At 35.0% G+C, this 60948-nt stretch overlaps 4 protein-coding genes and 1 pseudogene across 5 annotated transcripts; 1 reads left to right on the top strand and 4 right to left on the bottom strand.

The window, feature by feature from the left end:
• Positions 1-221: 221 nt before the first annotated feature.
• Positions 222-2340, bottom strand: LOC143531601 (large ribosomal subunit protein eL33w). Of its 2 annotated transcripts, none has more exons than XM_077026861.1 (5): positions 2233-2340; positions 2119-2154; positions 1230-1458; positions 1085-1127; positions 222-351 (listed from the first exon to the last, which is right to left on the bottom strand). In XM_077026861.1, exons 1-4 carry the CDS (start codon positions 2262-2264, stop codon positions 1086-1088), a joined length of 339 nt encoding a protein of 112 aa, XP_076882976.1. In that variant the 5' UTR covers positions 2265-2340; the 3' UTR covers positions 222-351; position 1085. The 2 variants fall into 2 exon arrangements, with proteins under 2 accessions (XP_076882976.1, XP_076882977.1); XM_077026862.1 differs by having other exon boundaries at positions 331-345.
• Positions 2341-6463: 4123 nt separating this feature from the next.
• Positions 6464-7529, top strand: LOC143531630 (O-fucosyltransferase 19 pseudogene; annotated as a pseudogene).
• On the bottom strand, positions 7237-11653 carry LOC143531661 (proline transporter 1-like). Its single transcript, XM_077026909.1, has 6 exons — positions 11570-11653; positions 10436-10660; positions 9975-10355; positions 9268-9392; positions 8979-9194; positions 7237-8896 (listed from the first exon to the last, which is right to left on the bottom strand). The coding sequence occupies exons 3-6, from the start codon at positions 10174-10176 to the stop codon at positions 8519-8521; spliced, it is 921 nt and encodes a 306-aa protein (XP_076883024.1). The 5' UTR covers positions 10177-10355; positions 10436-10660; positions 11570-11653; the 3' UTR covers positions 7237-8518.
• A 32258-nt stretch (positions 11654-43911) lies between these two features.
• Positions 43912-44610, bottom strand: LOC143531629 (uncharacterized). Its single transcript, XM_077026886.1, has one exon. The coding sequence runs from the start codon at positions 44608-44610 to the stop codon at positions 43912-43914; it is 699 nt and encodes a 232-aa protein (XP_076883001.1).
• Positions 44611-46687: 2077 nt separating this feature from the next.
• On the bottom strand, positions 46688-47284 carry LOC143531628 (uncharacterized). The gene has a single exon (XM_077026885.1). It carries the CDS (start codon positions 47282-47284, stop codon positions 46688-46690), a length of 597 nt encoding a protein of 198 aa, XP_076883000.1.
• Between the last annotated feature and the right edge of the window lie 13664 nt (positions 47285-60948).

Genomic DNA, 60948 nt, shown 5'->3' with positions numbered 1-60948 from the left:
GTAGAAAACTACACACATGGCAAGAATGTAATGACCGTTTTAGAACCTATACAGCAAACCATCTAACAAGCAGATTTTAACTTACTCTTGAACTTCCCACAAAAACAGCTTAACTAAGTTCATGACAATTTGTCATTTAGTTTTTAAAACCAGTCTAATCAATGAACCATAAGGAGACTGGTTTGGTTATATAAACATATTCAAAAAAAGAAAGTACAAGAAACTCTAAAGATAAAGTGATGTCCCATGTAAGAAATATAATAATCTTCCATAGCAAATGTTCAAAAAAACTAATACAAGAACAATTAAAAGTACCAGCAGGAGTGATCGCCATACTCTTCTTCACTGCAACTGCACCTACAAAAGTTTTGACGAGAGTCAGCAAGAAATTAAAAAAACATCTACAAGATCTTAAACGTTAATTATATAATTTTGGGACTCAAGATGATGTAACTTTTAAAAAAAATCAATTTAGCAATCACCTACTGATTCCATAAAACCACCTCAGAACCTAACATAAGGTAGTAGAAATGCAATAAACCAAAAAAAGTAAAAAAAGATTAAACTTTTTGGCCACATTTATGTCAATAATATACTACAATGTTTAAAATTATCATATGCTGAACAATGAAAATGATCAACGTTCAAACCAATTTCAGCTGTTGTTCATTTACCAGGCAAAACTACCTAACATGTTATGATTTAAAACACATTATTCATATATAACAGAAAAACAAAAATAACAAAACCTATAGATTTGTAATAAAAATGGCAAACAGGTCAGATGGGGCAGGTTCAGGTCACATGTGAGAAACTGTTATTCATTAGGTCGTTAATAACTTGAGATGATACAAATCGTGTATCATCTCATGTCATTAACAACCATATGAATAACAGTTTCTTGTAATGTTGGCAATAAGTGGTCAAATGGAGCATTCAGTGGCCATTTACAAACATCATACTCTATCATTAATAGTCAATATTAAATAAACAACACTAGGAAAAACTATTAATTTTTATAGCTCATCAAAAGACTTGTAAAACTCTTATTAATATTACAATTATAAAAAGATACAAACAATACCTTAAATATTGCTTGGGTACATGAAAACTCTAACCCTAGATCCCTGCACAAATGCACAACAATATTCAGCATTCAGCATTCATACAATAGAAAACATATATACAAATATAACACCTAAACAATTAAATTTCTAAATTGATATTACCATAGATTTAGGAGGAAGGTTCGACTTGAACTTAGCACGAACAATACCAGTGTTACCATGAGGCCTGGTAACCTTTCCCCAAATGCACCGATAATGTGATCCGTTCTTCTTCACCTTAGCTTTGTAAACGTACGCCATACGTTTCCCTTGGTACCAACTTACCTCCTCTTTGGTGTTCACTCCCTCAATTTGAATCAAAGAGGTATTTGGATACTGGTTTGACTTCGACCTAATCAATATCAGTAGAAAAAAAACGCATTGCTGATTTCAATTTCAATAAGGGTAATTGGTTAACAAACAGTGATGTAAACATCAGAATTAATAAGCGATTAGTGGTTACAGATTAATTTTCATCAAATCAACCCAAATCAAAATCTATACATTTGTTTTAAATAAAGACTATCAAACTTGGTTTTAACACGTTAACCTCAACTATAAGTTTAAATCATAATGCGCGTAACCGACATTTAAAACATGTAACCGACGTCGTGCAAGTAAATAACACTGGTTACTTGTGCAGAGCTCTGTGTTGAGTGAACGGTGTACGTAACCGACATTTAAACAGACTAAACCTGCACTGCACATAACCCGGCCAAAAACCCGATACAAAGCTGAAATGTACAATAAAACCAAAAAACCCATTTTGAACAGAAACCTTTTCGACCAAAACACATTCCAACCCGACCCAGTTCAACCCAAACCCGTCAGAGCCCAAATCAACTTAATCCTTTACTAAAATCAACCTATTCAACCCAAACCCGCCCAACTTAAGCCCGTTTGCCATAGTTTAAACTATTATATGTAAACTTTGAAGCTATCGAGTCCTACAACACTAAATAAAATAAATTCATAAAATCTGATTCTATAAAATTTATTATTATTATTGTACCTCTTGTAGCCGAGAATGGTTCCTCTGGTGTAGAGTCTGTAATTAAAAAACAAAATGTTGTAAAAAATGAGTTTTTTGAAAGTGAATTTGAGATTGGGGTTTATTATATTATACCTGACACGTTCTCCTTGACGGCCTTTAACCATTTTGATTCAGCAGATGCTTACCGACCGACGGCCTGTGCTGATGATGAAGAAGAAGAAGAAACAATAAACCCTAGATCGGCTTCCAGATGAGATTCTTATAGGTGTGACTTGTTTTGGATTAACTCTTTGGGCCTCGGATATCATATTATGGGCTTGAAGAAGTGGTTGGTTTTTTTTTTCTTTTTGGTCTTATTAGCCCAAATTAATGTTTTCGAAGGTGAGAAAATAGAGGTGCAAATGCTTACCCGACCCGACGTACCTGATTCAGAATTGGTTCCGATATGTATCCGACCTGGATTTGGGTTTCTCCCTAGACCTGTACCCGGAACCGGTTTCACCTTTACCCAGTCAAAACCTGATCTACCCGAAAATCGTATAACGGTCAAATATTTGACTATACCCGGAACCGGCTCCTATCCGACCTGGTTTTGACTTTTCTTTATTATTCTCGGAACCGGTTCCTAAAAATATATGCAACATTGTCATCCTATGTTACATGCATGGTTGTACACTAATAAGTACTACGTATTTCTAATTCAGGGATAACTTGTGGAAAAGACAAAAAAAGGATAATTACCGGATTAGAGATTGATACTAACAAAATTGACAGAGCACAAACACCTAAAAAATTGTTTGGTTTGAATCTTTTCTACCAAAATCTTTATCTTTAGGGTAAACATAAGGGTCTATCACAATACCAAGGTCCAAGGCTGTATTACGTCTTCATTAGTTAGTAGTTACCGTGCAAGCATTCTTTATTTAACAAAATATGAATATCTATAACTACCATAGCATATTGTTTTATGATCGGAAGAAAATGACATGTCATTAAGGTTTTTATGACAATTGACAACCAATGTAACATTCATTCATCGATAAACTCTTTAATGAATTATATATAAAAGTAACTTGTTTTGAAAATAGTTGACGACACACACCTAGGGTCTATTTTTTGGAACTATAGAGAAATTTGTTAGAATATATATGAGTAAAGTAGAAATCGTGACATTATGTTTATACTTTATATAAGTTTCTAATGTACAAAAATTCAAGGAAAACTGAGAGAGGCCATCTTTAGAAATAGAATAAAAGTAGTTATCTATTTCATTCACACCTTCTTCCTCATGAAATCAAACTTTGAAAATTCGAAAACCCATGCATACATGCAAAATAATAATCAAATTTCCCTTCAAAAATTGGTCCCAATATAATGCCATCATCTAGGGTAAACATAGGCAAGAGGGATAACAACACCTTGCCCATATCATCAAGAAAAAAAAGTATCGCACATTCAACAGGATCTTTGCAAGAAATTGGTAGCGGTGATTATTTTAACAAATATTATCGCGTTCAGCACCGATGGCAGGTGCCTATAGACGGTTGTTACGTGATATACAGAAGAACGATTTCATTATTGATATACATAAAGCCACGAAAGAATAAGATCAATTGCATTCTCACCGTGCTCATGCTAATGATGGTTATTGTTATGTTCATGAAGTATCTACAAATGATTAGGTTAAATAATGAAATGTCCACGGATGAAGACCATATCGTGATCAGACGTCAAATGCTTTCAGAAACAAACCCCGAATATGGACAGGTTTACGATCAAGAATTATTTTATTTGTATCAGTTTATGGGATATTGAAGTTAAATATAATTTCTTGATAGGAGGGTGACATATGGAGAAATCCAATAAGTGATAAACACCATGGTTGCATTGATCGGTTAACAAGCGAAACAAGTATGCAAAATAAACTCATGACATATGTTTTAATAAGACGATTGTAATCGATTCACTCATTATCAATTTTGCAAGTTTTTCTATCTCATCAGGAAATCGAAGCGCTCCAACCAACGGTTATATCCTAGTTCAAGCAAATGGTGGTTTGAACCAAATGAAGATGGGGGTTAGCATTTGTTCCAAATAGCACACATGATATTATAAAAACTCAAAAAGTTGGATAATATTGCGATATAAGGCTCTGAACGAGCCAAGTTGGACTCGAAATTAAACAAGTTAGCTTGGCTTCGCTCGTATACATCAACAAGTTAAAATGTTGAGCTCGAGCCTAACTCGTAAAAAGCTAAGACCAACTCGTTAATTTAAAAAAAAAGTTAAACTTTTTATTTTTACACATTGATATATATACATACACAAAATATATATTTTTAATGTACAAATAATGCAAATTTATAATTCATATATATTAAAATTTGGTTTATAATTTATATATATTATAACATGCACTTTAGTTTAAATGAGCCAACAAGTAGCTAACGTAAAGGCTGCTCTGGCTTTGACTTGGCTCGTTTGCAAACCAACTGATTTTGAGCGATGATCTACTCTTGAACGAAACTTGATTTGCGAGTTTTTTAAACAAATCTATTGTGATATACGAGATAATATCATAACTATGATCATTCGATTACAGATAAGTGACATGGTGGCGATTGCTAAACTCATGGATGCTACATTGGTTCTTCCAACTTTAGATCACAAATCATTTTGGACTGATCCAAGGTGCCATTAAGATACTCATCAAGTACACTATACATCATCACACACACTTTCATTGTTTTTTTCTTTTATTTCTGAAACTGATTTGTTTCCAGTGATTTTAAGGATATATTTGACGTCAAGCACTTCAAGACGACCCTCCAAGATGACATTGATATAGTCGAATCGCTTCCCTCACATCTTGCACAAGTAGAAGCCCAACAAAAGGATCCGATTTCATGGTCAAGGGCACGTATATATACATATGATTAAGAACGAACATTTTGGATTTGTAGATACTGGTTTAAAGATGTGATAAGTACTTCTAGGCATTTTCTGAAATTTGCTTTACAAATGTGCAGTTCCTACCATGGTTAGCACTTAGCAGACTCATGCAAACCCTGACATATTAAGAGTCTGTTGAAGTTGCAAGCAAACTTGGCTTGAGTTTTCTGGCTAAACAAGCGAACTCCATCCTGGCTCCATGTAGAGTCACAAGAGTTAGCGCTGGCTTGTGTTTGCTGGTCTAAGGAGCAAACTCCATTTTCATCTTTATTCAAGTTTGTATGACGTTTGCCACACCAGCAAACTCAAGGAAAGATTATCAGATTTTCCTTGAGTTCGCTTATAGGTGTAGCGAACTGCCTATTTATAGAATAACAATTTCAGAATATGCCTTGAAGTACTTCCTAATTTCAAACAAATCTAAAAAAATGATTAAGAACAAGTAATTGTTAGTTTTCATGTTCAACAAATCGAATCTTTTCATGCAGCCCAGTTATTACCAAGGTGAGATTCTTTCACTATTGAAGCAACACAAAGTAGTCAACTTTCTTCACACTGATTCACGGCTCACTAACAATGGCATCCCGGATTCCATACAAAAGCTTAGATGTCGAACCATGTATGAGGCTCTAAAATGCACAAACAAGATCAATGAGCTTGCAAGAAAGCTAATCAGTAGACTTAAACAAAACAATGAACATTATCTTGCTCTCCATTTGAGGTATCCAAACTCACACAAAAAGTAATCTTTACAAATTTATGGTGTTATAGAAATGAGTAATTTTGAAAGATCATCAGTGGTATTATTTCGAAATGTTTTTTTACAAATAGGGTCGTCACCCATGACAAGGGTGATACCCGCATAACTTTTAACTTTTATCCCGTTTATTTTAGTTTTTTTAATTGACATAAAATTAAAAAAATGTCTAAACAAAAATAAATATCTAATACACAAATGTATTATATTTTATCTACGGCCTAATATAAAATTTATTAAACACTGAATTATATCCAAAATAACGCTCTTTTATGCGAAAAGTAGGAAATAAAAAACAAAAACAAAATTATGTATTTAAATTTCTTTAAATATTAAATATTATATGTTACAAGAGAAAAAGTAAATTAACGTAAAAACTATGAATGTCAAAATGTCACTCATCCATTTGTGAAAACATTAACACTATTTACAAATTACTCATGTTTATAAAAAGTAAGAAATCTATGTTTCATATGTGTATTTTGAAAGAAATAACATTGTAGATTCGAAAAGGATATTCTAGCCTTTACTGGCTGCACACATGGCCTTACACAAAAAGAGGCTGATGAGATTACATCATTAAGATATAGTGTAAAGCATTGGAAGGTTAAAAAGATCAAAAGCACACTAAAAAGACAACAAGGATACTGCCCTATGACCCCTCGTGAATCTGCTATATTTCTTCAAGCTGTGGGGTTCCCTTTGAGTACAAAGATTTATATAGTTGCGGGCGATATCTATGGACAACACAGGCTCGATGAATTTAAGGAAAAGTATATGAATGTTTATACACATTCTACTTTAGCAACTGAAGATGAATTGAAGCCTTTTAAAAACTTGCATAATCAACTTGCTGCATTAGATTATGCATTAGCACTTGCGAGTGATGTTTTCGTGTATACATATGACGGGAACATGGCTAAGGCTATCCGCGGTCACCGGATGTTTAATGGGTTCCAGAAAACAATTTTTCCCCACAAGTAAGTTTGCGAGAATATTAACAAAATAAACTTAACATTTTGAAATTATGAAATCGCCAAACATTTTTATTTTTAATTCCAAAGCATAGGAGCACATGTGACACCAAAATCATTGACATAATCCACGGTTATATCTCTGGCGCTCGAGTGAAATCTCTTGCGTTAAGTTCAACTTTAAAGGAAAAGCATTTTAAATGTGTGGGATTTGGCGCAACATATCTAATATGCTACGACATGCCTGGATTTGTTGCGTTAGATTAATGATAAAATTTAATTGTTGTGCCCTTTTGAATATGCCGCCAGTGTATCCTACTATTCAGTTGTCACGCTCTAGTTGATTGGTATTTTTAAAAAGTCAAGGCTATTTTGTTAATTTTCTCCGTCAAATGGATATATTCGTGATTTTCCAAAAGAATCAGTGTAAAGTATGTTACCTTATTATGCAATAAGTCGTTTGTGCAATTAACCATTGATCCGGTCTTTCTTGTTAACAACTACTAATGGAACAAAAACAACTCTTGACATGTGTAATTGTTATTTGGTGCAGAAGAAAGTTTGTGAAGATGCTTGATGAACTAGACGGAGGGCGTTTGAGTTGGGACGAGTTCTCATTGCAGGTCAAGAAAGTGCACACAAATAGAACAAGCCGGCCGAGGCGTAGACTGAGTGGGATCAAGCCAAAACGCGAGGAGAACTTTTATGCTAATCCATACCCGGGTTGCATATGTGAGAATAGGTAGGTTAGATTGTAGAAACCGACAAGAAGTAGTGAGAAAAAGAACATGAAAGGCTCACTTGCAAAGTTTAGAAGGAAAATGAAGACTAGATGCAAAGTGGAAATAGGATATAAGAGGAAAGAAACTTAAAAGTACAACATACATGCATTTTGGGTTCAGTTGTAGCATGTTTTTTATTGCTTTATAGTTTTGGTGTAAAATGAAGTTCTATTACACATGAATACTACAAACTCGGTTAGCAACAACTCGCCTTTAGCACATTTGTGCAAAAAAATAGTATCTAGTTTCAAATCAAATCTCTTTATAAAAATTGACTCGCTTGTAAAAAAAACGAATACATGAAGTAGATGAATAAAGAAAATTTAGTGATGTGTTAAAGTACATTTACAAGCTATTTCTTTGGTTTTTTTAAGACTAAACCTCATTACCATAAGATTTAATCATTTTATGTAAACTAATATTAACCAAAAAAAAAATGAAAATGATGTTAGTGGAACAAGTATGAGAGCATATCTATGTGCCTGTTCAGAAATTTTGTACAATATATAACAAAAAAGGATACAAAACCACAAGAATTATTTTGTTTAGTTTACGAAAACAATGCAGATTACTCGAACTTCAAAACTTGTGAACTAAACCGCAATTAACTGATCTATGCCATCTCTTCGATTTGACTCTTCTGATCTTGCGATTCTTTAAACGAGCTGAGTTCTTGTTTTCATCCACGAATATTCTAATTTTAGAGTTTATTTATCTTATGTTGAAGCATTTGTTATATGTATCTCTATGTGTATAATATTTTAATGTAGTGGATAACAATCTAACATTCTCATGTAATACATTTGATTTGTAAAGAAATCAAACAATTTTGTATTCTATTAGCTTCTAATCAGTGAAAATTGGATTAAAATCCTAGTCTAGAGCACAACCCATCGAAAAACATTTCTGTTAAATAATAAAATAATTTTTTTTTTACAAACAGAAATTAAAAGTTACATATCAGCAAAAATGTGATAAGTTTTGGAGTGAACAACGATAAGCCTCAAGGCTGCAACGGTTGCTGCAACCGCCATTAGTCCAAAGAAACAAACATTGAGCCAATGCCATGACTTATGTAAGGAATTAAGCTTATGTTTGTTGGCCACTAAGTACATATGATTTGCAAGTATAAATGTTAGTGGAAATGTACTAATTGCCCCTGTTAAACTCATGAAGTCTCCAAGAAACGGTAACGCTGCTGATACAAAAGTAGTGATCACAATGTAACCACCTCTAACCATGATTCTGAATAACAAGTTTCTAAACATTATTGCACTTCCTTTTATTCCATATGCAGTGTCCAAATACTCGTACATCGGGCTTGCAAATATCTATAGACAAAACAAATCATTGACCGCATTTATAATATGTTGTAACTTATAACTAAGAGTAACATGTAGAAGAGAATATTACGTGTAGAGCTATAACCGACTGTAAAAAGGCAGATACGTTGGCAGATGTTTTCAACCAAACCGGACCATTAACACTGTCGAGCAAATAAGCAGACGCGTTGTTCCCATAAGCCCAGTAACCTATGAAGACAACAGCGTATAGTGGCAAAACCCCGAGTGAAAACTGGAAGTAGAGAGCCTTCATCATGTTGCTAACAACAGGCGGTCTCACTGTTGCCTACAATATAGAAAACATCATTCACCTTTATAACAGATTCATAAAAGATTCATGGTTGGTTTATGAGTCTTACCTGTATTTCTGGTAGCATTCCTGTGTTAAATGCAAACACAAGACTTGCAGAGGCACCAATGGTTGTAAAAATCTTGCTTGTGTGTGTTCCTGAAATGCTATAGTCCCTCGGTGGCGCGTTAATTCCTGTAATTATGTCATAAAATACCTTTCTAAACAAAGGAAATTAGGGGTGTGAATTTTTGACACTACACGCGGACATAACACGAATTTCACAGGTTTGGGTTTAACATAAATGGGTCAAGTCAGTTTCAAGTCAAACCCGCGAACACGTATAGCTAAATGGGCCGTGTCTGTATCAATCCAACAGGTTAACAGGTTGACCCATTTGACCCGATTTATTATTTATTTCTTATAAAATCTGTGTTAATGTCAAAAGTTAAATTGATTTGAGTATTTTATGCTATACACTAAAAGTTAAAGTAGTAATTGATATTATTATTATTATAAGAAAAATATTATTAATTTATGTAAATTTGTCTTTTTTTTTTGTTGTTGTAAATTGTAATTTTAAAGAGTTAATCTAAAAGATATAAAAAATTTGGGTTAAACAGACTATGCTCATGTCACCCCTCGAATATTTATGTCGTATTCAGATTCATATGCCTGACACAGTTCTCGGGTTCGTGCCTGATTAAACCCGCAAACACAGACTCGTTTAGCACCCCCAAAGGAAATCATCAAAGATCAGATAACACACAATTTTACCATCGCGTAGCGACAGGGAAACTGCTGTAACAATATATACTAAACTCAAGAACGTCGAAAAGCCAAGCCAAAATCTTAAAGCCGACAAATGTGGGATACAAATTGCAAAAAGGCCACAAGTGAACCCTGCAATCACAATGAAGTATGGGAGCTTCATTGCATTATCATCCGTGAACGTTTTATAAATCGCCTGCACAATCATATAACAAAGTTAGCTGATATAAACCAAGTAAATACATAATACATGGATAGTATCACTAATCATAGTATCATTAATCATTCGTACCTTTAAAGCCTGCCCAGACAGTATGATATAACCTACATTAATCATGAAAAGATTAACATACTGCAACACCCATGTAAGAGAATAAGCGCTCGAACCTGCAATGTATCAGTTTTATGAGTCTTGTTGTGAAGAATGTGTAATGTAAAACATGTGTTGTGTGTTGTTTGGTGATTACCATACACAAAGCCTGCAAGGTCTCTATATCTGATATGTCTTTTACCGCCAAATTCATGGAGCTTTGCGATAAGGATGTTTGTGTATAGTGATATAAATGTTGCTAAAATTAAACCCACTACTCCACCTACCTAGCCAAGCGGGACCATAACCGCACCTGAGTATCCCAACACGTATGCGCTGTTGATACCCGTTGTAAGAACAAAGCCCGCTTGAAACCATGAATCTACATGATCAAAATAAGCGGATTAACCCAAAGTAGAGAAACTTCCATGAACTTGATTTATAGTTTATTCCAACCACAAATCCGGTCTAATTTATCAAATTATAAGTTAAATGTTGATTTCATGTTTCAAATTCTCGGATAGCTTTATGTATCGTGTAGACGTTTTACTTTCAAATTAAAGTAACTAACTACTTTAATTTGAAAGTAAAACATCTACACGATACATAAAGCTATCCGAGAATTTGAAACATGAAATCAACATTTAACTTATAATTTGATAAATTAGACCGGATTTGTGGTTGGAATAAACTATAAATCAAGTTCATGGAAGTTTCTCTACTTTGGGTTAATCCGCTTATTTTGATCATGTTTTCTTGTTTTAGAAGAAACTATTTATATTTCTCATTAAACTCAAAACGATTACAATAAAATAGCAGGCAAACGCTCACGAATTCCACTAAACATAGTTAGCAATAGTGGTAATAGCTTACTATTGAGCTTGCTTACAGCTACTGAACTAATTAAGTTGCCATTCATCTTTAGTTCCCACTAAAGACCATTTTCTAATGCAACCTTTACCATTTTTTCAGAACGACCTTGTCAGGGGCGTTGCCCCTTGGACCCGTCGGGAGGCTGCCCCGAAGGGCCCTGCCAGGGATGATAGTCTAGCAATTTGGCCTCATAGAGCCCTTGAGGTTCCACGATGTACAAAATCATAACACATGTGATTGAACGTGCACGCCACATGACCTTCTAACTCTAGTCAATATTTATGTATTAATTTCAATTCCTCATTTGCTCTTAAGCAAAAACAATACTAAAGCTAAAACAATATTAATGACACTATCATATTTAAATTCAACACATGCATGCTTATGAATAAAATTACCCGAAAACTTTAGTACGTACCACTGCTGATCTTATGAGCTGTTTCGGGGATTTCAATGGCTAATTGTTCCTCATTGTAAATCTTCAAAGGACTACGTGGATCAGTGTCATGTTTTTGGATGTCCATCAATACTACCCAAAAATAAATAAAAACCCTAATTATTCTTGTAACTCATTTCTATATATGGATCGATCAACACATAATATTCTTGATATTATATCTAACTCAGTGTTTGTGGAGATCGAAATAATATTGTGAAGATAACAAACTTCAAAGTGAGAGCGAGACTGGAGCCTGAAATATCGTGACAGCTGATTTTTTCTTTTGTTACTAATTTTCCAATTTTACCAAATTAATTAGATTTTGTCGTGAAACAAGCCTAATAACCATTTAATATGAGAAAGTGATGTAGGGAGAAATATGGAGATTTTATTCATTCGGTATATAATACATGAGATACAATGGGATATTTATAGGATATGAAAACTTGGAGAAGAAGCTAATCTATATTAGGAGTTGATAACCATAATATCAATATATTTATAACACTCCCCCTTGGTTATCAACTTAATACGCTTGGAAATGCTGCCTCATTAAAAACTTTGCTAGGAAAACCCAGTGGGACAAAACCATAGCTAAGGGAATAAGAATGCAGTGTGTATTCTCTCCCCCTGATTTATATATCCGTTAAAATGGTTAATATCGATCTTCTGCGAAAGTTACCCAAAACTTTTGTAGTCAATCATTTGCGTCTTCGTCCCTTGACATTTGAATCCTTAAGTTGAATAATGTTGTATGATCTTCACGTGAAAAATTCTATTGCTTCATCTGGTAAACACTATGATCCTGTTGTGTTTCTCTGCATCAACAAGACTAACAAAACTTGTTTTGATGGGTTAGTAAAATATAAACACATATCTTTTATACCTGAAATATATGTTTTAACTCATTTTGGTGTCTCCTAGCAGGACACATGCCGATAAATGTAAATAAAGAAAATAATAATTTTATATAGCTAACAGTACAACATAATGTACATATGCACTGGTATTTTCGAACCAATAGTATTTATGTTCAGATAGGAAATGATATAGAGTCATTGTTAGGCATTCTTTAACGTGCTAAAAGGATTAAATTTATCTATTGTCAAATGTCTCAACATTTTCTAGATGCACTTTGATGGATTTATAAACATATAATTATACATATACTCCAACTATAAGTCGAGCAATAATCACAAGTATATTATTATAACAAATATTTGAATCAATATGATCCTTTATTATTTTCAAATAAGCATTCTTTCTTTGTAATAATAAATTTTGTTGTTCTACGTATAAATGATATCAAGAAGTCTCTTGTTAATTTACAATAATGATTTCTGTCACACAGACCTTTCGTATAAACATATAGTCAAATCTTATACGATATAATATAAAGTTATAAACATGCACATAAAACACAAAAGAACATCCATAAATATCATCGTAAATAAAAAAAATGATAGGATCAAATAGATAATCAAAGAAGGTAATGATATTCTATTGTAAAGATTTGATTTGATTTAAATTCTTATATGGAAAAAGCATAGAAAACGAATATACATTAATTATAAATCTCACGTCTTTATATATAGTAAAGAAATAACCAAAATAAGTGGCTAGAATTTAGTTATTAGGTTCATATAAATGATTATGAATATATATATATATATATATATATATATATATATATATATATACAAAAAATTAGGAGACATGAGAATGTAGAATTAGATAATAAAAATAAATTGAAGCATAAACCATGACACACAAAATTCGAATACAAATTTTCATTCAAATTATACATATATCATACGGTTTTAAGGATTTGAATTTTGCTTATGCACATACTATTAAATTCTATCAAATAACTTATTAATCTACTATTTTAGATTAACTAATAATAATATTTTAGATTAACTAATAATAAATCTAGAGCACACATCGAAAGCAATTATCTATTTTTTCACTTCCACATGTAAATTATAATAGCTGATTCAAATAAATTAGTAGCTTATATGAAGAGTATTAATAATACTGTTTATTTTTAAACGAAAGCTACATGGCTAAACACGTTGAAAACTAAACTTAAAACAGTTGTGATCAATTATGTTTAATTAAAATTTGTGGGCTAGTAAGAAGTACCCACAAAAAAAATTGCTTGCAGCAAAGTAAAAGAAGTAAAAGAAGCTGACTAAATAAAAGTACCCTTACATAAGTTCTCGATGAAATAACATATATATATATATATATGAAGTCAAAGATGACCTGATATGCAGATTGCTCTAGAATGACTCATCCATAATATTGAGAGTGGAGATAGGGTTTTGCGGTATGGGATTAACGTTACGAGTTGAGAGACTCGTGCTGATAACGTGTTGTGAAACAAGCCTAATAACCATTTAATATGAGAAAGTGATGTAGGGAGAAATATGGAGATTTTATTCATTCGGTATATAATACATGAGATACAATGGGATATTTATAGGATATGAAAACTTGGAGAAGAAGCTAATCTATATTAGGAGTTGATAACCATAATATCAATATATTTATAACAAATTTGTTTAATTCCTATTTAATCATAATTGTTAAAAACTTTAACTCAATGCAAATTGCATGACTTCAAAACGTTATCTTTTCTTGGTAGTTATTGGTAAAGACTCTCATCTCCTTGGCATGAATATATAATGGTAAGAATAGTAAAAAATATATTTTTCAAACAAATAACGGCTCACATTAAAACATTACAATTTTATATTAACAAGGTATTAAAAATGTTCATTTTAACCTAACTTTTTTATTTAAATAATTACTCAGAACTTTTAGAAAATATAAAATCGTAACAAATGGTTATAACAAAGACCTCATGTGTCCACTCATATAACGCACATAGCTTGGTTTTAGCATTAAAAATTAAATATTTGTGTGATTTTGACATTAAAAAGCAAAAGTGGTGCGACCATTAAACCGATCAGGTGATGACACGTCATCCCTAAACCAATCAGAGGCATCGTAGTTTTAATCCTATTGGGCTACCTTCAAGTTGGGTTTATAATGTATGGAATAATGTGGATTGGGCCAGCATGTTGGGTTTTGGTCTATTTGGGACTTGGGTAATGGGAGGTAGACGTGCACAAAAAAACCGGTTCCGGAACCTAACTGGTGGAACCGAACCAAAACCGGTTCCAGTTCCAACCTGGTTGGAACAATACCCGGTTTGGGTATTTTTGTACCCGAAAATCGTACCCGGTTCTCCTATTTGTATGTCAGTACCAGTTCCAACCCGGTTCCTACCCGGTTCTTAATTGGAACCGGTTCGGTTCGTACCCGGAAAAACCGGTTCCGACGGGTTTTTTTTGAAGGGTCAAACAAAAGTCAAACTAGCCGTTGGAACCGGTTCCAACGGTAATATAGCCGTTGGAACCGGTTTTTTAGACACCAATTAACCGTTGGAATCGGTTCCAACGGTATAATATAGCCGTTGGAACCGGTTTTTGATGCCCAAACCTATATATAACTTGCTTCCATTACTTGTTTCACCACCAAACTCAAAAACAAACTAAAATACTACTCCTTTAGCAAACCCGTTCCTTTACCCGACCATCCAACTAAATATTATTATGACACCCATCAAAAAAACTAACAACAAGGCTAAGAAGAGTGTTTTTGTTGCCCCCGTTCCTGTTACGGAGGACCCAAGGGTTGTTACGGTAGTCAACCATAACTGCAACCAAGACATATGAAAGAATTGGGATTTGATTGTGGATGACGAAGGTTATCAAAAGGCTCGTTGCAAACTATGTGGTTCAAGGTTAATTGTGGTTTGGAGTGTGTTTTATAGTTTTGGAAGTGGTTTAACAAGTAAACAAACAAACCTTGCTATTTATAGTAAGAAAATAACCTATTTATAGTTAAAAAACCGGTTCCAACGGTCAAAAACGGCTATATAGCCGTTGGAACCGGTTCCTAACGGCTCTAATATTTAAATTTCAAAAAAAACCGGTGGAACCGGTTTTTACGTAAAAACCGGTTCCGGTTCATACCCTACCCGGTTCTTAAAAGTTTGCATATCTGGGCATCGGTTCGGATCGGGAACCGAACCGGTTCTTGATTGGAACCGGTGCCATTTTACAACCCGGTGTGAAAAAACCGGTTTGGAACCGGTTCGGGTCTCTACAAACTAGTACCTTCAAAAACATGATTCATGGTCTCGACTAAAAGATTTCGAATTCCTCCATAGCAGGGGTGTTCAAGAAATCCGAAAAAAACCAAAATCCGAACCGAAATCAAAATCCAAATAAACCGATCCAAATTCTTATTCGGATATTCGGTTCGGATCAATCCGGATATCCAAATAACTAATTCGGATTCGGATATGGAAATTTAAAAATTTGGGATTGTTCGGATTATTCGGATATCCGTTTAATCCGAATAAAAAACATGTTTTTAGTGTTATTTTCCGGTTTGGTATATATATTAGACTATTATTTGAAGTTTAAACTTAAAATTTGTGTTAAGAGTAATTCGTATTTTCCGATTTATATGTTTATTGGGATTATAAACTATTAAATGTTAGAAACATAAAAATAGGAAATTTTTTTATGTTTATTTCGGATTATTCGGATATATCCGAATCCGATCCGAATTGAATTCGGATAGATTCGGATCGGATAGAAATATTCCTAATTCGGATCGGATCGGATTTCGGATAGGATCCAAAAATTTATAAATCCGAATAACCCGAACCAAATAACCCGAATAATCCGTTATCCGATCCGATGAACACCCCTACTCCATAGAACATCTCTCAAAAATAGTGATTAGGCTCATGCCCTCTAGCACCAATCTTGATTCACCTATATTGGCGTTCCTTTTGCTGATATTCATTTTTAAGTGAAGTAGACGATATTTTTTTTTCCTTAAAGGCAACACAAAAACCAGAGTTTTATTAATACTCTGGATTCTGACTTTTGGTTACTTGATTCGGTTTCTTAGAGTTCTTAAGGATCTAAATGTTTAATGAGTTGTATGAATTGTGTTTTTTTTTTTTTTTTTTTTGGGGGGGGGGGGCATAGCTCAATATATATGACCTGGTTTTCACTGATTTTATCATCGAATTTCTTATAATCATAAATCTAGAATAATTAATTTAGTTTAGTAGAAAATCGAACCAAAAATCGAATAAGTAATTAAACGCGCCAAAACCCAAATATCTAATCTAGATTGGTTTTATATGATTACAATTTAGTAGGTTCGAATATTGATTGAACACCATCAATATCAATTACTAGTAATCTAAATCCTAAAATCCTTTCCCATTTTTATTTATAACTAGCGGGTAATCACCCATGGTCTAGGACAAAACGATTATAAATAGAATCTACATAAAAACCTAATGGCTCAAAGTTTTGAAAAGTCTAAAATGAAAGGAATAATAAAAGAAAAGGTTAAAGTTTAGTGCCCAGACAGTATGACCGAATCGATGATGATGGAATTTTCATTGGCGACTTCGACAGAAAAGGGACGAGAAAGTTTAGTGCGAGATACGCCAAGAATAGATTCGAATTTAAAAGAAACAAAACTCCTATCAGCTCCGGTATCAAATAAAATTGAAGCTAAATGCTCATTTACTAAAAACGTACCGTTCACCACATCGTTGGCAACTTGAGCTTGGTTGGCGTTCATCATAAAGGCACGCCATTGGTTGCCGTGGTTAACTTGTTGAGCTGGAGGAGGTGGGAGAGCTTGCATGGCTTGCAGATGTGGTGGAGGAGGAAGGGCTTGCATGGCTTGGATCGGTTGAGCGGGAGGAGCCAAGAGTTGGGGATTTAGGGTTGATAAGTTTGAACTTGGTAGGCTTGGGTATGGTAGTAGGGTGTGGGTATGATTTGGGCTTGGTTAACAAGAGCAAGTCGAGGACAAGAATTGCGGAAGTGATTCGGGTCTCCACAATTGAAACAAGCCCTAGGTTGGGATGGAGGGTTTTGAGCAAAAGGAGTGGGACGATTTTGGTTGGATGGGGCAAACCTCGGTGGAGCGGGTTGCCCACGAGAGGCTTCTCGACACACGTTGTTAGTGTGACCATAGCGGTTACACTTGGTGCAGTGGCGACAAGCAGAGTAGGAGGGATGATGACGTTGACAAGTGTTACATAATGGGTGTGGGCCGGAATACAGTTTTCGGTTTTGGAGTGCGTGGGATTGAGATTGAGGTTGTGATGGGTGGGTGACAGCATAGTTTCGGTAGTTTGGTTTGATTTTGTTTTTGGTGTGGTGGGTGGAATTGGAGTAGTTGATGGCTTGAGGTTGTGGGTCGACTTTAGCTTGAGGGGTTGGTTCGGGCTTACTCTTGTCACTCGTTTTCTTGATGGAGAGGGTACCGTCTTTGACATGGTTTTCAGAAAGAGCACCGGCGAAGGTAATAGCATCATGAAGGGTTTGCGTGTTGTGACTCATCACCGAGTCGCGGATTTGCATAGGCAAACCGCCGACATACTTGTCAATAGCCCTTTCGAGGGGAGTGACCAAGTGAGGAACCAAGAGACTAAGCTCGTGAAAGCGGTTGGAGTAGGTGGAGTTGTCACCACTCTCTTGCTTGAGTTCCCAAAATTCGGATTCGAGTTTTTGAAGTTCATGTTTTGGGCAAAACTTTTTCATCATGACTTCTTTGAGCTTGGTCCATGAGTAGGCCATAACTACTTCCGCTCCATGGGTGGAAATCTCGCTATTCCACCAAGTGCGGGCGGTATTCTCAAACATGCTAGAGGCATACGTGGTCTTTTTGAGTTCGGGGCACTCACATAGAGTAAACACACTTTCCATTTTCTCGAACCATTGTAACAAAGTGGTGGCACAGTTCGTACCAAAGAATTGGGATGGGTTGGCACTAGTGAAGTTTTTCAAAGCGAAAGGTATGGGGTTGGGTGTGGTTTGAGTAACGGTGGGTTGGGTGGCTTGGATTTGAGTTATGAGTCCGGGAATCACAGCGGCGATTTCTTTTGCTACCATTGCGGCCATCCGACGACCGGAGCTCGGCTTGCGTAGTTGGCGACGGATTGGAGGCATTCTAAAATAATAAAAGAGAAATGGTATAAGTTTGGGGTAATTGATATAAGTATGAGGGAAAAAGAGTAAATGTAGGATTTAATGATTGTGAATCCTAGAGTTATGAGAATGAGAATGTTAGTAAAAACCATTTTATACTTACATCAAAAGATAAAAATGTATATATATTTATAAGTTTCAAACTTTTGCCATTCAAAAATTGGAGGTTTTGATATTTTGAAATTTATATATATAGTCGGGAAAATCGTACATGAAATCACCAGGGTTTGATATCCCGACAAATAAAGTTGTATAAAATAATAGGTGGAGTCGAACATGTGCACGTACCACCGCGTCTTAATTATGTTGTTGTGGCTCAAATAACGATAATAACATATAATAAAAACGGAGATACAACGAGATGTTAAAAACAACTTGTATTTTTAACACCAAAAAATATAAGGAGGCAACCAGAACGCTTGCATTCGACAACTTAAAGTATTGACATAATAACACGATTTGTAAGCCTAGAAAACGCACACTATAATTCAACCATCCCATGTAAGTATATCACCTTCGATTCTTGGAATCTTTTTGTCAAATGGTCGTTTCATAGTGTTTCGCTTTCCATGATGGCTACAAACCCGATATAAATGCAACCTTTAAGGAGATCTTAAATAACGGGATCCAAATTAAGTTTGTGATCTATAAAACACATTATGAAAACTAATGTTTTTGCGTTTTAAGGTAAGGATACCTTGGAATACTATGAGAGTGTGTGCATGTGTATATTTTTGAAGATTAAATGAAATAAATAAGCAATTAAATGTATAAGTGTAATGAACAATCAAGTAGGGTAACACGTATAAGCAACACGTATAAGGACCCTAAAGAAAAACTATACTAGGCCGTTACGTCTAACCACCTATCTTATAGTCTTGGCTCTGATACCAATCTGTCACACCCCGACCAAAGGCGGCGGAACATGCCGGGGTGCAACGTGATTGGACAAATACACAAGACACTATTAAAGTGACAATATTTAATCAACTCATTAATTTCATTCAATCACCAAAGTAACACATATTGTTCATACAAATAACATCAAAACATAAGAAATAGATATTGTTCATTCTTCTAATAACCTAGCGGTATCAAAATAGAATGACGTCTTCAAACTCCAACTCAAGTAATAATCAAACCTGTAGCATGCATAAACTAACATTTGTCAACACGTATGTTGGTGAGCAATTTCATAGTTTTGAGTATATATAATATGAGTGAAATCCACAAACGTATATGAGACTATAAATAAAAGCATCAATCATGGTATATAAAACATATGTAAATGAGGATCCTTTCTAATCGGTAAGAATACCGACATACTTGGATAATGAGGCCCTATTCTACTAGCACAAGGCTAAGTAGTTAGGGGAGCGTATGATCATACTTAATGAGGCTCAACAACAACGTAAAAATAAACACTCGCGCACGTAAAGCATATGAGACATATAACACACAATAGAGCAAGTATTCTAGCATCATATACCCTAAAGTTTGTGGTTTGAGAAATGAGTATAATATAAATCATTTTTGTTTAAATAAGTATGCATGTTACCCCCAAAAGATAAAAGTGAAAACGGGGGATGAAATATACTCACGTTAACTAAGTAACTTGAAAGATTGATTCGTGAATAATCGGAGATCGGGTTTAACGAGCAAGACCTAGATTAAACGGGTCTTAAGTTAGTTGGTAGTCTTGGAAGGTTTTAAAATAAAATATGACAAGTAAAGTAAATAAATGAAGTTTATGGTTTAAAAATGTAAATACTTGGGAAATTAAAGACATGTTCTAAAAAGTAAGTTTACTCGAAACCGGGTCTTGGTATTTCATTCATAATTATTACTCAACCTATGTTAAGTAACTTATGTGGGTTATAATACACTAATGCAAGACCCTTTGGGTATATGAACACCAAAACAATGTTTTAATCGAGTGTTCGGATTTGTTAACTTGGGTCTAGATAATTAACTAAACTCAAAGTTAACTTTCCAAAATGTTTTGAGATAACTCAATAAAATCGAAAGACTTAACCAAGTATATAGTTCTATTATGAAGAACCTTAACGTCTGTTAAGTGTGTATTTGGTATCACCGGTCCAAGCTTGTTATAAGATCAAGTTGGATACTGACACACCAAGTAAGTTGATAAAATACTTAAAATTAATTTAAAATACAATCTTGAAGAAAAGATGAGTTTCGATGGCAAAAAACACACTTGTGTGTCTTAGGCAAGTGAACTCGGTTTAGTTCGGTTTTGGTTCGGTCCTTGACTCGGAATGATACCGAGGATGGTTGCCACATACCCAAATACCATAGAACTATCAAAATGGTTTTAGAAGTTACAAGGTTCAAATCTTTCAAAAACATGTTTATTGAACTATTTTAAACAAAACTAGTAAACAAAACTATTTAAAACAAAAGCTAGTAAATAAGAGTTCGGTCTTGGTTCGGTCTTGATTCGGGTCTAATCTCGGGATGAAACCGAGACTAATGACTTCATACCCAACACCATGGAACTCTTTAAACATGAATTAAAACTAAACTACTTACAATATAAACAAAAGCATTAAAGGGAAATAGTATAAACAAGACTAGTAAACAAGAGTTTGGTCTTGGTTCAGTCTTGATTCGGGTCTAATCTCGGGATAAAACCGAGACTAGTGACTTCATAACCAATACCATGAAACTCTTTAAACATGAATTAAAAGCTAAACTACTTACAATATGAACAAGACTAGGAAAGCATTAAAGGAAAATAGTATAAACAAGAACTACAAAGAGTTCTCCATGTAGCCTTGCCTTGTAGCATATCACCTCCCGAAGAAGATGAAAGCCGAAGGAAACAAGGGGTGCATATTATATATATGTCGTGCCACAAGATATGAATTAATAAGTAACAAACAAGAATTAAAGAAGGTTATTGCTTGATTATTAAGAACCTTAGAGGTTAGAGATATGAACTTTATTTGGGAGAGAAAAGATGAATGAGCAAAGAATAATGAAGAGGATGGAGTTGTTTATATAGGGAAGGAGTCAAACTTGTTTTCCTTGTTTTATATCAATACTTGCATGTGTTTTTTTTTTAAAAAAAGGTTTAAATAATACAATCTAGTAACAAATCCAAAAGGTAAGAGATGAATATGAAACATAAAAATCCAACATTTTATATTAGTGAAAGATTTGGTTTACAAATCGGGTCGGGTTTTGATACAAATACAAATACAAAAAAGATCGAAAATGACGAATGTTACAATAGCAATCTTAAACCAGGAAATAAACCCATTTTTTCCCTTATAACGCTCCACACTTGAATGTTCTGGTGGAAATGGCAGAAATGGAACCGGAACTACATAACGTTGCAAATTCCCATTATAACCAAACGAAGATCGAAAATCATAGAATCTTAATCTCCAAGATGTACTCTTCTCGTGTCTTTCATTAGAACATGCTAGACCAAAAATAACCTCTTCACCTTTCACAATCTCGCCCAAATCCACCCGAAGCGAAATCAGTGGTGCAACACTTTTAGGATCATCTAATTCGGCTAACCGAAGTTCTAGCCGCTTTGAAATTGGACTGTAATCAATCAAAGATGATAATACCACTCCTTCCTTCAAAACATTACTCATAATGGAAACGTCGGTAACACCAGAAGAAGATGATATTGTACAAACTTTGGCATAAAATTTAATACCAAGGAATTGTTGAGCTTCCAAAGCCTCAAACGACATGTTTCTAGAGAATCTAGAAGGAAAATCAGCTGGAATGATTGCTAGCGCAATGCCATTGCCGATAGTGAAGTTGAACTGCGAGGAGGATATCGCCGTTGATGAACGAAAGATGAAAGAGTTAGTGAGTGGTTTGAGTTCAATGGAGTCTTCATCGGCTAATTCGTGTGGAAAGTTGGGATCTAGAACTCGGTAGAAAGTGGGTTAGCAGATAGAGAAAGAGTCATAAAGGTTACGATTAAAACCCAAAACCAAGCCATCATCAATGGTGAGTGAGTTTGTGTTCTTGTTTTCAAATTGGGTGATGATCAGGTGATAATAAATAGAGGATATGGTATTAGAGAAGTGTGCTACTACATTTATTGTCTATTGATGGATACATAGTTTTAGAAAACCCCTTCTGGTTTACGAAATAACTAAAAACATGTTAAAAGATACGTACAGTAATAATTCAACTTACTTTTAATAAAGATGCACACTACGAATACTGATTTTTGTCACGTACGTAAAATATCAAACTTTAATTAATTGATTAAGTAAACAATACAAACATTGTTGTTCTTTCAATAGATTAAATTTTGCTTAAATTATATAATATACTGTTCCCCTTAATAAAAACTACTTTTTTGAATGATCATGACCGTATAAAGTCCTCAACTTTCGATCTTCACCGTTCAAACTAGGAAAAAACCTTGTAGAAGGGGAGGTTTCACAGTCTCTCTCCTCCTCACCGACGGTTTATTCTCTCTTTCTCCAACTCCCCTTTATATCAATCCACCCTTTTGTTTCCAATCAAAAATCCGACTTGAAAATTCTAATTCAAACGCGATTCGCATCCAGTAATCAACCGATCACTACCGTCATTTGAGTTTGCAGCGTACCTAACGAGTAAGATCAATAGTCCTGATTTTTACGTTTATTTATTTATTTGGTATTAAGATCAATAGTTCTGAATTTTTGAAATTTAGTGTTAGAGCTACGCATTGATCCTGTTGTGCTGCCAGAAGTTATGATGTCGAACTGTGTGTCGTCATATTAATGGTAAATTGGGCACTGTCATTAGCTTTTCTACTACACATGCTGCATGATCATATGAATATGATCATGTATTTCGAAAATCACATCCAAACATTCCCCAAAGTTCAGATGTATATGTTATTTGCTTTGGGGGTGGTTTGGTATGCTTCCAGTGGGAATAATCAACAACCAGCTTTGCAGATTTTGGTAAAACTAATAATGATTTCTTTTATATATATATATATGTGTGTGTGTGTGTGTGTTGTTGCAGGAATTTAGTTTCAGCCCTTTAATCTTCAGCCACAACAAACAACTGTTTGATGAAATGTTTGAACCGAAAATTACTTCATGAATCTATGGTATTGTCATGACCCTGTTTCAAATCTGTAAAATTTCAACTAAGAAAACATGTAGACTAATTTTATTTTGTGATTGATTTTAGGCATTAGAGATGTTTTGAAGTTTACTCCACTTTCCCCATCATATGGTAAATAATTTATGCCCATTAAGGATATAGCTATTTATTCAATTTCTGGCATTCATGATTCACATATGTTTCTATTTCAGGCTTATCACTATCAATTGTTAGATTATTAGTGCATTTAACATATATAGCAATAGAACTTTTCACTTCACATATTTAAACACGTTTAACTTATTTGCAGGACTACTTTATGAAAATAAAACCTACCCAAAACTTGAGTTATTCAGCAAAGGTACCACTGGAATAATTTATTTGAGACTCAATTTGTTGATTAATCGTTTATTTGTTTTTTTCTTCTTCTCTTTTTTTCATGTTAATTTGATAACGAAGGTAACACTCGAAATAAGAAAACGCCACTTCCCATTTGAATGATATTCGAAAAAGTCGCCTTGAGCCTCCAAAATGGTTGAGTCGGTCCTGCTTGCCTCCTTGGAGAAGGTATATCATTAAGATAGACTTGAGTCAAAACATTCTTAGTATTATCCCCCCCCCCAACCAAAACGTTAATGTTGATTTATTATTCTGACACAGCTGTGGCGCCTTGTGCTTCTATCTTGGCAACTGGTGGAGTGGCTGAAATCCATTAAGGCACACTTAGTGGTAACTGGTAACAACCCAGTAGCAGGTAAACTTTTTGTTTCATTAACAGGTAAAAGAAAGTTTTTTTTTGTTATTGTGTCAAATTTAACTCGGTCACAGGTAAATTGTTGCTTCTTCAACGGGTTAAAAGAAAAAAAGTCTTTCTTTGTCGGTCACATTTAACCTGGTAAAGGGTCAACTGTTTGTTTTATTAATGGGTAATTACAAGTTTTCATTATCGGGCCAAATTGATCTGGTAACGGGTCAAATTTTGTTTCATTAACAAGTTAAAAACAGGTTTTATGGTCAATTTTAACCCGGTCACGGGTTTTGTTTCATTTATGGATTAAAAAAAGGATATTTTTGTTGGGTCACACGTAATCCGGTAACGGGTCAACTTTTTGTTTCATTCACGGGTAAGAAAAAGGTTTTAATTAACATGTCAAATTAACCCTTTCATGGGTCAAATTTTGTGTTTCATTAACGGTTTAAAAAAATGTTTTTATTATTGGGTCACATTTAGCCCGTTAACGGTACCAGTTGTGGCTAAACTTAAACAGGAAGCATACGTGTTTGCATTAGAACTTTGCTGAACAATTCCTCCAGGTTATTAATTCTTTATTTGGCACCCATTGCTAAATTGCTAACTCTAACTTAATATACATAAAGCATCGTAGAAAACTGATATGCCTTAGGAGTGAGTATATGTGCACTGCAACTCCTACAGATTGGTGGTGTTGGTTGTTGTGGCAAGGAATTTGTGCAAGTGGCAAAAGTGGTGGTGTTACCGGCAGTAGTGGCGGGGGTTTTGCTGGAGCAAGCGTTGGCGGTGACGGTGGCAGAGGAATTTGTGCAAGTGGCAAAAGTGGTGATGTTACCGGCGGTAGCGGCGGGGGTGTTTCTGGAGCTAGTGGTGGCGTTGGCGGTGATGGTGGCAGATGTAGGTGGTGCTCGCACTAATATTGGCAGTGACAGGTAGATGATGACTACTACATTTGATGGTGTGGGTAGTGTTGTTCCAGTTGGACTCAGAAAGTGACCTGTGTTAACTCATATGCGATCTTTTTTACCCCCAATCAATCCATTCCTAACCCATATGCGATCTTAGTATGCATGAATGTATGTAGGTCTGCACAATTGGTGTTCTAATTTTCATTGCATTGTACTTCTTTTAATAAAGTTGGTTATCCTTTTACACTCAACGATTGTACTTTTATTTTAAACAAACAATGTTTTTATTTAAAGTTTGTAGAAAGTTAGTTTGTTATTATGACATTAAGCAACCCGTCCACCGGACGGGTATAAAACGAGTTATAATATATTTTTACTCATTAATTTTACCTTGTAAATTATTTATTAAAAGTTATATGTTTTTTTTAAAGCGTTAAAAATCTGGACAATTAAAAGCAAATATTTTTTTTCTAACTAGTTGTAATAATATAGTGTATGTATTATTTAAGTTTTAAAGTTTTAGTTAAAGTAAAAATGAAAAGAGATATTATTGGTTTTCATGTTTTACATACTACATAAGGTTATGCGTAGTGGAGGGGCTATAAATGGGGGCGAATTGCGTCGTGTGGCGCCCAGTCAGCAAGGGATGGGAATTTGTTTTTGGGGTGTAATGGTGTATGGGCTACAAATAGTATTATAATATATATATATATACATATGTATATATAACACACACAAAATAATATAATAATAATATTCCTTTTACTCTTCAGGCGACAAAAAAATCACGCCCCCGCCCCTTTTCGCTCAAATGGGTGTTCCAAAACTTATCGTCCCTTTTCGCCCCACTACACATGGCCTAATACTTTTAGCTTAATAAGTTGTAAGAAAAAGTAAATAATTAATATTTTTATACTTCTAAGATGAAAAGACAAAAGCAGCATGTGAAAGCTCACATGCACTACTTTTGTTGTAATGACTATTTCTCATACCATGTTACAAAAGTGATATTGTAAGGAAATTAGAGTGATTGTCTTATAAATTATCTCAATCAATAATTTTATAATGTTATGTCAAAATCACTTTCTTATTTGAACTTATACAAAAACTACTACTTATAAAGTGAAGAGGCTATACATCTCTCAAGTCTCAACTACCCAAAATATTTTATTTATTTGATTTTAATTTTAAAAACACGAAAATAAACAACTAAACACTCAACAATAACTAAACTTTTATTCAACTTAAAAAAGCTACATAATTCAATAAAAACATTAAAAAATAGGATAACATAAATAAATAAATAAAAATTACTCATCCGAGTCAAGGTCTGCATATACATAATAAAATCATGTAAAACCAAGACCTAACTTGAGTTTTTAAAGAGCCAAACTCGAGCATAAATTTCATCTTGAGCCTGAGCACGAAGCCGAGTCGAGTTGCACCTTTAGAAGTTAAACCAACTAAAATCCATTAGACTGCCATCTATTTAGAACTAGCTAGTATTGAAGCCCATCTAATTAACTTAAAGGTTATTGATATAAATATTATCTCCCTAATAGTGAAAAATAAATTATTTAATTTTTTTAAACGGGCCAGTTTTTTTATAATATATATAAAATAATAATAATAAGCAATTATTGCCCAAAACATGAGTATAATTAGTAGTATCTATCTATCTGTTCTAATAAATAACTACTCATTTTTGCCACTTGTCATTCTCATAACCATCTTCACCATTTTTTCAACATTTCAACATATGATCCTTATATTTTAAGTTATTTCAATATATGAATTTAAGTTAATTTTTATTAAATGTAAATCATATTCAATTCATTCATTAATGATTAACGGTGAAAGATAAGAAAACAAGGAAATCTCAAAACTGAAGTTGCAGATCTATTAGAACAAATTTTAAAATCATAGGTAATTAAAATCATAGCAAACTATAATTTGTTATTAAACTGGGATTGGAGCAGTATTGCATAATTTTTTACAAAAGATTAGTTTCAAATTTGGATTTAAAATTTTCTCATATGTATTTGAGCTCAAAAAAAAATATATATTCTTAATTTCTCCAAACATTTTATATAAGTATTGCAAACATGAAGAATATATATTATAAATATCTTGGTGTTTAGCATTACATCATTGAAGTTGAATATTATAATTATAATCCATATGAATAATGATTTACTATATGAACTATCTATCATTTATTTATATAATTTTTTTATGTAGTATAAATGGTTAGCAACAAGAAGATCAATATTTAGTTTTCAATGTTTTTCTTTCATAACTCGTACAGAAATGTTCCAGGTTATTTGATTTATACTTTTTTTATACATTCAAATATATTTAATTTAATATGTCTTATAAGACAAATTACTTAATTAAAAGCATTCAAATTTTTAAACCAAAAAATATGTTTCAATCCCTTTCCACTATTTTCGCTTTCCAAAAATCATTTAGGATTTGGAAACCTAGAATATCGTTTTCATCAGTTATTTACATCATTTCAATATTATATTAACTTGGTAATTTTATTTGTATACAAATACAACGATTTGAGGTTATGTTATTGTTACATGTTGGTTAATACATAATTAAAGTGTCTATTAAAGTTTATATTCAAAATAATAAAGCTATCATAATTTTTTTTTTGAAAAAAAAGTTACTGTTAGTTGAACATGACTTTAAGGTTATTATTTCTTTGTCATTTTCCTTTGTCATTTTCCACTCATATGAAATGAAACAAATCATTTTGCTATATTTATCTTTTGGGTTTTATATGTTTCTTGATTATACAATTGTTAATTTTAATATATAAGAATTACTAAAATTTGTCATATGTAGTATATTAATTACAACAAATAATTTATCATGATTAATCAATTTCATATTCTGAAGACTCTAAGCATGATTATATCATCAAAGTTCAGGTAATCGGTTTTTTTGGGAATAATCGGGTTTTTTTGGATAAACATGAGCGGATGATCTCAAATGACATCATATATATTAATTGATCAAAAGGCATGACATTTTATGTGTATGAATATTATTTTTGTTAGTATCATGGATATATATTATCATTTGTCACAACCCCTGACCCCTATACCCCGGGAGGGGAGCCGTGAACATTGATTGGTGGTATCGGTATTTATTAAATTATTTTGCAGCGAAAAATTTCATCAGAACCGTAGTTAAGAAAAATGATCAGAGTTATAAAAACACCATGTTTATTATTATGATAACCGGGAACTTATTTATCAAAAGAATACATGACTCATTCATGTAATTACTTCTCTACTGATATCATGTGAAGAGAAAATTAATTATGAAGAAACACAAGGTTAAGACCATTTTTCATTTGTCAAACCTCAAATATGCTCCTAAAGTAGCATATCATTAAAACGTATGAAGGGTTTGAAGTGATTTTGTATCTATGTCCGACAAAATTATGAATAAACCATGAAAACTGTTTGGTTTGATATCATTCCTAGAAGTGAACGTGAATACACACAAATTGTTGCGATCATGGACATAATAGAAAATTTGTAACAATGATTATATTAATAATGAGATCAACTATCTGTAAGGCCCCGAACCCGGTAGCCTTACTTTAGCGTCGGATTTACTCATAAACACAGTTCTTATATATCATAGTTCATCAAAACTTTCGCGGAATATAAAAAACTTTCATAAAACATTTCATAACAAAACACGTCTTGTCTTAAAACATCATTTTGTCTTTCAAAATAAACGAAATATTAAACTTAAACGTCTTGAGTCTTCCGATGTCAGCCTCTTATTCAGTGCCACGTGTTCCTCAAGCGAGATGCCTCCTCCTACTCACCTGCGTGCATACTAAAAGTCAGCTACGCTGAGTGAGTTCTAGTTAATCACATAATCATACAATACCTTCTTACGTTACATACTTAACCTCTTAACTTTCTTTCATACACACATAATTGCATATACTTTCATTCTTACCTTCATACTTTCTTTACATACATAATCATACGTTTTAAAGAGCCTTTCGCCCTATAACCTCACAGATATTATAAGGGTCTGGTCCCTAACATCACAGATATTATAAGGTCTGGTCCCTAACATCACAGATATTATAAGGGTCTGGTCCCTAACATCACAGATATTATAAGGGTCTGGTCCCTCTTTCATCGAATATTAGTAGGGTTCGGTTCCCTAGTTATCGAATATTAGTAGGGTTCGATTCCCTCTTCGTTACCATACAACCATACATCATACCTCGAGTATTATTAGGGCCCGGTACCATCTTCGTAACAATACAACCATCCTTTCATTCTTTTATTAACTTTATCACATTCATACACATAAACATACATATCATACTTACCCTATGCTTAGCGTTACAACCTGACAGTACGTGCAATATCCGAAGATCGTTCACGTACCATCAAGCAATCATTCATACATATCACATCATTCGCATAAGGCATACACTTATCTCTTAGGATAAGCGTATTAACAAACACGTCGAGTATGCACACAGCCCCGAAAACATAACACATAAATGGGGCTAGAAACTCACCTGAACTCTGCCTCTTCCTCCGATAGTTGTAAATCCCTTCTTTAATTGAGCTCGGCTGACTGTATAAGTTACACGTATCAATACTCGCCTGATCTAATCTGGTGGCCTAGTATTAGCTTACTTTTACTTATCGTTTATAATTTATTTTCTAATCGAACTCGACTTTAGGCGAAGTTAAACCTTATGCGAACTTAGCTTTAGGCGAAGTTAAACCTTAGGCGAACTTAGCTTTAGGCGAAGTTAAACCTTAGGCGAACTTAGCTTTAGGCGAAGTTAACCCTTAGGCGAACTTAGCTTTAGGCGAAGTTAACCCTTAGGCGAACTTAGCTTTTAGGCGAAGTTGTCATCAGGCGAACTTAGCTTTTAGGCGAAGTTGTCATCAGGCGAACTTAGCTTTTAGGCGAAGTTCATCAGGCGAACTTAGCTTGCAGGCGAAGTTGTCGGCTGCAGCTACTGTTCGTCCTTAATCATCTTCGTTTCTTAACCAAATAACTCGATTTAGGTATCCACGTAATCGTCTGACCAGCGCCTACAAACCCCAACCATCAAATCGGCCTAACATCGATGTTTAAGGGGTGCGATTTAGGCATATAGGTTCGGGTTCTTTTAGGTTAACAATTAACCTATCAAATGCTAATCAATTCCAGTAATATTTGCTGTTTTAGGTTCGTTTATAACAAACTAACACAGATCTATGATTTCCCAAATCAAACCGAACCTATACGAACGATTTCTAACTATAAACGTACCTTGAACGAGTCGAACTACGAACCCGGTTAAGCCTTGATGTTGTTTTGGTCCGTCACGACGTTCCAGCACCAACAAGCTCGGGTTTTCGCCTTCGGATCTTGGTTCGGGTTATAAGATGGTGTTGTGTGTGTTTTGGTGGTGTATGGAATATGTGAGAATGAGGATTAATTGGTGATTAATGGTATTTATATTTAGGGATCATGGGCTTAAGCCCATGGACTCTCCTTCCTTCTTTCATAACCCAAGTCCATAACCCATATCCATTACCCAACACTAGCCCGACCCATACCAACTCCTACTCTATTTATTTATTTCCCGATAACCCGAGTAAACTTTCCCTCTATTATTAAGTAATACAATTAATATTATTTTGGAAATTTCGGGATGTTACAAGTCTTCCCTCCTTAAAGAGGTTTCGTCCCCGAAATCTAACTTATTCCCTATAAAAGGAAAACTTCTTATATTTACACACTTTATTGAATCGCCTTTGCTTTCTCGGTTATCTTTCTTACTCCCGACTTTGCAGTCATCGAATGGTGGTCATGTGTTTTAGCTATTTAAGGTAGCTTGTCCATGAGACCCTCGATGTACCAAGACTCATCTCCTCCTTCCAAGGCTTCGATTAATACTTTTAACACTATTGTCTAAAACAACATTTCTTCATAACATAATAATCATTCATAACCAAACTCAATATATTACACGTCACTGATAAACATAAGTTTTAAACCTTAACATAAAACAAGTTCTTAAGCAAATGTAATTTAATAAAACCATTGCATGAGCAATTATTCCTTCATCAAGTGTTCTTTTATGCAGTTTCCCCAAGTCTTTATCCTTTCGCACCTTCCGCCCCTGATTCCTTGCAATCCCTAGCCATGTGGTCAGCTTTTCCGCATTTGAAGCACTTTGGACGATCAGGGCATTCTCTAGAGTAATGCCCACTCTTTTCCACACCGATAGCACCTGTCTGTTCCAGTCCTGCATTCTCCCCGGTGCACTTGCCCACACGTCTTACATGCATCCTTGTTCCCAACCTTGGCCCTCCTCTCATCAGTTGTTGTCACCATCTCGCTAGACCGCTTAGCAGAGGTAGCCCATTTCTTCTCATTCTTTTCCTCCACCACCACATCGTCCTCAGCCAGGTCAGCATAAACCACTTTTGCAAGTTCAACAGCAGAGTCAAAAGTAGCAGGTTTATTTGCCCTGACTAACATGCGGACATTTTGTGGCAATCCCCTCACATAACATTTGATTCTCTTGACCTCAGTGTCAACCATATCAGGCACCAACCTAGATAGTCGGTTGAATTCAGTAGTATACTCACGATGCGTCATCATACCAGCCTTTAAATTTAGGAACTTCATCTCCGTCCTTTCAACCTCGGCATCTGCATAAAAATTCTTTATCACCAACTCTTTCAGATCGTCCCATCTCAACGCCTTGATCTCATCCCTAGTCTTTCTCTGCTCCACACCTTCCCACCAGTACATAGCTTCCTCCTCAAATGACTGAGTAGCATAACCCACAGCTTGGTCGGGACGGCATTCGCTAATGCGGATAATCTTGTCCATAGTGGTTATCCATTGGAGAATAGCGGTTGCGTCTCCCAAACCAGTCAGCTTCGGTGGGTCACAACCTTTGAAGGACTTATAGTTGCAACCGCCTCGGCCCCTCTTCCTATCATCAACTTTCACAGGCCTCACCTCACTCGAATCACCCTTTTCCCCCTCATCATCTTTCCTACCATTCCCACCTGCCCCTTCAACAGTTCTTTCACGGCTTCCAGTAGACCCTTCCGGAGTAATATTCTTCACAGCAGTGGCTACAGCTTGAACAATGGCTGCTTGAACTGCAGGGCTAAGTTGAACCTCTTCGTTGTTGTGTTGGTCTCCTCCAGCTGCGCTTCCTTCATCTTCGGTGTTAGAAGCTGTCTCAACCGAAAGTTGCTGGACACGACGAGGCCTGCCGCGTCGTCCAGTGCGACCTCCAGCTCCAGCAATGTCTCCAGCTCCAGCCATCGTATTCTAAAAGGGAAACACAAACATCACCACTCAAGGAACTATTTAGTACAAGGATAGCAAGGCTAACAGGTAATAACAGTGGCCAGCTGTGACTAGCTGATCACGTTGCTTTCCGTGTCCTATACAATTCCCTTATGAGTCTATTTGTGCTGGTTCTACTTAAGCAGTTAGTCAAATCAAACAATCAATTATTCCTATCCCTATCGTTCACATATCTCTTCTTTCTCATTAACATATATCATTTAATCATACACTTTACCTTTACTGATCTTGCTTGAGCGACACATGGCATTCTTGAACTGGCATCTTCTTTCCTTTCTTACTTAAATCCCATTCTCTGTTCTAGTCTAAGCATGTAGGATGCTTAAATCTCTCGAACTTTGCTCTGATACCAACTTGTAAGGCCCCGAACCCGGTAGCCTTACTTTAGCATCGGATTTACTCATAAACACAGTTCTTACAAATCAGAGTTCATCAAAACTTTCGCGGAATATAAAAAACTTTCATAAAACATTTCATAACAAAACACGTCTTGTCTTAAAACATCATTTTGTCTTTCAAAATAAACGAAATATTAAACTTAAACGTCTTGAGTCTTCCGATGCCAGCCTCTTATTCAGTGCCACGTGTCTCCTCAAGCGAGATGCCTCCTCCTACTCACCTGCGTGCATACTAAAAGTCAGCTACGCTGAGTGAGTTCTAGTTAATCACATAATCATACAATACCTTCTTACGTTACATACTTAACCGCTTAACTTTCTTTCATACACACATAATTGCATATACTTTCATTCTTACCTTCATACTTTCTTTACATACATAATCATACGTTTTAAAGAGCCTTTCGCCCTATAACCTCACAGATATTATAAGGGTCTGGTCCCTAACATCACAGATATTATAAGGGTCTGGTCCCTAACATCACAGATATTATAAGGGTCTGGTCCCTAACATCACAGATATTATAAGGGTCTGGTCCCTAACATCACAGATATTATAAGGGTCTGGTCCCTCTTTCCTTGAATATTAGTAGGGTTCGGTTCCCTAGTTCTCGAATATTAGTAGGGTTCGATTCCCTCTTCGTTACCATACAACCATACATCATACCTCGAGTATTATTAGGGCCCGGTACCCTCTTCGTAACCATACAACCATCCTTTCATTCTTTTATTAACTTTATCACATTCATACACATAAACATAGATATCATACTTACCCTATGCTTAGCGTTACAACCTGACAGTACGTGCAATATCCGAAGATCGTTCACGTACCATCAAGCAATCATTCATACATATCACATCATTCGCATAAGGCATACACTTATCTCTTAGGATAAGCGTATTAACAAACACGTCGAGTATGCACACAGCCCCGAAAACATAACACATAAATGGGGCTAGAAACTCACCTGAACTCTGCCTCTTCCTCCGATAGTTGTAAATCCCTTCTTTAACTGAGCTCGGCTGACTGTATAAGTTACACGTATCAATACTCGCCTGATCTAATCTGGTGGCCTAGTATTAGCTTACTTTTACTTATCGTTTATAATTTATTTTCTAATCGAACTCGACTTTAGGCGAAGTTAAACCTTATGCGAACTTAGCTTTAGGCGAAGTTAAACCTTAGGCGAACTTAGCTTTAGGCGAAGTTAAACCTTAGGCGAACTTAGCTTTAGGCGAAGTTAACCCTTAGGCGAACTTAGCTTTAGGCGAAGTTAACCCTTAGGCGAACTTAGCTTTTAGGCGAAGTTGTCATCAGGCGAACTTAGCTTTTAGGCGAAGTTGTCATCAGGCGAACTTAGCTTTTAGGCGAAGTTCATCAGGCGAACTTAGCTTGCAGGCGAAGTTGTCGGCTGCAGCTACTGTTCGTCCTTAATCATCTTCGTTTCTTAACCAAATAACTCGATTTAGGTATCCACGTAATCGTCTGACCAGCGCCTACAAACCCCAACCATCAAATCGGCCTAACATCGATGTTTAAGGGGTGCGATTTAGGCATATAGGTTCGGGTTCTTTTAGGTTAACAATTAACCTATCAAATGCTAATCAATTCCAGTAATATTTGCTGTTTTAGGTTCGTTTATAACAAACTAACACAGATCTATGATTTCCCAAATCAAACCGAACCTATACGAACGATTTCTAACTATAAACGTACCTTGAACGAGTCGAACTACGAACCCGGTTAAGCCTTGATGTTGTTTTGGTCCGTCACGACGTTCCAGCACCAACAAGCTCGGGTTTTCGCCTTCGGATCTTGGTTCGGGTTATAAGATGGTGTTGTGTGTGTTTTGGTGGTGTATGGAATATGTGAGAATGAGGATTAATTGGTGATTAATGGTATTTATATTTAGGGATCATGGGCTTAAGCCCATGGACTTAAGCCCATGGACTCTCCTTCCTTCTTTCATAACCCAAGTCCATAACCCATATCCATTACCCAACACTAGCCCGACCCATACCAACTCCTACTCTATTTATTTATTTCCCGATAACCCGAGTAAACTTTCCCTCTATTATTAAGTAATACAATTAATATTATTTTGGAAATTTCGGGATGTTACACTATCGGAATTATAGTGTTGGTCATGCTAATAATGAGATTGAGCACCACACGTGGCAAAGAGATTGATCATATATGAGAACAAAATATGGAAATACAAAAGTGAAATCACATGATCGTTTGAAACGATAATACAATGTTCTTTCATATTTATAGTCTTGCATTAAAGAAACATACTACATATACGATCATAAACCTAAAGTTTATGGATCATGATTATCTAATGGCATGATCGGTTAGACCACACCGAGTCAATGATGTGAAATATATTGAGGAAGCAAATGATTCTTCATAATAATTATACATATAATATTGCTCTCAAGGGAAACCATTTATTTACCAACTGAAGGAGGGTGTGAATCCCTAGATATTATGGAATTGAGAAAAGGATAAACATATCCTAACATGATACCATTTAGTGTTTTTAAAATCGATGCATCGTCTAAATGGTTATCAAGATCGCAACTTCATGTTTGCATGATCTATGGCTTAGCAAATAAGATAGCAAGCATATTATTCCATATTGGTATATTTACTATAATAATGAATTTGATTCCCAAGTTAATAATAATCATTGGAATAAGTGTTGAACTTCATAACAGATTATGTTCTAACATAAATTGTTTTGTTAAAGACGATTATTCAACGTATAATTAGTTGCAAAGGCAATTTATCACAAGAACAAAGGTTCATGTTTGCATGTGAGTGCATATGATTTTACATGTCTTAAAAACTAATTCACATCAAGCCAACAAGTTATGATACTTCCTCCCCATTGTAATTGGTTTTTTGTCAGTAGCCAAGTATTTCTCATCTAATGCTATATACTGAAATTAATCCACCACAAGACACAAAGATGAGGCCACAAAGGAAGTTGGGAATTTATGTCAATATCTAAAATTATATACTTAGAGCCGTTAATGCGATATTTGTTTATAGCTCATTAATTTTCACTTCAGTGAATCAGCATTCCCAACATTAGGGGGAGAAATAAAGCAGTTGGAAAACGAATTTAATTAGAATGAATTATCATTGCCCCTCAAACTAAATTATATGAACTAAAAGTTCAAAGGATAATTCATGTATAAAGATTAGCGAATCAATTACCAAACGATTCACTGACCAAAAGAGAGTGTCAAAAAAAGACACCTATACGAACTGCTAATGCTCCAATTAATAAATGTCCTGGAAGGAAAGCGCATATTGATAATAAGTCTAACGCACGCGTGTAGCGTGGTAGGCTGATCGGTTCCAAAGGTAAAAATTCCTCGAAAATTGGAGAAAATAATGAAGATGGTCAAGTCGAGGTGCAATAAAAAGGTCTCTTGAAAGAGATTAGACATGATGGTTCTTGAAGAACCTTAGGTACATGAAAACAAAGAGCTCTCAGTAAATTATATTGTATCATGTCTACACAGATATATGGAATCAAAATAAAGTCGACGTCGCTATACTTTTATATAAATGAAGATGATGAGGATCAAGATTATAAATCTGCCTATGAAAAATGATTGGCCAAAGTGGAAAGATGCAAATAAGGCAAAGTTGAATTCTCTAAATAACGGAAAGTTTGTTGGACCAGCACTCCGTACAACTAAAGTTGTAAAATGTGTTAGATACAAACGGGTATTGTATATGAGTTATGAAAATTCATCAAGTGATATAAGGCAAAATTGATGGCACAAGAATTTTTGCAAAGACCCATGATTAGTTATGAGGAGACACATTCTCCAATGGTGGAAGCAATGACTTTCCGATAACTAAACAGTCTGGTAATATAAAGAGAGAATTGATATGCGTCCAATATTAATTGTTATTCAGTTGATACTGAGAGGTTACAAGAAAATCTATGAAGGATTTGAATTATCAAATCATGTAAAGTAAGTTCTCGAGAACATAATGATTGTTGTGTATAGAGTCATATTTGAATACTTTACGATTATTGAATATGTTGAACATATATGGAACTCCTGAAGAGTTTCCTAAGGTAATTGAATACTTGAAAGATTAATTAATTCTGGACATCAATAAGCATACACATAGAAGAGAATGCATATGATGAGTACAATATCTCAATAAACTAATAAGTTATATACTATGGATTTTTGATATGTGATACAAAATGATGTGTTAATGAGCAAGTTTATGCAACAAAAATCCTGGAAAAGTGAAAGTGTATGCTAAAATTTGTCAGGTTGAAACCATGATAGATTGGTAAATGCATGGATTTATGCTTATTACGTATGAACTAAATTATTCGGATTAAGCTTGGCACAAATCAAGAGATATTTTGATAAAGAGGGAGATAAGTTGGATATAATTAGCCATACTTTTATCAAAATTTCACTTTTAAAAGTTCATTATAATCACAATTTACAGTGATAATGTACATATCACCGAGAGAAACTTATGAGCGTTTAAAGAGGGAATTCTTTTTGAACCTTGACATGGTGTGATTATTGCTCGACTTATAGTTCGAGTATATGTGTAATTATATGTTTATAAATCCATCAAAGTGTATCTAGAAAATGTTGAGACATTTTACCATGGACAAATTTAATCCTTTTAGCACGTTAAAGAATGTCTAACAATGATTATATATCATTTCCATATGAATATGAAATATTATTGGTTCGAAAATGCCATAATGAAATGTGTATGTGCATTATGGTGTACTATTAGCTATATATATGATTATTATTTTCTTTATTTATATTTATTGACATGTATCTAGCTAGGAGACATCAGAATGGGTCAAAACATATATTTCAGGTATGAAAGATATGTGCTATATTTTACTAACCCGTCAAAACAAGTTTGGTTAGTTTTGTTGATGCAGAGAAACACTATAGGGTCATGGATACAACTGATATGTTTACCAGATGAAGCAATAGAAGTTTTCAGGCGACATACATATAAGATCGATGGTTACAATTTTAAAGGATATATAAATCAGGGGGAGACAATACGCGCTGCACTCCTTTTCCCTTGGCTATGGTTTTGTCCCAATGGGATTTCCTAGCAAGGTTTTTAATGAGGCAGCATCTCGAAGCGTATGAAGATAACCAAGGGGGAGTGTTATGAACTGTTATTATTATGGTTATCACCTAAAATAGATTGTATTATACACACCTAATTAATTAAATCTCCCTACATCTCTTTCTCATCTTCTTTGGCTATTAGGCTTGTTTCACAACAATAAACTAATTTTGTGACTCTTAGGGGGTGTTTGTTTTTTCTTCAAACATCTTCAAGGGAGCTAATGTCTGCAGGCGCGCAGACATTACCCTTGAAGACTGTTTGTTTTTTTTCTTAAAACAGATCTGAAGTTATCTTCTTTCATCTTAAAAGAAAAGCAAGGAAATCTTGCTTAAAACATCTTCACAAAAAAACCCTACTCTTCTCCCTTTGCAGCCACCCTCTCATCCACTGCTCCTACCACCGTCCGCCAACACCACCACCCACCGTACGCCGCCACCACCACCCCCGTACCCCGCCGCCACCGTCCACCACCATCCACCGCCACCACCACCGTCCACCACCCACCATCCATCACCACCACCGTCCACCACCCACCATCCATCACCACCACCGTCCGCCACCACCACCACCATCCATCACCGCCACCACCACCATCCATCACCCACCACCACCACCATCCATCACCGCCACCACCACCGTCCACCACCCACCATCCATCACCACCACCGTCCACCACCCACCATCCATCACCACCACCGTCCGCCACCACCACCACCATCCATCACCACCACCGTCCACCACCCACCATCCATCACCACCACCACCATCCATCACCGCCACCACCACCATCCATCACCCACCACCACCACCATCCATCACCACCACCGTCCACCACCAACCAAAACCATCCATCACCACCACCCATTGTCCACCACCACCATCCACCGCCACTACCCACCGTCCGCCGCCACTACCACCATCCACCACCACCACCTTCCACCACCCACCAAAACCAAATCGGCATGGAAAGCAAAGACTAAAAACTAGATATAACTTGAATAAATGACTTCTATCTTGTGAGATAAGTTTGACAGTTATGCAGACAGTATCAGCTTATAAAAACAAACAGTCTTATATTTTCAGCTTGCAGATCTTCAGACCACATCTTCAGTTGCAGACATGAAAACAGATGAAATCAGCTTGCAGACAGTTTATGTCTGCAAAAACAAACAGCACCTTACAGTGTTGTGATATCAATTGTATTAATTTTTTTATAAATATTAAAATTCTCAGAAATTAGATTTCTTAAAACTTCTTGTGGATCAAACAAGTTAAACACGCTATATGTTTAATTTTTCTTGTAACAAAGCCCACTTGAAACCATGCGTCTACACAAGCCATACAAGCGGATTAACCCAATAAAGAGTAACTAGAATTTAACACCCTCGCGTTGCGCTGGGTTTTGAAAAAGGGTAATGCTTAGACAGACATTGCGTTATAAGTTAAAATGTTAATTGTAGTTATAAAGAGTTGAAAGGGTACACAATATTCTAGTCCTAAGAACTTAGTAGCAACATTATGATCAGCCAAATAATAATAAGCACGCCCACGAAGAAGCAATCAAGCAACGCATCTAAATTATCCCCATCTTCTTTAAGTATTCATCATGTTTCTGGAACCGTCCTGGCATAATTCTTAGTGGTTTTCAATAGCCTCACTTTTAGCATTTTAGCCTACAATTTAAACAAAGCATACATCATATAAATAGTTAATTCATACAAAATTTAAATAGTTAGAATATCGAGGATGGTACTTGTGACTCTGTGAGCATGCTGGAGAATAAATAAGAACTGACTTTATCAACAAAATCCAAAGCTCTTACATACTTGCCCAAATCAAAGAGGTTGCTAGTTGTATCTAAAGCACTTTGAGCTTGATACAAGATAGCTCGTATTCAACAGCCGTAGTTCCCTACTTCAATTCAAGACTTTCTTATAAATTAAATATAACATAATTTCTATCGTTTATAAAAAATAATAAGATCATTTCTATTCATTCAGTTAAAGTAATATAATGCCATCATTTTCTCAGGCTAGTGACCAACATATACTCCCATAAGCAAGCAAACAGGAGTAAAGATAATAGGTAATTCAAAACATTATACAGAAGCAATGGAACAAAACGAAGCTCCAAAAAAATCTGTGAACAAAAGGGTATAAACAAAAAACTGCGTGTATTCTGATGCTCGGTTAATCACACCTAATAATCCCTCATGTCACCAATAATGTATCTATATTTATGACCAACCTGCCCCAACATATACCTTTCTACAAATTGATGTGAATTGTATAAGTTTTTAATTAGGAACTATCTGAACCACAAAATAATAAGCTGAATCGTTAAAAAAAAATTACCTGTGCAGTTCGCAGTAAACAGAAGCGGGAATACACTTCCAACAGTCACTAATTGGCCTCTAGATTTGACTACATGTGAGTCTTCTACCATGCACTAAAACAAAAAAATAAAATGTCAAATATCTAAACTTTATTTAGAAAATAGACCATGCATACCCTTTCTACATATCAAGCAATGCACTTTTCTAAGAAATTTGTTTTTAGTTAGTCAAAATTGGAGTTAAGTTTTCTATCAATTACTTCACAGGTTGTAAATTTTGACCCGAATAAACTTCGAAATAAGTCCTTAGTAATAAGTCGGTACGTCTCAAATATTCAGTCAAGAGAAGTGATTGTCAGTTTGCAGGTCGTTAAGTTACTGCAAGTTTCGAACTGATTCAACCAAAATACCGATTTTGAATTATTTAAAAATAATTAAATAAAACATATATATGTTGTCCCGACGAAATAGGTTATACGGTATAAATAGTGTACCAATAAAATCAACATTAAGTATATACTGTCTATTCATCGTACACACTCAACGTTTCACCAACACATATATTAATTACTTATATGAAATGGCGAGGCTTAGTGAGGGCCCAGGATGGCTAGGGGACCTGTTTGCACGTCAGGCATCTAAATTTACCCGTTTTCAACCGAAAATTCGAGTCCCCCCCCCTCCCCAAATGAACTCATCCAAGCTTCGTCACTGTTTATATGCTACAAATTAAGTGTACAAAAACACAAAAAGTGTTATATATGTTTTCAAAAAATCCAAATAATACATTTATAAGGGTTGAGTACCTCTGGAAGAGTTTAAATCCACATAGCCCTGAGTTGCAATTGCATATACATATGATGTGATAAATAATTATATCATCAACTCAATTTGGTTCATTAACTCTTCATAGCTACCAAACCAAATGACCTGTATACAAAAATCAAAATTATAAGCAAATTGATAGGCAAAATACACATGTTTCACGCGCGTAATTTAGATAAATAAATGTGTACCAGTCATTTGGTAGCGGTTCCAGGTATGTGACGACAAAGGAAAAGAATCTCAAAATATGTAACTAAGATAGGCTTAGGTTCACACCATGCCCGCAACATAACTATTATCTCAACCATTAACGTATATCATGATGCAATAAAAAAGTAAACGTGAAGAAGATATAAACAAAACAAAAGCATATTAAATGGCCAACCCAAGGCTCAGGTTGGTATCACGGTTGCATCATACATACATTGCCACGCCAAAACCGAACATCATCATAGCCATAAATCGATCCAAAGAGGCGGAATCAGAATAGGTTCAGCCCCGCACCATGGCTGCAACTAAGTTGCCATGCCTATGAGCAAAACATCATCATAACCATAAACAAACACCATTAGATTTATAATGAGGGGTCTTCCTTTCATATCGACAACCAAGCCACCTAGGGTTTCCAAACAAAACCCGGCAACAGTAGTTCGACCACCTCCCAACAACGCCGCAATACCACGCGTTATCACCCATCTAACTACAAACTGAAATCTAATTAGGGGAAAAAAAGCAGTGTGTTACCTCATATAAAAGCAATAAAACATGCAAATCAAACAATTCCCCAAATTAAACATTATGCCATTGACATTGAAACGGCCAGTTACTCGCTGCCATCACCGTCGCCCAGGGTTCCAAAATTGAATTGGAACCTGGCAACATGACAACGACGCCTAGGGTTTCTAAACTGGAATCCGTCACCACGATACACCGCCGCCGCAAACAACCGGTGGCCGATGATCTGTGGATGACATGGAGAGAAAAAGCTATTGTAGTGAGAACTGAGAAGGTAATTCAACGGTGGTGGTACAGAGAAAGTGGAAACTGAGGTCCAATCAGACGAACGTACAACAAAAGAAGCTAAGACTACACATTAGAAGCTGTACAGAAGTTGTAAATTAATATATATATATATATATATAAATTTCTTGAACTTGATTTTAAGTATAAACTAACCAAAAAGCAAGCTTTAATTTTTTATGGCGGATAGTCCATCTGTTACGGTTACAAAGCACAACAAATGATTCAACTTTATTAATAACTAGTTTTTTAGCCGGCGCGTTGTGCCAGGCAGGTCGATAAATCTGAGCGATGGTAAACCCAAACATTACCGGTCTTAAGTGTTGAGGTGATCAATCAACGAGAATTAGGTCGACTTTGGTTACGTGTGTTATTGTACGGGAACTAATACAAAAACGTTATAAAATTTGAGATTGACCAATGGGGTGGCGTCGGTTGGTAAAACTCGAACGTTGGTAAAACCCGAACGATGTTGATCACTGGCGTTGAGGCAGTGAGTCTATGCAAATTCGGTCGATTTTTTCACGTTCGTTACGAAACATGAAACTAAAAAAATTGCCATTTAGTTGGTTTTCGTTACATTTGTACGGTACTGGAACTAAAACAAAATGTGGTAAGTCTACGCAAATTAGGCCAGTTTCTATAACATTCGTTACGTATTGAAACTAAATAAAACAATAAAAAACATAACAAAACTAATTAGAAATATAATTATCAAACTTAAAAAAAGAAAAGCAAACAAAAAAAATTATATAAAAAAACCTTGACCCAATGAAACATTCTCAAGTGGACCAATTACGTATCAACGTTACCAAACTTTTCTTATATATATATTAGTAATTAAGAATTATGCAATGTTTTATGCATTAAATTTCAACAATAATGTACACTAGGATTATGATTCAAACACTAACTAATTATCTAACCAAGCTAGAATATCTCAAAACATATATACAAGGTTATTTGTATGCAATCTGAAACACTAAAATTGACCATGGGACCATTTCCTCACCAAAAAGAAAACAAGTAGTTCTTATGCATCCATCCTTTACATTCTAAACAAACTATAACTTTATCAGGCAAGCATTCAACTATATGTTTGCATTAACAAGATCATGTTCCATACAAGACATGATTGTAATAAATAACAATAATAAGTCAAGATTAAATATAATAATAAAGTAACATTTTTTTTTTTCATATTTTCATAGCAGTTTCTGAAATTACTCACTTTAAGTAAGTGAGTGACCAGTAGTTAAGACCTAATAAATAATAATGATGTCAAGATTAAAAATATATAAACTAACACTCTTCACTTGATCACTTCATACCAATTTCTGAATTCTTCTTCACTTGATCAGTCGTTCCATGTTTATAACCAACAGCTTGGACCTTCTTCTCATCAACAGCATATAACAACACAAAGATCATAATCAAAGCTGCCAAGAATATTACTCCACACACAATAGCAGACGTAAACCACAAATCTTCCTTATAACTTTCAACACTTGGATGTTCCACTTCCATTGGAGGAAAAGGCACAACTACATGATCTTGCAAATCCCCAAAATAAGTTTCCCATTGTCGAAGTTCCTTGATATACAAAACCCATGATGTGCTGTTCTCATGCCTTTCACTTGAACATGCCAGACCAAACCCGACCTCTTCACCTTTCAACATTTCCTCCAAATCTACCGAAACCAAAATCAGCGGTTCAACAGGCTTGGGATCATCTAATTTGGATAACCTAACTTCAAGCCGCTTTGAACTTGGTTCGTATTCAATCCAAGATGTTAAGTTCACTCCATCCTTCAGAACATTACTACTTTTGGAAATTTTGGTTTCCCCAAAATACGATATTTTGAAGACATTGGCAAAAAACTTAATACCAAGGAACTGATGAGCGTCCAAAGCGTGAAATGACATGTTTGTACCAAACTTAGAAGGAAAATCGGAGGAAATAATAGCCAGCGCAATGCCATTGCCGATCGTGAAGTTGAACTGCAAGGATATCGACATTTCGGAACTAAAGTTGAAAGGGTTAGTGAGTGAGATGAGTTGAATGGAGTCTGATTCATTGGCTTTGGGTGGGAAGTTGCGATCAAGAGCTTGGGCGAAAGTGGGGTTAGCAGATAGAGAGAGAATCGTTAGGGTTACGATTAAAACCGAAAACCAAGACATCATCAATGGTGAGTGAGTTTGTGTTCTTGTTTTCAAATTGGTTGAGTTGTTAATAAATAAGGATGACAGAGTTGTTTGAAAGGAGTTTGGAGCGTATAGAAGTGTGCTACTACGATTATTGTCCGTTGATTGACATCTACTTTTAGAAACCCCATCTTATTTACGAAGTTACTAAAAACATGTCAAAAGATAATAATTCAAATTACTTTTAATAAAGCAGCACACTACGAATTTTGATTTTAATTTACCATGTACGTAAAATATCAAACTTTAAATAATAGATTTTATAAATAATGCAAACACATATTTCTGGTTTGAATCGACTAAATTTTGCTTAAATTATAATGTTTTTTTATTCATTTTACCTTTATAACTTATTTATTTAAATGTTATACGTTATTAAACTGATATATAAAAAAAACGAAAGCGTTAAAAAATCACGACAATTAAAACCATTTTTTTTCCAACTAGTTGAAGTAAAATAGTGAATGTGTTATGTAAGCTTTAAAGTTTGTCAAAAAAAAGAAAGTGAAGAGAGAGAAAATATTGGTTGTTATGTATATTATATAGTACTTTTAGCTTAATAAGTTGTAAAAAAAAATTAACAGTTTTGAACTTAAGAAAAAAAGAAGACAAAAGCGGCATGTGAAAACTCACATACACTACTTTTGTTGAGGTTACTATTTCCCAAATTATGTTATAAAAGTGACATTGTAAGAGAAGGGAGTGGTGCATGTGAGTTTTCACATGCACTACTTTTGTTGAGGTTACTACTTAAAAAAAACAATGCATCTTTAAAGTCTCGATTACCCCAAAATCTTTTAATTATGTAATTTTAATTTAAAAAACACAAAAAATAAAAAAAAATTAAACACACAACAATAACTAAAATTTTATTCAACTTAAAAAAATTACATGATTAACATTAAAAATAGTATAACATTATAAATAAATAAATAGAAACTACTCGTCTGAGTCGAGGTCAGCATATACATAATAAAATCAACTAAATCCACACCTAACTTGAGTTTTTAATAAGCCAAGCTCGAGCATGAATTTCATTTTAAACCTAAGCCCATAGCCAGGCTGAGTCGTACCCTATAAAGATAAACCACCAAAAGTCTATTGGGCCGTCATCTATTTAGAACTAGTACTAAAGCCCATCAAATTAATTAAACGGTTATTGATATACCGAGCTTCTGTTTTTTTTTTAAACGAGCTAGTTTCTTTTTAATATACATAGAATAATAACAATAATAACAACTCCTCATCAATAATTGCCCAAAACATGAGTATAATTAGTATATAATGAATATAAAAGTAATTAGGCGAAGATATGTCATCACTCATCACACAATTGAAATAGAACGGTGTTGGCTAAGAAAGTGAAAATGACACTTTTAGGAAAAAAAAATTAGCTAAGCCATGTTCTACAAGCATTGAGATTTTTGCTTTAAAAGTTAAAACTATCTTTTTTTCAATTGTTGATATGATATGGTCATCTCCCCCTCCACCCGATCATGTGCTTTTAATTTTTTTAAAATTTTATATCAATATAGTCATTTCATTACCGAATTGATTATGACAACTCCCAAGAAAATCTAAAAAACTTATAAAAGTAACTTGTCTATGTATACACAACATAGTAAATTCAAGATTTCTTATACATCCACACTTTTCATCATAGAACGTACACACTAACATAAGCATTCAAGTTTTTGTGGCATTAAAAAGGCATGTTCCTTGAAATACATGATGGTAAACTGAAAAACATTTTAGTTCGGATTTATGCACACCCTTTTCATCAACAAGAACATGTTCCATACAAAGCATGATTGTAAATTGAAACACAAAAATATTAATGATGCCTAGGATATAAGAAATAATAACGATACGTCAAGATTATACAGATAAACTAACACTCCTTGATTTGAAAACCCCATGAAGTGATCTGCTTGTGCTTATCATTTGAGCAAGCCAGAACTAACATAACCTCTTCACCTTTCAAAGATGCCTCCAAATCTACCAGAGCCGAAATCAGCGGCTCAACAGGCTTATGATCACCTAGTTTGCTTAACCTAGCTTCAAGCCGCTTTGAAATCGGTTGGTATTCAATCCAAGATGATAAGTTCACTCCATCCTTCAAAACATCACTACTTTTGGAAACATTGGTAACCCCAAAATACGATATTTCACATACATTGGCATTAAAGTTTACTCCAAGGAATTGATGAGCATCCAAAACCTCGAATGACATGTTTCTAGCAAACTTAGAAGGAAAATCAGCGGGAATGATTACCAGCGCGACGCCATTGCCGATCGTGAAGTTGAACTGTGAGGTGAACGATGTTAAAGAACTAAAGTTGAAAGGGTTAGTGAGTGAGATGAGTTGAATGGAGTCTGATTCATTGGCTTTGGGTGGGAAGTTGCGATCAAGAGCTTGGGCGAAAGTGGGGTTAGCAGATAGAGAGAGAATCGTCAAGGTTACGATTAAAACCGAAAACCAAGCCATCATCAATATATGGTGATTTGGTGTTCTTGTTTTCAAATTAGTAAAGTTGTTAATAAATATAAGGATGGTAGAGTTATTGATTAATGGACTTTGGAGAGAAGCAGCGTATTGAAGATTAGTGTTCGTTGATTAACATCTTCTTTTAGAAAATCCGTCTGGTCTACGAAATACTAAATACAAGATAATAATTTCCAAAAACATGTGTATCATTAATTCATTACTACCTACTACTGCATTTTAAAGTGGCACAATTAATATAATTTACATTTGGGAAAATTCCCATAATAGCTCATTTAGATAATGTGTTTTCAAGTTTGTCCTTCAAATTCAAGTTTTCAACTTTGTTCCTTTAGTATCTCGTCGCCGGCGACATGTTAGCGAACATCGACGATGTGTTAACATAACATAGGGTTGACAATGCGTTATGTTGCTAACATAGGGTAGCAGCGATGCGTTAATGTTTAAAGCAGGGGTTCCACGATGCGTTAGCTGATAACGCATCGCTGCTACCCTATGTTAGCAACATAAACGTATCTCGTCGCCGACGACATGTTAGCGAACACCGAAGATGCGTTAACATAACATAGGGTTGAGGATGCGTTAATGTTGCTAACATAGGGTAGCAGCGATGCGTTATCAGCTAACGCATCGCTGCTACCCTACGTTAGCAACATAACGCATCGTCGCTACCCTACGTTAGCAACATAACGTATCGTCAACACAGATTCCGGCCACGTGTCGTTATCCTATTTGTTTCAGTAACGCATCGTCGGTGTTCGCTATCATGTCGTCGGCGACGAGATACCAAAGGGACAAAGTTGGAAACTTGAATTAGTGGGGATAATCTTGGAAACACATTCTCTAAATGGGCTATTATGGGAATTTTACCATTTACATTTTGTGACTCTTAGCCTATGTGTACTGAAGGGCTACAAATTGGGCGTATTGCGACACGTGACGTCAAGTCAGTAAAGGGTAGATATTTGTTATTAGGGTGTAATTGTGTTGTAAGCTAATATATATATATATATATACACCACACACAAACATATATAATAATAATATTTAATTATTATTTTCACCGCATTTCGCTCGACAAATAGTTGCCCCCCCTCTCTTATCGCCCCACATTTCGCCGGGGGGAGGGGGGGGGGGGGGGGTTGTTGTCGCCCTTATCACCCAAATTTCGCCGGAAATTCCCCATCACCACGAGTGCTTATAATATTGTAACTTCATTTTAACATGTATTCTAAAGCTAGATGTTGTATCAAAAAGTTGTTAGTATGTGAACTTGTATTTAAAAATACTATGCATTAAATTCTGTTACTCTTATAATTAATGTTCTAACAACTTCATATTAACATGTATTATAAAGCTACAAGTTGTATAAAAAATTTTTTAGTATCCAAATCAAAATTTTTAATTGACATGGGATTAATATCAAAGTCATCTCGTGATGTAATAGGTGTTCTCTTCATTTGAAAGGTGGGTGTCCATCTTTATTGTTTTCGTCTTTATCACTTTATTGTAATATTGTTATCTACTTCATCGTCATCGTCATTATAAATCGGGCGTGGTCTTTTTTCATCACGGGTTGGGTTACGTTATATGGTCTAGTGGGTTCACGATATGCAAAAGGGTTAAATTATTGTATTTATTGCGTGAGAATTGTGAATTGACCGGGCACAATTTAAATATGTATTTTGGTGATTGAGGATAATGCATGTAGTATTGTGGATATTATAATACGGGTCGTTGAATCGAGTGGTTTTGGCTCGAACCACCTTTCAGTCTTCAAACATATCAATTACAAATTTACAATCAAACACATAGTACAAAAGTTTATTAAGTCTTCAAACACTAAGCACCTGGAATCAAGAGCTTACTAGATAATCAGCCTAAAACCTAAAAGGCATAGTTAAAAAGATTAACTATAAATAGTTATATTATTGTCATGTACGTACGCAAAATATCAAACTATAATCAATTGATATCTTAAATAATACAAACAGTCTTGTACTTTGAATTGAATAGACTAAAATTTGCTCAAGTTTTCATTTTACCTAGTAAATTATTTATTAAAAACTTATATGTTGTTAAAATGTTATATAAAAAGTGAGCGTTAAAAAATCACGGTAATTAAAAGCAAGTATTTTTTCTATCCGGTTGAAATAATATAGTGAATTTATTAATATTGTAAGTATTAAAGTTTTAGTTAAAAAAATATATTAGGAAATAAATTATTAGTTTTCACGTTTTACTTGATAGTACTCTTGAATTAATTGTTCTTAACTTGTAAGAAGAAAAGACAAAAGCGGCATGTGACCTCACATGGACCGCTTTTGTTGTAGGGACTATTCCCACATCTTTTGTTGTAGTGACTCTCTTCCCAAATATGTTACAAAAGTGAAATGGTAACAATTTTTTTATTTTAATAATAACAATTTAGTAATAACCGCATGCCCAAGACAGGCATGAGTATAATTAGTATTCAATGAATGTTAAAACTTTAAAGTAAATAGGCGATGACATGTCATCTAATAACTGAAATATAGTGGTTTTGACTAGAAAAAGAAAAATGATTCGGTTAGGAAAAAATAGCTCAGCCAGTTTAAAAACCATTAAAATTTTAGCTCTAGAAATATATATATATTTTTTTTTCACTTCTTGATATGATATGACCATTTAAGTATTTAACCCTCCACACGATCATGTTGTTTTAAGTTTTTTTTTTTAAATCAAAATGGTCATTTCATTACCGCGTTTGTTATGACAACTTTTAAGAAAATCATATAAGGTAAGTTGTCTAAGAAACATTGTGTTTCGGGAGAGATTAGGGGTAGCGAGCATATCAAACAAGATAAGAGAGTGAAGATTGAGATGGTTAGGACATGTGAAGAGAAGACAGACGACGAATCCTGTTAGATCCGTAAAAAACATTACTATAGAGGGGATGAGGGGTAGAGGACGGTCTAAATTGACTTAGGATGAGAGGATTAGACATGATCTGATAGACCTAAACCTCTCAGAGGACATGGTTGAGGATATGAATTGTTGGAGAAATAGAATTAAAGTTAACGATTTTTAGGGAGAAATGAACACTTTAGGGCGTCTATTAACCTTATTCTGGTCATACGCAATAGTGGTATTTTCTTCCCATATTATTATTATTATTATTATTAATTATTTGTATTATTATTATTATTATTATTACTATTTACTGTTGAACTTTGATTTCTTTATATTACCTCATACATATTAGAGCTGAGGGTCTCTCTGGAAGCCACCTTTTTATCCATTTGGATAGAGGTACGGTGTGCCTACATCCCACCATCTCCAGACCCTACTTATAGCTTTACTGTTTGTGGAACTTCACTGGGTATGATTGATTGATTGATTGATTGATATAAGGTAACTTGTTCATGTATCCACAACATAGCTAATTCAAGATTCCTTATGTTAACATAAGCATAAGTTTTAAAAAGACATGTTCCATACAACGCATGATGGTAACCTCAAAAACATGTTAGTGATATTGTGACTTTGTGAGTATTTGAGCTAACTTTTGAATTCAAGGATTTAATCAAAAAAACAGCCGAGATCAAGATTAATCAATCAATTTGTGGGTTCTAAAAAAAGGCGCGAACAAGGATGATCAGAGTCAAATCAACAACAGTTCTCGATTTTAAGTAAATGTCGAGTTTGATTCACCAGTTATGTACCAGCGATCGCCAGAGCCGGCTATAGGGTATGGCGGGGTAGTCGACGGCCACAGGCCCGACACCCCGCTAGGCCCGAATTTTTTTTTTAAAAAAAATATATATTTACTTTTATGAAAAAATATATGTATATTTAATGTTTCAACAGAATTACATGGCCACTAGCTTCATCTAGTGGTAATGGGTATGACATCTAACCAAAAGGTTGTGGATTTAATCTTATTTGAGACATTTTTAAGCTTATTTTTATACATAATTTTTTTACACAACTCAAATCATAATAAAATAAGCTCATTTGGAATTAAATTGTTTAAACCCAAAAAATGTTCCTTTTACTAAAGACCCCAAAAAAATTTCGCCTTTGGCTCGAAGTTTTTTTCGCATTTTCGGATCCGGGCCTGAGCGATCCAGAAGAAGGATGACAAGCCCCGCAAAATCTCATGACGGATTTTCTAAAGATCTGAATTCTCAATCGATTAAATGCTCGATTCACACGTCCACCAATTGAACGATTTGGACAGTGAAAATCGATGCAATCTTCAAGGTGCAAGGCCTATTGGAAGCTATCGAACCAACCACAGGAACGACCGTTGACCCGAAGAAAGACAAGACGGCGATTGTGTATTTCTCTCAAGCCATATCGGAGGATTTGGTGATGCATGTGAGACCTGGTATGTTGGGGTTGACCGAGGTTCAAGAAACACGAATCAAGTTACTTCAACATAAGTTCGATTAACTCAAGATGAAATAAATGGACACGATTGATGATTTCTTGGCCAAGATTAGGAAAATAGCTTCCAATGCAAGTAATCTTGGCGAACCGTTCTAAGAAACTGATATATCGCCATTGTTGCTACCATTGAACCGTTTGCAGATTTGAAGACCGTGACTTTCCATGAAGCGATAGGACGTTTAAAAGCGTTCGAGGAACGATTGGGATAGGAAGACAATTAGACGAACCCGTAACTGGTAAGCAAGAATAACTTTTGTATACCAATGAGGAATAGAAGGCGAAAAACAATCAAGAAACGTTAAACCACTTGCGATCACCTCTGGATAAATAGTTCGTGTGAGTTAAGCAATTGATTTCTAATCTAGCTAGGTTTTGGATTGAAAGCTAAAAAATACAATATCAGAGAATATTTTTTCTCCTTATTTCTTATTATGCCAATCAAATACAAGGAACATATATATGAATATGTTATGTTCTATCTCAACCCAAAGATCTAGAAACAAGTTATAACCAAACTCAATCTCTATACTATCGGATAATAACAAATAAATAAATATAAAGGATGTTTTTTTAACTTAAAATCCAATACTCCCCCTCAAGCTGGATAGTGCAGATCTCTAGCACCCGGCTTGCCAAGTAACGTCCGTAAATGTTGTGCACCAAGAGGCTTCATAAATAGATCAACAATTTGTTGTTTGGTCCCAATATGAATTGGTAAAATATCTTTTGACTCCACTCTTTCTCGAACAAAATAGCAATCCATTTCAACATGCTTTGTCCGTTCATGAAAAACTGGATTATTAGCAATATGCTTAACCGCAAGATTATCACAATATAAAGGGGTTGCTTCCGTGTAACATACTTGAAAATATTTTAGTAACCACCGAACCCATAAGACCTCACTCACCGTTGTCCCCATGGCTCGATATTCAGCCTCTGCCGAAGAACGAGAAACAACTGACTGCTTTTTGGTTTTCCATGAGACCGGAGCTCCCCCTAATAATAATAGGTAACCTGTTCTTGAACGACGAGTAATAGGACACCCTAACCAATCAGCGTCACAATAAGCAACCAGGTCCAAATCTCCTTGTTTAGGCAAAAAATACCTTGCCCAGGTGTGGTTTTTAAGTACCTAAGAACACGATTAAGAGCTGCCATATGTTCTTCGCGTGGATCTGAGACAAACTGACTCAAAACATTCACCGAGTATGCTATATCTGGTCTTGTTGCCTGTAAATACAACAATTTTCCTATCAAACGACGGTATTGAGAAGCATCAATTTTGTTGCTCTCTTCACAATGACCCAATTTTAAAGTTTGCTCCATAGGAAACGGACTAGGACGACATCCCAGTTGACCACAATCTTCAAGAACGTCTAGTGTGTACTTTCTTTGACTTAAAACCATACCGTCAGATGAACGAGCTACTTCAATACCTAGAAAATATTTCAAAGGCCCCAAATCCTTTATACTAAATTGTTCATTCAAATGAGCTTTGGTCATCTCGATCTTCTTCTCATCACTCCCAGTTATAATGACATCATCTACATAAATTAGAACAACAACAAAGGAGTCCTTAGAAACCAAGGTAAATAGGGAGTGATCCGCCTTAGACTGAACATATCCAAATTTAACCAAAGCGGTGGTAAACTTTTGATACCAATTCCTGGAAGCCTGTTTTAACCCATAAATGGATTTTCGTAACCGACATACTCAGGTTTCTGCTTTCTTAAAAAAACCTTGAGGGATTTTCATGTACACCTCTTCCTCCAAATCTCCATGCAAAAAGGCATTATTTACATCGAGTTGATGTATTATCCAATTTCTTTTTACAGCAACCGCAAGAAGAACTCTAACTGTCACGAGTTTTGCAACAGGGGCAAACGTTTCATGAAAATCGATACCTTCCATTTGCGTAAAACCTTTTGCCACTAATCGTGCTTTATATCTTTCAATTTCTCCGTTGGGTTTGTATTTAATTTTATAAACCCACTTGGAATCAATGGCACGTTTTCCTTCTGGTAACTCTTCAATGGTCCAAGTATTATTCGCCTCAAGTGCTTTAATCTCTCTCTTCATAGCTTCAACCAAATTCTTATCTTTTATAGCTTGATGGAAAAATTTCGGCTCATCCTTACTCGTAATGGCCGCCAAGTACGCTTTATGAGACTTAGAAAATTTATCATAAGATAAATAATTAGAAAGAGGATGTACCGTCGAAGAAGATTGATTGTTTGTGGAGTGTGAATGATCAATGAACGGTGGTAATTTTATATCAAAACCTTCAAACCATTTTGGATGAGAAATGTTCCTTTTTGGCCTGTTTTGACCCTCATTCTCAATATTGATCGTTTCTGACCCGTGTTCAGTTCGTCGACAAACTGGATCAGCCATGTTAGTTTGCTCTTCCGGCCCATTAAAATTGTTTTCTTGTTCAGGGATATGTTGATCAATTGTTGGACCACTGTTTGGCTGTGGATTATCGAAATTATTGTCCATGTGTGGGCTATGATCATCAAACTCCATATGTGGGCCACTATGTTCACTTGTTTGTAAATCATGAGTATCTGGATTAGTTTTTGACCCTTCATCAGAGATCCCATCTAAATTGTTGTTATTAGTTCCATCTTCATATTTATTTGCAAATAATAGCCAATATTCTTCATCAATTGGTGGAGGCTCAAAGACTTGTAAATCTGGGGTTTTTGATTTTATTTCCCAAAAGGAAAGTGATCTTCTAAAAATCGGACATCACGAGACTTAATGATTTTCCCGTGTTCAATATCGTATATTTTGTATCCTTTTGTGCCTTGAGGATACCCTAAGAATACCCCGGGTCTCCCCCTTATTTGGAATTTATCTCCTCCCGTCTCCGTGCTCCGATAATAAACTAAGCACCCTAGAACTTTCATGTTTTTGTAATTTTCTTTCTTCCCAAACACCATCTCATACGGTGTTTTGTTCTTGGTAGCTTTGGTAGGTAACCGGTTTATGATGTATGTTGCAGCTTGTATACATTCTCCCCAAAATTTTCTTGGTAAACTTCCTTGAAACATAATAGAACGAGCTGTTTCAAGAAGGTGTCGTTGTTTTCGCTCGACCACCCCGTTTTGTTGTGGAGTGTGTGGGCATGTTGTTTCTAAAAGAATTCCTTCTTGAGCGTAGAAACTCATCATTTGATTTGAAGTGAATTCGCCACCATTGTCACAACGTATCTTTTTAATGCGTTTTCCAAACTGTGTTAGCACCATCCTTTGAAAATTTATCTAACACTCACTTGCATCACTTTTGTGTTTGATAAGGTATGTCCATACCGCTCTACTAAAATCGTCAACAATTGTTAAAAAGAAACATGCATAAGAAGTGGATGGTTTGTGGTACTTACCCCAAATATCACAATGAATTAAATCGAAGCAAGCGATACTTTTTATATGACTCTTTGGGAAGGTTTAACGGGTAAACTTTGCTTTCATACAAGTATCACAATCATCGTTTTCGAAATTCAAACAACCGTTGTTGGAAAAACCAATTCGACAAAGTTTTTCATACGACGCATGACCTAGTCTTTTGTGCCATTTTTCCGCATCCGTTTTGACATCATAGCTTTGCTTTCTCTAACCACCATGCCCATGCGATAAAGACCATTCACGCATTTACCCACTCCAATTATATTCTTCGTATGTAAGGACTGCATGCAACAAAAGTCAGGAAAGAAGCTAACGACACATTGTAGATCATTGGCTAATCTACTGACCGAAAGCAAGTTACAATTGAAATCGGGTATGTATAGGACTCTGGTAATTTTTGTTCGATTAGTTAGCATGATTTCGCCCCTGTCTTTAACAGAAATATTATCACCATTAGGAATCACCACGGGTGATTCATTGGTGCACCCTGTGTAATTTTCTAGTAAATGTAACCTGTTAACGATGTGCTCCGTTGATCCAGAATCAATAATCCACTCGTTTCGTTGTTGTAGCTTACCTTCCATGGCCATGTTATCCATAGGTTTAGGGTCACCATGTGAATTGGCAGTTTCTTCTTTAAAGTGTTAGAGGAGAGTTTGATATTGAGTTTCACTCAATCCTCCAATAGTAGTGTTTTTCTCCGTGTCTGCATAGTCGGCCTTCTGTTTTCTTTTTTTCTGTTTCGCTTTGCCGGGCCACAAGTCAGGATACCCAATTCTCTCGAAGCATGTATCTTGGATATGTCCGACTTTCCCGCAATGCGCACGCAAATCTGATCCGATGCCCTTTTTAACTTCTTTCGCACCAGTTTTTGGTTTTTGTTAATGGTTCCCTCCGTCATGTTTGGCGACGTCTTCGTTCTGTGATCGTTTGGCGGAAGCGATAGAGCGCTGATGTTCGTCCTCAGAAGCAAAACCCATGAGGAATTCATATAATTGCCCGTGTTCTTTCATCTTCTTTCGAACATCGCGTGAGCAATTTCCACAATCGCGGCGTGACGAGGGTAGAACGTTTTGAATTTCGTCCCATAAGGGCCGAAGCTTGGTGTAGTAGCTGGAACTTGGGTCAGTAGTTTTCGGCTCGATCTTGCTACCGGAATCTTCATCTCCCGTCATATCGTCTTCCTTGTTTGAGCGTTTAGGGTTTGTGATTGAAACCCCCCGCTCTGATACCATAAAAAATACAATATCAGAGAATATTTTTTCTTTTTATTTCTTATTATGCCAATCAAATACAAGGAACATATATATGAATATGTTATGTTCTATCTCAACCCAAAGATCTAGAAACAAGTTATAACCAAACTCAATCTCTATACTATCGGATAATAACAAATAAATAAATATAAAGGATGTTTTTTTAACTTAAAATCCAATAAAAGCAATCAAGAAAGGCTGAACCACTTGTAATCTACCAAGTAGCCTAGTCCCTAGTATGATCTAAGTAAACCAAAAGTCAATTGTATTTGTCTATGTTCCCTCGGTTGTGACTTGTGACTGTTAACAAAGCACAACATATTATTAAACTTTATTATTTAACAAATACCAGGAATATGGCAATGTTTTAACTTTTATACATTAAATTTCAGAAATAATGTACTATAAGAATAATCAAACACGTATTAACTAATTAATTATCCAACCAAGAATGTCTCAAAACACTTATACAAGATTTATTTGTGTGCAATCTGAAGCACCAAACTATAACTATAACTTTATCAGGCAAGCATTGAACTATATGTTAGCATCAACAATAACATGTTCAAAACAACGCATGAATGTAAATTGAAACTCATATTAATAATGCCTAGGATATAATATATATATAATGAGTCAAGATATATATAAACCAACAGTTTTACTTCATATATGACTGTTTCCGAATTCTTCCCATATTAATAATACTTAGGATATAACAAATAATAATGTTATGTCAAGAACTCAAGATTATATATAAAAGACTAACACTCTTTACTTCATAGCAATTTCAGAATTCTTCTGATCACTTTTATCGTGCCATCCCATCAACAACAAGCACCCTAGCATGATAATAAGAAGAAAAAAACTTTTTTCCTTGTAATTTTGCTCTCTTGAATCTTCTTGCGTAATCGAATTTTCGTTCGAATCATCCTTGATTTGCAAACTCCTTGATATAATCTGCTTTTCATTAGAAGATGCCAGGTTTAACATAACCTTTTCTCCTTTCAAACTTTCCGCCAGATCTACCCGAACCGAGATCAGCCTTTCAGCAGGCTTAGCATCACCTGATTTGCTTAACCGAACTTCAAGCTGCTTTGAAGTTGGCTGGTATTCAATCCAAGATGATAAGTTCACTCCATCCTTCAAAACATTACTACTTTTGGAAACATTGGTAACCCCAGAGTACGATATTTCGCAAACATCGGCATAAAACTTGATTCCAAGGAACTGATGAGCGTCCAAAACCTGAAAGGGTTAGTGAGTGAGATGAGTTGAACTTGAGCGGAGTTTTCATCGGCTCCGGGTGGGAAGTTGCGATCAAGAACTTGGGAGAAAGTGGGGTTTGCGGATAGTGAGATCAGAACCAAAACTAAAACCAAAAACCAAGCCATTATCGATCAATGGTGATTTTGTGTTCTTTTGTTTTCAAATGGGTAAAGTTGTGAATAAATAAAGGTGGCAGAGTACGTTATTGAATGAACTTTGGAGAGAGGAAACAATTAAGTGTGCTACAAGTATTGTTCATTGCTTGACATCTACCTTTAGAATACGAAATTACTAATAATCAAATAATTAAAATTACTTTTTACAAAGTTGTACACTTTCGTATTTTGATTTTTATCATATACGAAAAATACCAAACTATAATAGGTTGATATTATAAATAAGACAAACAGTCTTATGCTTTGAATTAAATCGACTAAACCTTGCTCAAATTATCATTTTACCTAGTAAATTATTTAATAAAAAGTTAGATGTTGTTAAACTGATATATAAAAAAGTGAAAGCGTTTAAGTATGAACATATATAAAAGGTAATAAAGATACAATTGTAGAATACAATAATTATTGTTGACTGGGCACCTTCCTAGAAACTCACTACAAAGTACAAAGTACAGCCAATGTCATTTTCATCAACCAACTACTGTAATATTTATTGTAATTTCACTAATTTGTGTCACATGTTTCAACCCGATAAAATTACCTTAAAAATATAATTGGCGATATAGACATTGTAATTCACAGTAATTAGTATTTAGCAATAATTGCTCAAAACATGAGTATCGTTAGTATACAATTAACGATATTGTGGACTAGTCACCTACCTTAACCAACTATTGAACACAACAATGTCATCAAACTACCGATAATATTGTACCATATGTTTCATCCCAGATCTCCTCAATTCAACCCATTTAGACCATGTGGTGTGCTAGCTCAACCCACTATCTAATTCAACTCACTAACTAATATATGTGTGTTACCTCATATTTCTACCTCTTTCCACTCTCACATCATCCAGGTTCATCTATGAGTTGTATAACTCAATTTCCAACTCCAGCCTCCTAGTCGTTTCAATAGGGGTATCCATCTAGCTCTACTTGTCCAACCTACTTCAACCTGCTACCCTTGCGAGGTTCACGCCCCGTCCACCTTAAAAGTTAAAACATTATTAATATATTTTTTATGAATGCATCGTTGACAACTCTTCACATACATAATCTCAATCTCTTCAATCGCGCAATGACATGTCATCACACAACCGAAATAGTGCAGTTTTGGCCAGAAAAGTGAAAATGAAATTATTTTAGACTACAAATTACAAAAGTAGATGTAGATCGGCCATGTTATCTAATCAATGAGATACATTTTAGCACCTAAGTTCTAAACCGATCTTTTTTCACTTCGCTTCTCATTTTGAACATTTAACTCTTTATCTGGTCATGTGAAATGATCATTTCACTACCGCATCTGTTACGACACCTTCCAAATATTTCTCAAAGATTTATACAATATAATTTATCTATGCATCCACAATATAGCAAATCAAAGATTTCTTGTTCATCCACACTTTTCATCATAAATTAACATAAGCATTCAAGTTTTTGTTAGCGTTAAAAAGAATATGTCCATACAACACGCAATGGTAAACTGAAAAAAACAGAGACCGTTAGTGCGTAAAAACTTTACTGATCCAATTCCATACAAATTCATAAACATCAAGAAATATATTTTGATTTTATAAGGCAAGCATTCAAACATATGTAAGTTAAGTTAGCTACTACAAGAACATGTTCCATATAAGGCATGATTGTAAACTAAAACACGTACATATCAATAATACTTGGGATATATTAAATAATAATGATAAGTCAAGATTATATGTATAAACCAACACTCGTTACTTCATAGCATTCTCTCAATCCTTCACATATAATGATACTTAGGATAAAATACATAACGATACGCTGGATATCAATATAATGAATAATAATTAGCGGTTTCATAGTTGTTCTTCACTTCACGTGCGCCATCAGTCGTTCCATGTTCATAACCAACAGCTTGAACCATCTTTCCACCAACATATGGCATTTGTAATTCTTAATCCTTAGCAATAATTGCCCAAAACATGAGTATAGATGGTATACACCGAATATTGTGGATTGGGCACCTACCTAGAAACCCACTACAACACACATCAATTTCATCACACAACTAATACTATTGTGGCATATGTTTCAACTCACTTCTACACAATTTAACCAATTCGAACGGTGTGGTGTGCTAGCTCAACCCACTTCCAAGTTCCACTCACCAACCAATAAATTTTGTGTTACCTGATCACAATCCTACCCTTTTCCACCCTTACAGCATCCGGGTTCTTCCAAGTTGTAGAACTCGATTTCCAACTCCAACTCTCCTACTCACTTCAATAGAGGTGCCCGCTTAGCTATACTCACCCAACCCACTTCAACTCGCTACCCTTGCGAGTTCCCCGCACTATCCACCCTAAAAAGTAAAATATGATTAATATATTACTCCTTCCGTCCCATTATAAGTGTCATAATTTGACTTTTCAAGTCTTTCTATTGCAACCTTGACCGTAAATATTTTTGTTCGTGTCATATAATACTTGATGAAAATTATATCAATGTAAAATACATTTAAAACTTAATCCATTCATATATTTTACATCAAGTATTATATAATACAAACAAAAATATTGTCGGTCAAAGTTAAACAAGAATGACTTGAAAAATCAAACTATGACACTTATAATGGGACGAAGGGAGTATTTGTTATGAATGCATAATAATATGGCAACTCTTCAAATACATAACCTCAATCTCTTCAATCACGCGAAGGACATGTCATCACAAAACCGAAATAGTGCGGTTTTGGCTAGAAAAATAATAATGACTTGGTTTTAGACTAGAGGGGGGAAAAGACCCGCTATATATGTTGTACGTTTGACCAATAAGATTTTAACACCTAAGCTCTAAAACTATCTTTTTTTCCACTTCTCAATATGACCATTTAACCCTCCACCGGGTTATGTGAAATGGTCATTTCATTACCGCATTCGTTACAAACACTTCCAAATAATTGATAATAAGTCAAAGTTTGTAGATAAAAAAGTTTGTGACTCTTAATGTAATACAATATATATATTTAAAATTTTGTGACTCTTATAATGTTGTAACAACTTCATATTAGCATGTGTTATAAAACTACAAGCTGTATAAAAAAGTTTTTAGTATGTGAAC

The sequence above is a fragment of the Bidens hawaiensis genome, unplaced genomic scaffold (assembly GCF_021521415.1).
Source record: "Bidens hawaiensis isolate Kalapana, Puna unplaced genomic scaffold, B.hawaiensis_p1.1 tig00009196_1, whole genome shotgun sequence".
NCBI lineage: Eukaryota > Viridiplantae > Streptophyta > Magnoliopsida > Asterales > Asteraceae > Bidens > Bidens hawaiensis.
Note: the sequence above shows the minus strand (reverse complement) of the source record. Positions and strands in the feature narration are given on the sequence as shown.

Excerpts from the sequence above, each read along its gene's own strand:
- LOC143531601 (XM_077026861.1), bottom strand. The coding sequence starts at position 2,264 with ATGGTTAAAGGCCGTCAAGGAGAACGTGTCAG. Across the intron at positions 2,155-2,232 it reads CGTCAAGGAGAACGTGTCAG|ACTCTACACCAGAGGAACCA; the intron begins GTATAATATAAT and ends TTTTAATTACAG. Across the intron at positions 1,128-1,229 it reads ACCTTCCTCCTAAATCTATG|GGATCTAGGGTTAGAGTTTT; the intron begins GTAATATCAATT and ends GCATTTGTGCAG.
- LOC143531629 (XM_077026886.1), bottom strand. The coding sequence starts at position 44,610 with ATGTCGATATCCTTGCAGTTCAACTTCACGATCGGCAATGGCATTGCG.
- LOC143531661 (XM_077026909.1), bottom strand. The coding sequence starts at position 10,176 with ATGATTGTGCAGGCGATTTATAAAACGTTCACGGATGATAATGCAATG. Across the intron at positions 9,195-9,267 it reads GAATGCTACCAGAAATACAG|GCAACAGTGAGACCGCCTGT; the intron begins GTAAGACTCATA and ends TCTATATTGTAG. Across the intron at positions 8,897-8,978 it reads AGTCGGTTATAGCTCTACAC|ATATTTGCAAGCCCGATGTA; the intron begins GTAATATTCTCT and ends TTTTGTCTATAG.
- LOC143531628 (XM_077026885.1), bottom strand. The coding sequence starts at position 47,284 with ATGGCTTGGTTTTCGGTTTTAATCGTAACCTTGACGATTCTCTCTCTA.